Source organism: Sorex araneus, chromosome 10, assembly GCF_027595985.1.
Source record: "Sorex araneus isolate mSorAra2 chromosome 10, mSorAra2.pri, whole genome shotgun sequence".
Lineage (NCBI taxonomy): Eukaryota > Metazoa > Chordata > Mammalia > Eulipotyphla > Soricidae > Sorex > Sorex araneus.
In genome coordinates this window covers 66,480,237-66,550,013 of record NC_073311.1, presented here as the reverse complement: position 1 = coordinate 66,550,013, position 69,777 = coordinate 66,480,237, and the positions used below count along the sequence as shown (strand labels likewise).

General features: G+C 52.2%; 2 protein-coding genes and 1 non-coding gene across 4 annotated transcripts; 1 reads left to right on the top strand and 2 right to left on the bottom strand.

Annotated features, from left to right (window-relative positions):
- Window positions 1-17,050: 17,050 nt before the first annotated feature.
- Window positions 17,051-17,186, bottom strand: LOC129399204 (U8 small nucleolar RNA). Its single transcript, XR_008626985.1, has one exon. It is a non-coding gene; the product is annotated as a U8 small nucleolar RNA (small nucleolar RNA).
- Window positions 17,187-19,047: 1,861 nt separating this feature from the next.
- AMN1 (antagonist of mitotic exit network 1 homolog) lies at window positions 19,048-59,648 on the top strand. Of its 2 annotated transcripts, XM_055118473.1 has the most exons (8): window positions 19,070-19,205; window positions 33,246-33,566; window positions 39,991-40,123; window positions 43,817-43,961; window positions 44,193-44,410; window positions 44,496-44,552; window positions 46,239-46,350; window positions 59,290-59,648. In XM_055118473.1, exons 3-8 carry the CDS (start codon window positions 40,082-40,084, stop codon window positions 59,364-59,366), a joined length of 651 nt encoding a protein of 216 aa, XP_054974448.1. In that variant the 5' UTR covers window positions 19,070-19,205; window positions 33,246-33,566; window positions 39,991-40,081; the 3' UTR covers window positions 59,367-59,648. The 2 variants fall into 2 exon arrangements, with proteins under 2 accessions (XP_004611387.2, XP_054974448.1); XM_004611330.2 differs by lacking the exon at window positions 33,246-33,566 and having other exon boundaries at window positions 19,048-19,205; window positions 59,290-59,647.
- Window positions 59,649-64,515: 4,867 nt separating this feature from the next.
- On the bottom strand, window positions 64,516-67,661 carry ETFBKMT (electron transfer flavoprotein subunit beta lysine methyltransferase). The gene is made up of 3 exons (XM_004611331.2): window positions 66,951-67,661; window positions 65,934-66,064; window positions 64,516-65,011 (listed from the first exon to the last, which is right to left on the bottom strand). The coding sequence occupies exons 1-3, from the start codon at window positions 67,193-67,195 to the stop codon at window positions 64,638-64,640; spliced, it is 750 nt and encodes a 249-aa protein (XP_004611388.2). The 5' UTR covers window positions 67,196-67,661; the 3' UTR covers window positions 64,516-64,637.
- Between the last annotated feature and the right edge of the window lie 2,116 nt (window positions 67,662-69,777).

Below are 69,777 nucleotides of genomic sequence, written 5' to 3'. Positions count from 1 at the left end.
CTATCAAGCTCAAAGTTTGGATCTACCTGGGACCATCTTACTATATATCCCAGACCACAGTCCTCAGGCCAGGTTAGTCTTCCTAACCCCAGCAGAGTCCTTATTCAGTTACCTCTTTTTGGGTCATGACAGAGTTTGTCCATAACCGTGCTCTTAATTTACAGTTAAATATCATGGCGCCTGGCCTGCCCATTTTGATGCCAGGATAGCTCACAGCTTGTCCTGGGTTCATCAGTCCCTTGTCGGGACCTTGCTCTTGGAATGCTAGGGAATAAGGGCAACTGAGGCTTAAGTCAAGTAAAGATGGGTGCCCAGGAGTAAATATTATTTTAGAGTCAATTGATTGCCCTGTTACATAGCATAGCATCAACTGTCTTCCTTTGTCTATACAAAAAGGACATTGCTAAGTAAACCATACAAATGACATAAAGGAAAGAGAAAAGCAGTTTAGGATTATTAGTGCCTGGTGGAATTGGGTGTGCCTCAGTTGCACTGTTATGAGAGTGGCTCAATAAGCCTTATGGTCCCTGCAGGAGCAGCAAGGACAGCCCAGTGTTATCCAACAAAGAGAGATGTGCTATTTTTATGCTACTAACTCGGGAGTCATCCAGCATAGTCTAAGCCAACTCAAAAAGTGCCTCCAAGATGGAGAAGAACAAAGGAGGAATGAAATGAATTGGTACAAATCTCTTAATTGGTGCCCTTAGAAAACAGGGCTGATCCCTGTAGCTATGGGTCCTCTGTGCTTGCTCTTAGGTGTGCTAATTTTTGGACCATTTTTAACAGGTTAGTAATGTTTGTTACTGACAGAATGGATAGCATTAAGCTTATGGTAGCTTAGCAGCGGTCTGAACTCGTGGGAGGAGCAGAATGCCCTGAGTATGAAAATGAGTCGATTTGATGACCAACTCAAGCATTAAAAGAGGGGGAAATGTGAGGCGGTAGCGAGGCCATTTTGAAATATGAGATAAAAGTGCAGCCATATAAAAATAAAGCGGCTCCTCCAGCCTCCCCTTAAGCTCAAGCACCCAAGGTCACTGCCTCATTCGAACAACTGCTTCCCTGAAGATACTGTTAAGCTGGGAGGTCCGCTGGGAGAATGGCTGTGCAAGATGTTCTTTGCTCCACATAAGATAGATAAGAATTGGAATGTGGGAGTGTGGAGAGCCTCCACGGGGACCCCGCATCACAGATGGCGCCTATTTCCTGTTATTGCACCATGCTTCATAAACAACACCTGTTTCCTGTTATTGCACCATGCTTCATAAACAACACCTGATAAGGGAGCAGAACATCCTGTCACGCCCACGGGGTGTAACTAGCCTATCAGCTGCAGACACTTGGGCATAAACAAGCAGCGAGAGGGATAAAAGGGGGGAAGCCACCTAGCTAGAGGTTCCTCTTCTTCCCCATGCCTGGGAAGCTTTTGAGTAAATCGCTGTAAGACGAATCCCCGGGTTGTGTGTTTCTTTGCTGGTCTAAGCGTCGCGCAACATGGGAGTGTACCCCTGTTCCGGCTGGGCCCTGGAGAGACTGAAATACAGCTGACATGTGTAAGGACAAGATGTGGTCTTGCTTGGTGTACTGAACTGAAGAGTATATGTTGTCTGCCTTGCCAGTGCTTGGGCTCCACGTCTCTTGGGCTGTGAACTCGCAGAACTGTGCCTTGTGAGAATAAACACTGCTTCTGTGCTCTTTCTTTGTCTCTGAGCGACTCTGTCATTGGGAGGTCTGGTGAGGGACGCTCCTAACAATTCATTTTTGTTTACTGATAAGACATGTTTATAGTTGTATAACTGTGTTCTAACTCATATTTTCAAGGAAAAAGGCAATTCCAGGGGCCAGAGAGCACAGGGCTTAAGGCATTTGCCTTGAAGGCGGCCACTCAGGATTTGATCCCCAGCACTGTATATGGTCCCCTGAGCCCGTACGAGTGATCGCTGAGCACAGCACTGGGTATAAGCCCTAAACACAGCTGGTATGGCCCCACAGCAACTAAAATAGTCATTTCCTATATTATATTTTTTGTGATATAGGTGAAATTCCTCTGATAATGAATAAAATGTTTTTAATGGCTAAACTTGTCTTTCCCTGGGGTGTAATGAATGTCCTATTCTGAACAAGTTAAATTAGTGGAGTTTCTTTCCATAAGCTCCCTAGTTTCATTACCTTTCTTAGTGTTAATCTTTTTCAAAGAAGATTACAACCTCACATTTGTATTTGTCCTGCAGTGACAGGCTGCTGCAGGGACTGATGCCAACCCACACACGTCTGGTCACAGTTTCTTCAAGTTTCTGTTCTCTTTAAGAAATGCTGAGCTTGCCACACTGAGTGAGAAACCGCAGCCAAGCACTGGAGCAGATCATGACTACAGAGGCCACCTGCAGAAGCTATTTTTCCTAGATTTGAAATAACAGTTAAAAGTAACATTAACTGTGCTTTCACTTCAGCTTCTTAAGCCTGCCTGCCCAGGGTATAAAAAGAGAAATAAACTATCATTTGAGGGCTTGGAATGATAGCACAGTGAGTAGGGTGTTTGCCTTGCACACAGCTGACCCAGGTTCGATTCCCAGCATCCCATACAGTCCCCCAAGCACCGACAGGAGTAATCCTGAGCATCGTCGGGTGTGACCCAAAAAGCAAAACAAACAAAAAAAAATCAAACCTATAATTTGAGGCTCTGCTGTGCCAGTATGCCCAATAAAGCTGCTTTTGCCAAAGCTCTGGCCGTCCTGAACTCTGTCACACTATCCTTCAGCCACAGCTGTCATCTAACTTTGCATTGTAGCCATTCCCTGTCAGATAATATATGTCTCTGGCTAATCCTTCAAATGAGTTTACATGGGGCTGGAGTGATAGCACAGCAGATAGGGCGTTTGCCTTGCTTGTGGCCGACCCAGGTTCAATTCTCAGCATCCCATATGGTCCCCTGAGTACCGCCAGGGGTAATTACTGACTGCAGAGCCAGGAGTGACCCCTGTGCATCGCCGAGTGACCCAAAAAGGAAAAAAAACGAGTTTACAGAAGAATATCCCTATAACCTTGCGTTTTCAAAAGTTTTTGTCCAGACAGTCACTATTTGAGGACTGACTTGTTGGGCAATGACTACTTTGATGCACAATGGCCCTACTGCCACTGGAGCTGAGAAAATGGTGTGGTCACACCGCAGCAACCTCGGTCCCCTCATGCTGATCACAACTTTCAGAGGCACCAGTGCCTACTGAGCTTAATTTAAGTTCACTGCTCTGTGCAAGGCCACGACGCTCACAAAGTCCACAGCAAACGCAGCCGGCTGGCAGCCACAGTGAGGCCTAGGCCTGGAAGCCAGGGTACAGCAAGAGAAGTGGACATCTGCGGTGGCCACTCACTGCTCCCTGACCAGGCAGATCCGCCTGCCAGTCTTCCTAAAGAACAAGAGCCACGTTATGGGAGCTGCTGCTCTAAAGACAGGACAAGTTACAGCTTGTCATGAAGGGCCAGACACAGGCCCTGAATGATGAGAGAAAGGCTGGCCCCAGTTTCAGCCCAGTATGTGTGTGTGTGTTGGGGGGGGGACTCAGATGACTCATCACTGGCACTCAAGAGTGGGGCATCTCCAGGGCCGAGGGAAGGAAAGATGGCTGAACTGTTTGAAAGTCATGGATTGTGGAGAAATGTTCTTTCCCAGAGAGACTCTCTGTAAGGGCAGCCTTAAATTGTCTGTCCATAGACCAAGTCAACATTCGTTTTGCAGTTTTCAGGACACAGGATGACAGCCCTGCCTAATCAACACCGTGGACTGCAGGTCAAAGCCATTGGTGACCCAGCCAATAAAATTCCAGGCCTCCACTCGTGTCAGCAAATAGGCTACCAGTGTCATTGGGAGCAGAGAGTGACCGGATGCTCTTCTGGGAGGCCCTCTGAACCATGGGACCAGCACTGTAACACTGTCGTCCCGTTGTTCATCGATTTGCTCGAGTGGGCACCAGTAACGTCTCCATTGTGAGACTTCTTGTTACTATTTACTATTTTTGGCATATTTATTTATTTATTTATTTATTTTTTGCTTTTTGGGTCACACCCAGCAATGCTCAGGGGTTACTCCTGGCTTTGCACTCAGGAATTACTCCTGGCAGTGCTTGGGGGACCATATGGGATGCCGGGGATCGAACCCGGGTCGGCCGCGTGCAAGGCAAACGCCCTACCCGCTGTGCTATCGCTCCGGCCCCTATTTTTGGCATATTTAATATGCCACAGGGAGCTTGCCAGGCTCTGCCGTGTGAGTGGGATACTCTCAGTAGCTTGCGGGGCTCTCCGAGAAGAACAGAGATATGGGAAAATACTGTTTGGAGAACAGTCTTTCAAGATTCAGCTTATTGTGCATACCATTCCCAGACACCTTCTCCTGCTGGTTGTCTTCATCTGATTAGCAAAGTGGGGTGTCTCTCTCTTAGGGCCAAGCAGTGTATCAATGAGTTATGCCAGCTGTTTTTGGGTTCGCAGTGCCAGAGCTCAAGCCCAGGATCTCACCCATGCAAAGTAAGCTGTTATTACTATGCTACCTCCCTGGTCCCCTATAGCAGATTCTCAGGCCTCTGACCTGAGGAGGACCTCCTCCCAGACTGCGGCAGCCACTGGAGACACAGAGCAGGCAAGAATATAGTTCTGGAAGAACAGCTCCACCTACAATGCATGAAAAACCTTGCATGGGCCTTGGATGGTGTCACTGAGGTGAGGACGAATGGCAGCAAGAAGACACTCAGGTTTGGCCATGTTTTCTGAAAGGATTTGCCAAAGATGCGAAGTTATATCAACAGACAAGGTTGGTTCCAGAACTGTGGTCTGACAGCTTCCCTGGCGCGGGTATGCTCACCAGTTCAAATCCCTGTGTCCCACATGCACTGAGCGTGATCCTGGCAGATCTACTGCAAGTGATTTCTGGCTACACTAAGTGGGTATGAGCATCAAAAAAGGTGTTCAGTCTCAAGTAAGCACTATCAAAAGATGTGAGGGTGCCACAGCCAAGAAGAGACCCCAGGTGGGGCTGGAGCAATAGCACAGCGGGTAGGGCGTTTGCCTTGCACGCGGCCGACCCAGGTTCGAATCCCAGCATCCCAATATGGTCCCCCGAGCACCACCAGGAGTAATTCCTGAGTGCATGAGCCAGGAGTAACCCCTGTGCATCGCCGGGTGTGACCCAAAAACCAAAAAAAAAAAAAAAAAGAAGAGACCCCAGGTGAGCTCCAAAGTTCGCCCAGAGAGCACCATCACAGCCACTGAGTGCAAGCCCCGTCAAGCACATGTCAAGTCTCCCAAGTAAGGTAAGTCCTGTAGAGCACAGTGGCTGGGCTTGTGTCAGCCCCCCCCCCCCCACTCATCACAACAGCAGTGAGCACAACAGGGGAGGGGAGGGCAGAGCAAATAAAAACAATACCCAGTTAAATAGATTTAGCTGTGGGTGAGGCGAGAGGCAAGTTTCACCGGGCGTAGAGCAGACTGACAAGGAGCTTCTAGAGTGGCTTCTGGGGACCTAATAAAGATGCTGGAGCGAAACAAGAACTCATGGCTGAAGAGGCAAGAGAAACAGAAACTGCAGAAGAAAGAGAAAAAAAAAGTTGGGACTCCCAAACACAGAAGGGTCGCTGTGTTCTGGGGCCCATTTCAACATGCTCCTGACAAGTGTGAACACATGAACCCCAGCACCAGAAGGTCTCTGCTACGGGCGCATTACCTGCTTACAGCCAACCAAAGGTGGTTCTGGGAGATGACTCGAAGGGCTGGAGCAGCAACGTAGGGTTTCCACACCACCACGGAGGCAACTCTGGTGGCTCAGCAGTGCCAGGAATGGCCTCAAGTCCTGATTGAGACCCTCCCCACCCCCCCCACCCCAAAAGCAACCACAGCCCAATTTCTGAAAAAAACCAACCCAGCTAGTCCTTCAGGATGTAAGCCGGGAGGGAGCACTGCTATGGTTCTACAAGGGGTCCCACAAGCGCAGGAGGCGGCGAAGTGAGTGCCAAGACAGACATGGTGCCCTACTGGGCAGTAATGTGTGTCTTCACTCTGCACCAGGAAGTTTACAAAGTAACTCAAAAACAATAGCTGAGGTGAGAGAGCGATAAAGTATTTCTGTGCACTTGTACAGTGTTTCATATAAACACCTTAAGGGAATGTACTTTTGTTTCTGGTGCTGGGGTCACACCCAGCAGTGCTCAAGACCATCTGGGGTGCCAGGGATCCAACTCGGGTTGGTTGCATGCAAGGGAAGTGCCCTCCCCACTGCACTCTAGCCCGAGAGTATACACTTAAAAGGCTATAAAATGCCAAAGCGGCAACAGTTAGGGCCGACTCAGATGAAAGAAATCCCAAGGACAGTGTGAGGCTCGGACCCTTCCCAGGCGTCAGTCATGGGGCACTCAAGCCCCACTGGCAGGGGGTGAGATTGACTTCCTGATGGTTCTTGCTGTCTCTTCTCCATGCTCAGATGCGGGCACCTACAAAGCCTGCCATTACAGCTCCTGTGTGCTGCAGCACATGCCACACATACTTGTCACGGAAGCAGCAGGCTGCAGGTCACAGGCTGTTCCATCTGGGCATGTGGAAGGACTCTGATAGTCCACGTGGTGGTGACCATGCTCAACCATCGCTGTCAGAATGTGTACTCAGGGTAAAGTGACACAACAGTAACTGGACATGCAATTCCTTGGTCCCACATCTATCCTGCGTGTTCTGTGTTGCTCTGTCTAGTGTTTCCAGGAATGAATGTTAGGGAGAAACGAGAAATCAGCCTGTTTCCCTTATTATATTTCTTTGACTTTGATAGAGTACCTTTTTATTTTTTTACTGTTGTAGGGCCCACATCTGGCAGTGTTGAGGTCAGAGAGACACGCAGGGCCAAGAACTGGGCCCAAGGCTTCCTACAAACAGGGCACATGTTCTCCCGCTTGCTACCATTCCCTACTGAAGAATGCTTACTTTTGAAATCTAGTAATTTTATGAAGTTGTTTTCTAATTTTTTAGATTCAAGTGTTTCACTTCTTCGTTTTTTTCCAACTATTTAAAAATTTATGGTTCCTTTTTTTTCCTTCCTGTTTTCAAGGTCAGTGGATTTCTGGTTTTTGTCAGTTCTGGAAAACTTTATCAGCTATTTCTGTGTTACTATGTGGAACTCTATGGCTAAATCTTTTCATTTTATCCTTCCTGACTTTTTCTCTTTCAGAGAATTCATTACCTGATTTCTCTTTACCCCATCATGAACCAATTCTCCAGAAGTATGTTCTGCATTAGAATTAGATTCTCAGATTAAATTTGTTCTCTCCGTAGTCTCTTTGTTTTGCCACTAACCACTATTCTCTACTGTTCCTACCCTGTCTGCCTCTATTGTATGACCCACAATTAATGCCCTAAGTATCCAAATAGCCCTTGGCAATAGAAAAATTTCCCACTCTGGTTTAACATGCTGGCAGCTGCACAGCAATTTGTGTTAATTACCTATATTCAAGTGTGGGCCCCCAGTGGTCTGGCAGCATCTCCAGTGTCATTGTGTCTCATACTTCCTACATGCTGTTTCACATAACATGTGTGCAATCATGATCCCAGAGTCTCTCTGAGGAGTGAGAACTTGGGTCCTTACTGTTCACACTCCAGCATGGTGGCCGCTGCTGTGTCTAGCAGTCTTGGAGTTTACTCTTGATGTGGTATCCCCAGAAATTTGGATATTATTAAATTATTGACACACCGTTGACACATATTATTAAATAATTTAATAATTACACATATTATTATTAAATTAGCAGGGTCCATACAAACCAGACAGGCTAGTTGTGACTTCTGTCAGTAACTGAACAGAACTGATTGTCCTGGGGACTTTTGGCTTCCAGCATCATGCAGTTGCTGTTGCTACTGGATGCCACTGACAATGCTGCTGCTACCGCAACACTTCCTCCTATCAACACTACTTTCCCTAGCTTCCAGCCCATGCAGGCATTCCTGTTTCTCCGGCCCTATTCTTGTCTCAAGCTAACACTAATGTCCTGATGATCTTGTTATTTTGTTTGTGAGGTCAAACAAGTTTGGGTTGTTTGCTTTTAGTTTTTGGGTCACAACTGTGATGCTCAGGGGTTATTCCTGTTTCTGCACTGAAGAATTATTCTTGGAGTTGCTTGGAGGACCATATGGGATTCCATGGATTGATCCCAAGTCAGGTGCAGACAAGGCAAGCACCTAACCTGCTTTACTATCTCTCTAGCCCTGAAGTTAAACAAGCTGACCTTGACTTCTCCCCAGCAGCAAGGGGTTCTGCTTCTACAACAGTCGCAGATAATCTTCTGCAAACACAGACTGTCTAAGTGGCATATGAATACTGCACTTTTTCTTGGAACAAGGGGTCCCGGGGCCTCCTGTAACCAGACTGTGAATCAAGTTCCTGTCTTTGAAACAAGGATTTAGCCTCTATAAAGATGTTTCTTCTTAACTGCAAAAAATATCTGCCAGGGGGCGACTGGGGGAGAGTCCCGGCGGCTCTCCCTGTGGGCCATCCCTGGGTTCGAGGGGGACGGTCCCGGGCCGCTCACCCAGCCGGAGCGGCCCAGGCCATGTGGCAAACGGTGGAGGAAACGAGAGCCAAGCCAGTTGATCGACCAGTTGTTGTTTATTCCATTCTCTCCTGTCTCTCCCTGGATCTCGCTCCCCAACCCACTCTTCCAACCTAGTTTAATCCTCCCAGCATGAGGGGGTTGGGGCTTATACATAGGTTCGGTCATCATCAATAGGGGAAAAGTTCCTTCCCGTCAGGGGATGCTGCTTTTAGGACAGATTCTCCTTCAGCAAGACCATCCACCAAGGGCGGAGTCCCATGAGTGTGTTTTTCCTCTCCTCGTCCAGCAAACATATAAGCATTCATAATATTAAATATTTTGTATGGACACAATAAGAAATGCATTAAGCTTATAGAATTGCTCTCCTGGGGCCATCTTGATCTCAGACTACAGTGTTCAGGCCAGATTAGTCTTTCCTATCCCTAGCAGGGTCCTAGTCTCATGGTTACTTTGGGATCATGACATGACATGTCCATGACCAAGCTCTTAATATATAGTTAAGCATTAGGCACTTTGGCCAGGCCCATCTCGATGCCAGGGTAGCACATAACTCACCGCTTGCCCTGGGTCTGCCCCGTCCTTTGTCGGGACCCTGCTTTTGGGGTGCTAGGAACTGAGGGCAACTGAGGCTTAAGTGGAGAAAGCAGATGTCCAGGAGGGAATAATATTTGAGGCCAATTAAATCCCAAGTTACAAAAGCATAATATTATCTTCTTGTGTCTATACAAAAAAACACATTGCTTTAGAGTAAATTATTCAAAAGACATAAGGAGAGGAGAAAGGCAATATCAACTTATTAGTTCAGTGTCGTAGAAAAGTCTGACTGTACAAATTAACAGAGTCAGATTAGGGGGAAAAGCTGATTAACTGTTTTGGGGAAGAGAGCATAGAGAAGTAGTTACAGCTAAACAAAGGGATGGGAGTGATTCCAGAACACCTTGATGGGTGTGACTGGGATAAACCTAAACTCCAGGATAAACCAGGATAAGCTCCTTGTGGCAAGGGGGGAAAGGACAAAGTAATGTCATCCTACACTTAACCTTCAAGCAATATATTCTGCTGCTTACTCTTAACCCTGAAGCAAATTCAACCCAAAGCCTAAATGAGAACACTCCAAAATCTGCACTCTACATCCTCCCACACCCAAATCTACTGCATATTAGTCAATTATAGATTTAACTAGAAGCTATTCTTTTTGTTTGCTTTGTCTTTCACTTGCTTTTCTCATTCTGTTTATCAGATGATTTCCCTCTCAAGAATGAAATACAATAACTGTTGGGAACTGTTCAGGACCCTGAACAAAAGAGGACCCCGAAACCTTTACCCTGGACAAACCGGAAAATTCCATTACCAGCTTTCCATAACCTGAGGCACAGGTGCCCTTGTGACAAAGGAAATAGCTAAACTCAAGAGGTAAAAGTAGCCCAGGGCAGGTAACCACGAGACCCCAAAAAGCCTGTGAAGTAGAATGCCTTCCTCTACACTAAAAGCCTTGTGCATTCCTCCTGCAGGTGCTCCTGCCAGATAAACCCTTGTCTTCCTCTCCCCACTATTTCTCAACCTACTCTTGGAGAATGTTGTAAGCCCACCAAATAACACCCCAACTTTTCCTTATTTGGTCTGAGAAGACACTTCCCTGATGATTGACAACTCATGTACCAACCCCCTGCTAAGAAATGTATAAAACCAGCATGACTGCCAATAAAGACGCTCTTGATCGGCACGTTTCGTCTTGAGCCCCCTGTTTATTAACCTCACCAATTTTATTTCAGATCAGGACCGCTCATAGAATCCACCCAATTAGGAGCGCTTTCCACTGTTGTCTCTCCTCGGGCCGGAGAGATCTCCGGGGGAACGCGCAAATAACCATGTCTTCAAACCTTAAGTCCTGGTGATTTCCCCCTCATAAAGAAAATACAATAACCTTAAGTCTGCAAACCAAAAGTTCTGGGCTGGAAAGACAGCACGGCAGGTAAGGCACTTGCCTTACTCAGGGCAGACCCTGATTCAATCTTCAGCACTGCATATGGTCCTGAGCCCCTCCAGGAGTGAGTCCTGAACACAGAGCTGAGAGTAAGCCCTGAGCACCACCGGGCTGTTCCACACAAATCCAAAACAACCAATAAATTTTAAGTCCTGCTAAGTCCTATGTGACAGTTTCATTTTAAAAGAATATTCATACAGTTTTATGGGCCGGAGCGATAGCACAGCGGGTAGGGCGTTTGCCTTGCACGCGGCCAACCCGGGTTCTATCCCCGGCATCCCATATGGTCCCCCAAACACTGCCAGGAGTAATTTCTGAGTGCAAAGCCAGGAGTAACCCCTGAGCATCGCTGGGCGTGACCCAAAAAGCAAAAAAAAAAAAAATATTCATACAGTTTTAAAAACTGGTAACTTGGGGGCTGGAGCACAGTGGGTAGGGCGTTTGCCTTGCACACGGCCGACCGGGGTTCCATTCCCAGCATCCCACATGGTCTCCCGAGCACTGCCAGGAGTTGTTCCTGAGTGCAGAGCCAGGAGTTAATCCCTGTACATCGCCGGGTGTGATCCAAAAAACTAAAAAACAAAAACTGGTAACTTGTACCCACTAACATTCATTTGCCAAGTACAACTCACCTTGATCTAAAATATTTTCATGTGGCTACTATTGTCTTACAGCTTCAATACTATTTTTTAAAAATCTGGGGCTGGATAGGACAGGGTGGACACTTGGCTGATCCAAGTTTGATCCCTGGCACTGCATGTGGGTCCCATGAGCACCACCAGGGGTCACCCCTGAGCTTTGTCAGGTGTAGCCCAAATCTCACCCAGCCCAAAGGAACCAAAGAACAGAGCTTCAGTAATTCTCACCAAGAGGTTCTGACCGGATGCTCTGCTGTGGGTCCCCCACAGTTAAGACATGGAGAAAGTGGTGAGTCTTACGAGGAACAGAGGAGACAGGCTTTCCTGACAGAGGCGGAAAACTCCCATCTTTACTGACTACCCCCTAAATTAATGAGTACTTCCAAATCCCGTCCCCTGATGCTACTTCTTTCTCTACCTTCCCCCACCCCCACCAGCCTCCATAGGCCCTGTAAGCTTATATCCCGGGACCTTGAACTTCCGTGTAAAGGGGAAACCCCCAAACTCTGAAAACCAGCAGAAAACCTCTATCCACTGTCCTAACTCTCCCGGTGGCAACATGTGTCCTGACAGACACAGGTCGCTTCAACTATTCATCACTTTTTTTTTTTTTTTTTTTGCTTTTTTGGGTCACACTTGACGAAGCACAGGGGTCACTCCTGGCTCTGCACTCAGGAATTACCCCTGGCGGTGCTCAGGGGACCATATGGGATGCTGGGAATCGAACCCGGGTCGGCCGCGTGCAAGGCAAACGCCCTACCCCTGTGCTATCACTCCAGCCCCTCAACTATTCGTCACTTTTAACGACTGTGTTTATGGGTTTCTTAGGCAGGGGCCTGACTATCCGCACCACGTGACACTTCCACCCGGTGCGGACTGCGCTGAAGCTGCTCTCGCCTGACTCCCTGGCTGTGCCTGCCTGGTCACTCCTGCGCCACAGGCCTGGAGGCTCAACCCCGTGCCCACCGACTAGCTGTCCGTTGCTCCCGGTGGGGAGGCCTGGAGGGCCCCCGGGGTCTTGCGCTCAGGGTCTCGTCAGGCGCTGCTTCTGCTCAGGAGCAAGCGCCAGCGACTCCGCCCTGAAGCCCCCTCGCCTTCGCCCCGTCTCTCCGTCCTGAGCTGGGCAGACCCCACGCACTGTCGTTCCCACGGCAGCCCGGGCTGTTCGCGCCGAGACCCCCCGGGAAGATTCTCGAAGGCCGCCACGCAGCCCCCGCGAGGGGCGTCGTCTCACGGCGCCATCCCGGCTCGGCGGGAGTCAGCCCTCCTCCCGCGCTTGCTGACACGGGCTGACACGCGGCCCCAAGCTGCTGCTTACCTGGCGGCGCCCCCTGGCGGCCACTCACCTCAGGCCGGGCGGGCGGGGGCAGACGTCGGGGACTCGAGAGAAACTCCGTCTCCACGTCGACCTCTCAGGGTCGAGCTCTCAGGGTCACGAGGCCAGCGCGAGCCGCCCACCCGCTCCGGGACCCCGGCCCGGCCCGACCGAGCACGCTCCCGCCCCGGCTCCCGCGGTGAGGGGCGCGGGCACCGCACAGTCCGCGTCAGGGGCTGGGTGGTCGCTCGGCCTCTCTCCGCAGGCCTCTGTCTACCCCAGCGTGCGCTTACCTTCCTCGGTGTCGGCGGCGGGGGCGCAGGGACTCGCCGAGATGCCGAGACGCGGGTCCCTCCACAGCGACGGCCGCGCCACAGGCCACCGAAGGGCGCTCCTCGCGCTAGACACGACGCCCGTGGGAAGGGGGCAGGGGCGCATGCGCAGGCGTGGTGGGGTGTGCGCAGGCGCGGTGAGAGCACGCTGGGAGGTGAGAGCGCGAAGGCGGGGTGAGTGCGCAGGCGCAGTGAGAGTCCGCGCAGGCACGGTGAGTCTGCGCAGGCGCGGTGAGTGTGCACCCAGGGAGGTGCGCTCACGCAAGGAGGGGTGAGTGTGCCTAGGCGATGAGAGGGGCCCAGTCGTGGCTTTACCCAGGGCCTGGTCCCGGGAAGGCTCCACAGGCTAGTGCTGGGACTCAGAGCTCGAAGCCCCCATTCCTCGCACTGCCTCCTGGAGCCCCCTCCTTGTGATCTCCAGCAACCCCTCGGGCTTGGCTCGCGCCTCCGTCCCCCGCTGTCGAGCTTGGGGTCTTGGGACTCTGGTCACGTGCCCCCCAAACCCCCTCTCCCTCTGCATGCAGCTCAGGCCCTCTCCCTGGGTCCCCGCCTCTTGGCCCCAGCATCTGAGCAGCAGTGCGCAGCCTTAGTGGCACGGGAAGCAGCCCTGCTCCCTGCTCCCTGCGAAATAGAGAAGCAAAGGCCATGCGAGGCTCATAAAGCAGCCAGAAGAAGCTCGGCCTCGGTTTCAGTTCCAGAATTCCTGGAATTGAGCACAGGTACTTGGAATTGACTCATGAGTTCCCCAAAGTGAGATAGCCACGGTGAGGTCAACTAAGGGCTCCCAATCAGATGCAGGTAGGGAAGCCCCCCTACGTAACTCTTATGCAACCCTCTTGTAACTCCAACTTATAACCAATCAGCTAAGTACAAGTAGTGGAAAGGCCCTTAGACTTCGACCAAAGAAAGTGTTATTAATGTTATGCTATAAAAGCTCCTCACTTTTGGGGCCGTAGCGATAGCACAGCGGGTAGGGCGTTTGCCTTGCACACGGCCGACCCGGGTTCGATCCCCGGCATCCCATATGGTCCCCAAGCACTGCCAGGAGCAATTCCTGAGTGCAGAGCCAGGAGTAACCCCTGAGCATCGCTGGGTGTGACCCAAAAAGGAAAAAAAAAAAAAAAGCTCCTCACTTTTGAGACTCGGGGCCCTTCATTCCAAGAAGGCTACCAATGTGTCAGTGAGCCAGTCGAGGGCCCTAGCTCCAACCAGTGGAGCTAGCCAATAAAGACCCTTTGGTTATTGCATCACAACTCGTCTTCGTGTGATTCCTCTGGGGAGATCTTGGCCCGATTTAATAGCCTGCCTGCTTTTCATTCTGTCTCCAGGCCCTCTTGCGGGCTGCTTCCTTTCCCCCTTCATGCCAGGATGGAGAACTGCTGGCAGCTCCACCTCGCAGGGACTGGCTTGCTGGGAAGGGACTGGTTGGAAGCCATGCACCAAATGGAGATTGGTCTGCCCTCTGACTGATGTTTCAGGGTAAATAAATGCCAGTTCAGTTATGTAACTTTAAAAATAAAAAACCCAGTGGAGCTGAGTGGGACACGACGGGAGCACAGTCTCCTAGTAGGAAATAACACCTGCCTTGCTCATGGCTAGGAAAGTGAACTCGCTATTATAGGGCTCAAAGATCCGTTGAAGGGAACCCAGCATGTTACCAAAACATACCATTTAGGCATGTGGATGTTTGGGAATGGAAGGTTCTGAGAAGCATTGGGGCTCACCAAGTCTCCCTGTACCCATGACCAGTACAGCCAAGTCTCTGTTAGGCTGCCAGAAACCAGACTGGCCTTCACTGTGTGCGAGCAAGCTTTATTAGAAATGACTGGGGGCAGGCACCCTGAGAGGAGGGCGACGTGCAAGGGGAAACCGGGTGATCTCTTTATATATAGGGAAGGGTGGGGTGCCTTTTACATTTCACTAGGGCTTTAACGGTTCGAGGACCTTTCCTTCCTCTTTTTCTCAGGAAAAAAGTTGTTTGCCACATTCTTCCACCATACGTGGCAGAGTCCTGCAGCTATCTGGTGGTTCCACCTTACAGTCTCCAATGTGGAAAGTGGCCCTAAGGCCAACAGGACCGAAAGTTTCATTGTCCCAGGACCGGCCACAGGGCAGAGAACAGAGAAGCCTGAGCCTCATTGTGTTCCCAAACTGCAGAATCTCCTTCCCTCATCAGTCTGCCCATTCAGGCCCATGCTGTCTGGTCAGTCCTTTGGTGATCAGAAGGGTCATTTCTTTGTCTAGGACACTTCATGCTGGGTCACTTCATCACATCTATTTCATAGGGCTATAAAAATATCAAATATAAAAGTTGATGTTTTATGTGTCCTCCTGCTAATAGATGATACCAATTAAATTCTTCGACCAGCCGAAGAACCTAGAACAAATGAAGGGAACCTTTCCCTCTCCTGTTAGTCTTAGTTTCCAAAGGTTTGGAAAGTTCTGCCTGTCATCTTCTTATTCTAGTTACACAGATTGAGAGCCCATATAATATACGTCTAGGCAGAGTGGAAACAATATCCAGATATGCTTATTATATATTCTCACTCACATACACATTAGGGATTAATGGCATGATTTAAGGAAAGAAATATCTGCTAGCCTTGTATATCATTTGCCCTTTACAGAGCAATGGGCTCAAGTTCTCCTTATTTCAGGTGAGAAATGGAGGTTCTGATGGGGGGGGGGGGCTAATGGTCTCTTGTCCTGAGTCTGGCCATACCCACACAACAACAGCTTCACAGTACAAGGTAAACTGAGGATAGCAGGTCCTCTTGATTCACAGGGAATTCTAAAACCTGTGTCTTCCAAAATAAACAACAAAAATAAGAACATTCTGTTTTCCTGAGCATGAGATAGGAATGTCTTGGTCTTATTCGATCTCATCTGTCAACTGCCATGCCTGGCTATAAATATCTGCTACAACAAGGGCACCTTCAATCCTGATTAGGGCTATTTCCAAACCATGATTCTGGATGCTGGTTTCCTGAAGCTACTGGAAAGACTTTTCCTTGAGCTTGTGTCTGTCTCCAAAGTGTATTTTGACAGGTTCTGGAAGGGTCCATCTTTGTCTGGGACTAGCCTCTGCCAAGTGTCCTGGGATTCTGAATAGCTTTTTAAAAGAGGCTCTGATAATAGTGTGGGTAGTCCTGGAGGTATCCCAAGACTAGTAGGGGTGTGTGTGCTCTGGAACTCTCACATCTAAGGACACATGAGCTTCATTCCTGAGGTGGCATGCTGTGACATCTGGAAGCACCCTAAGAGTGTCTGGATTGGTCACTTTGCCTTCCTTGAAGTTGTGTTCACCTTCTTGAGACCTTCTCTTCACCTGAGTACCAGTGGGAGCAGCAGTTTAAACAAGTGTCACAAGTGTCCACTTGGCCTTCCGATCGGGCTGTACCCCACAGCCTAGCACTGTCACTCTCCAGTGTTCTCTTGCTTGGTTGTCTGCAGCCAGTGATAGGCTTGATCCTACTTCTCTTCCGCAGCGCCTTGTGAGTTTCTGCAGGGCCCCTTCCTCTGCGTGGGCTCATTTTCCTTAACCAGACCAGCGCCCAGGACTGTGACCCCAAGCCTTTATTCCCCACAAGTCCAGAATCTAATCTTCCTCTTTAAAAACAACGCTGGAGGGCTGGAGTGATAGCACAGCGGGTAGGGCGTTTGCCTTGCACGTGGCCGACCCGGGTTCGAATCCCACATCCCATGTGGTCCCCTGAGCACCACCAGGGGTAATTCCTGAGTGCATGAGCCAGGAATGACCCCTGTGCATTGCCGAGTGTGACCCAAAAAGCAAGAAAAAAAAAAACAAAAACCACAACGCTGGAATCCTCAGTGACATCCCTCATGCCACCCTTTCTCTGAACACAAAGCCTGCAAGTTAGCCTTGATGCTTCACTTTTTCCCAACTCCAGCTCAGCTCAGTGCTGAGCATCCCCATTCTGCTGCTTTCCTCTGGAATCTGCCCCTCCCCCAGCACTTCCATGAAGGACCTTGGTGCCAGCCACCACCTGTGCCTCTATGTCTCCTTGACACATACGGCTACCTCCTCACACGTCTTTCCTAATCAGAAGCAGGGGAACGGCCTGCACCTGCTGACAGCCTATTCCTCCCGGACTTCTGCAGACAGTGAGGGCAGAGCCAGCTGCAGCCTCTGTTCATTCAGCTCCAGGATAAGGATGGTTTTACACTTTTTTTTAAAAAGAAGAATCAGATGGGAGGAATTGAGAGTGTTGCCAGCCCCAATTACACAGAGACGTTAATCACAAATCATGTGAACTCCAATCATCATGTTCTACCTGCCCTCTGAGTAGAGGAACAGGTAAGAATTATACTATCTGACGATCCATTTTACAATTTTAAAGGACTGAGAAGTCACATGATGAGTACTGCTTCATGACAGTGAAATGGCAAGAAATCCAAATGTCTGTTGCAGGGGGCTGGAGTGATAGCACAGCGGGTAGGGCATTTGCTTTGCATGAGGCTGACCCGGGTTCGATTCCCAGCATCCCATATGGTTCCCTGAGCACCGCCAGGAGTAATCCCTGTGCATGCCGGGTGTGACCCAAAAAGAAAAAAAAAATTGCTGCAAATGTCTGTTGCACTGTCCACAAAGCACAGGACAGTGGAATAGAAAAGTTACTGACAAAAATGCAACTGAAGTTGGAAAGACTGATGTAGAGCAGCTCCGAAGAAGGAAGAGGCAGCCTGGCCATATGCCGGTGTACATGTTTCACAGAACTCATACATGAGAGGGATGTGTGCATGCACAGTTGAACATACAGCCAACACAGGTCACATGTATAGAGAACAGCTGAGTCATGTAGTAGGTCAGGTTTTTGATGTCATGAGGAGAGTGTCAGGTTAAGGGCACTGTGCCCACAGACCAGAACCTTCCAGCTGGGGGTTGGGTCCTTACCAGCAAAGGAACAGGTCAGGCTCTGTCCTGGCACAGTAAGAGGCAAAAGAATGTCACTGTGTGGCTGCTCCCTGGGAGAGCAGTCACCCATCTACCCCACCCCCAGCTCCCCAACTACAGACCTCGGTCATCTTGTTCTTGCTTTGCAGTACCAGGAATGGAACATAGGACTTCAAACGTGTGAGACAAGTGCATGCTCTTTGGTTGCGTGACTTTCTTGTTCCCGTTTTCAATTCCTCCAAGTTTCTTGGGGAAGTTAAGGGGCAAAAAGTCCTGATGATTCCATCACAACTTGGAGACACGCATTGCCATGGACCTACAAGCTGTGAAGCTGCAGCCCATAAAACGGAGGTATTTCTTATAGGACCCATCTGGCAGCCCCTGTTTCCCATCCACCTCTCCCAGGTGCCAGTGAGGTCACTCCGAACTGGCTGCGGTGCCTTAGAGACCATTTGGACGATCTCTATCCCCAGACAGCTGACTCGGTGGTAGCACTGACCAGCCTTTCCCAGGAGTCCTGCGGGCAGAGCTGAGAGGCAGGGACAGCCCACAGGGCATGGCAAGAACTGCGCGGTGACTTGTGATTTGCCAGCCGTGCTCGGGTGTCCTGGTCTTGCCGACAGCTGCACCCGCTGCTCTGCAGAGCCCCAGGCTGTGGCAGCTGCAAACCTCCCAGAGGGCAGCACACCCTCGTCCACCCTTCACTTCACTGGTCCAGTCAAGCTCTGGGCCTGAGCCCCTCCAGCCTTTGCTGCTCAGGGCGAGCTCCACGGAGTAGCAGCCCAGCTCGGACACGGTTCACCGCTGGGGTCGGCGGCCCGACACCCACCTTCGCCCAGTCCTGCCTGGGCGCCCGGCCCGCTCGGGCAGGCGCGGAGGCGTCCCCTCCTCTCTCTGGTCACCGAGGCGAGCGGGACTCGAACCCGGGGGGCAGGAAAACTTGCTTTTCGGCACCCCTGATTCCTGGTATTAATCTCGGCGATCCTCGTTGCCCCACTTCTCCCCTCTAGCCCCCCGAAACAGAGCCCCACAACTTGCAGCCACCAGGCCCCCAACGGTGCAGCTGCTTCTCCACTCCGGCTTCGCGGCGTCTGGGGGGCTTGTTGCGGCGCTGAGCAGTGAGCGTGGGCGGCGCGGAGGTCCGAGCGCCGGCCCGCGGTGCTCCCGCGCATGCGCCACCCGCCCCGCCCACACCAGTGCGGTCGTGACGTCACACGTGTGCGCCGAGAGCGCCGCCCCAGGCCCCGCCCCGCTGACGCGGCTGTGACGCCACGCGAATGCGCCTCCCGCAGGCCCCGCCCCGCCGGCGCGGTCGTGACGTCACGCGTGTGCGCCGCGCACGGGAGGCGGCAGGAAGCGGTGGCCGCGGCCGTTATGGGGCCGCGCCGGAGGCCGCCGAGAGTGAACGTGGTGTCGGGCGCCCGGGTCAGCCCGCTGCTGGACAAGTGAGTGCGCCGCGCCGCGCGGACGCGCTCGGGGGGCCGGGCCCGGGGGCTCAGGGCCGTGGCGGGGGCCCGGGGGCGGCAGGAGCCTCCCCGCCCGGGCCTGCCCCTCAGGACGTCCCCCGGCCGCCCGTCGCCGGACCCCGACCCCCGCGCGACCCCCGACCCCGGCTCTGGTCCCGCCTGGGTGCTCCTCCGGCGGTGCTGGGGATGGAGCCGGGGCTGGCCCGGGACAGGGGCAGGGTCCTCCCGCCGGCGCCTGCTGGCCAGCCCTGGCTTCACTGGCCCCTGATGACCGCCCTGGCTTCACCGGCCCCTGCTGGCCAGCCCTGGCTTCATCTGCCCCTGCTGACCAGCCCTGGCTTCACCGGCCCCTGCTGGCCAGCCCTGGTTTCATCTGCCCCTGATGACCGCCCTGGCTTCACCGGCCCCTGCTGGCCAGCCCTGGCTTCACCGGCCCCTGCTGACCGCCCTGGCTTCACTGGCCCCTGCTGGCCAGCCCTGGCTTCACCGGCCCCTGCTGACCGCCCTGGCTTCACCGGCCCTTGCCGGCCAGCCCTGGCTTCACCGGCCCCTGCTGGCCAGCCCTGGCTTCACCGTCCCTTGCTGGCCAGCCCTGGCTTCACCGGTCCCTGCTGACCGCCCTGGCTTCACCGGCCCTTGCTGGCCAGCCCTGGCTTCTCTGGCCCTTGCTGGCCAGCCCTGGCTTCACCGGCCCCTGCTGACCGCCCTGGCTTCACCGGCCCTTGCTGGCCAGCCCTGGCTTCACCGGCCCCTGCTGGCCAGCCCTGGCTTCACCGGCCCTTGCTGACCAGCCCTGGCTTCATCTGCCCCTGATGACCGCCCTGGATTCACTGGCCCCTGCCGGCCAGCCCTGGCTTCACCGGCCCCTGATGACCGCCCTGGATTCACTGGCCCCTGATGAGCAGCCCTGGCTTCACCGGCCCCTGATGACCGCCCTGGCTTCACCGGCCCCTGCTGGCCAGCCCTGGCTTCACCGGCCCTTGCTGACCAGCCCTGGCTTCACCAGCCCCTGCTGGCCAGCCCTGACTTCACCGGCCCTTGCTGGCCAGCCCTGGCTTCACTGGCCCTTGCCAACCAGCCCTGGCTTCACCGGCCCCTGCTGACCAGCCCTGTGACCCCCCTCTTTGCCAGCGCCCGCATGGCACGGTCAGGGGCTCGGGGCTTCCGCAGCTTTCAGGGTGTCTGCTGTCGCTGGCCAAGGGGGCTTTTTGTTTGTTTGGGCCACGTCTTGACTGGCGCTACGCTCGGTAGTGACCTGGCTGTGTCGGGGGGACCGCATGCCAGGCAGGGGTCTATCTCTCTGAACTCGAGAGTTTCTTCTGTATTTTTTGGGTGGGATTTTTTGTTTTGTTTTTTTTTTGCCTGTTGTTGACCATCTTTATACTCTGATTGTGTGTCTCGTACACACCGTGTGAACTCTGCTCTTTGCCTCGCTTTCTCCAGCATGGTCCCGGCTGGTTCCATCCAAGTTGCAGTGATTTTAAGGGTTTCATATTTTCTGGCTAAAAAAATTTTCAATTATCTTAGTAATTCTAGAGTTCAGAATTTATAAATTTAACATCTCCTAACGTGGTTTAAGACCTGCCTTTTTCTGTATCCTCTCCCTCCAGGAATATTTATTGAGACCCCCAAGACTTATAAAGTTGTTCATAATAGAGTTGCTTCAGACATAACATGTTCCAACACCAGTCCCATCACCAACGTCCCCTTCCCTCCACCTGCATCCCCATGTAGGTGTCTTTTTCAGTGGACTTTTCAATAAAATTGACATTTGTTGAAACAGTTGTTATAAGAAACCACCAAACAGTCAATTTGTTATCTGAATAAAGATAGCTGATGTTGGTAGAAGAGTGCATTCTTCAAATATATGAGGCCTTCAGCTAAATTCCTGGTTATGGTATCCAAAAAATAATAATTATAGGCTTTGGGAGGATTGGGTCAATTTCCTTTTTATTGTTTCTAGGACATCAGTAGTATGTAGTCATGAATAATTTAAATTTGTTAACACTAATCATTTAACCGTGTACCTCATCTTGTATTCGTATAAAACCCAGCTTGAACCAGGCAGATGGCTCATAGGGCTGGCACATGTGCTTGGCATGTGGGAATCTTGGATTTGATCCCCAGGTCTGTATGGTTCTCTGAGTACCACCTAGTATGGCCCAAAATGAAAAAATTTTCATCCCTCTTTCAGGTACACTTTAGGTTTGCTACCCAAACTTGTACCCCAAATTATTGGAGCACAGAAGCTGGGCCACAACCAGCGGGACTCAGGGACTACTGGCTCTGTGCTCAGGGGTCACTCATGATGGTGCTCTGGGAACCATATATGGTGCTGGGGATCAAATTAGGGTCAACCCCATGCAAAGCTAGTGCCTTAACCCCTGCACTGGCATTCTGAACATGCTTCTTTTATATCAAAAACATGCCCTTTTTTGACAGAATCTGGAAGCAACCCAAGTGCCTGAGAACAGATAAGTGGATAAAGAAATTGTGGTACATGAAAAGGAAAGAAACTATGGTACACTTACACAATGGAATACGATACTAAGGAAAAATGAAGTCATGAAAGTTGCTAATACATCATGACACGGAGAGTATCATGGCAAACAAATTGAGTCAAAGCGGAAGGGACAGAGAGAATGATAGCATTCATGTGCGAAATACAGATATGTAGATACATGAACGTAGTGTGAAAATAATGCCCAAAGACAATAGAAACAAGAGCCAGGGGGACTGGTGCGTGGTAGGAGGCTTGTCAATTCCCCAGGGGGGTTGCGGAGTGCAGATAGGTGGGGAAATAGTCACTCAGCACAAGAGCTGGCTGAAAGGAGGGAAAGCAATATGCCTGATGCCCTTTCAGTAACAGTATTGCAAACCTCAGTGCCTAAAAGGAAAAAAAAGAAAAGTGTCTGCCACAGGGGCAGACTGGGGTTGAAATGGGGTGTGGGAAACTGGGGTTATTGATTAAGGAACGGATGTTAGAACATGATATTACTGGAAATCATGAACAGCTTTGTAACTGTTTCAAGTAAAAAATGTTCCTTTTAAAAAATTACCTCTGAATCTTTAGGTTAATTGAAAATTAGCCGAGGATTAACGGCAGGGGCTCATCTAGGTTCATGTAGCACTGTAGCACTGTGGTCCCGTTGTTAATGATTTGCTTGAGCGGCCCCAGTAACGTCTCCATTGTGAGACTTGTTGTTATTGTTTTTGGCATATTGAATATGCCACAGGTAGCTTGCCAGGCTCTGCCATATGGGTGGGATACTCTCGGTGTGTGGGGGGGCTTTATTTTGGGAGCTGATCGTAGACTCCTGAAGCTGGTGGGCTGTAGGCCTTTACTGTAGCATCAGTGCTTATAGTTTTGAAGCACTGTGATTCCTTAGGATAGAATTAATGGGTACAGCAGTGAGCAGGGAATGCCCAGGTGAGCTCGGCCTCAGTGTGGCATACCTGTGGAAGCAAAAGTCAGAAGTTGTTTGGTCACTCCCCAGCGCTGTTCCCCCACCCAGCATTGTTTGGTGTGGTCCTCGAGCCCCCAAGCAGCTCCAGCCTGAGTGCGTACCACAGAGCAAAACAGTGAGGTGAGAGCTGGAGAGATTGCCCTGGGCTTCAGTGCTTGCCTTGCAGGCTCTCGACCCCATTCAATCTGGGCACCACCAGGAGGGACTCCTAAATACTCCTGAAGGTGTCCCTGCAAAAAAAAAAAAAAAACAAGGTTAGGGCTGGAGAGAGAGTACAGGAAGTAGGGTGCTTGCCTGGCATGTAGCTGACCCGGGTTTGAACCTCGGCATCCCTAATGGCTCCCCAAACACCACCAGGAGTGATTTCTGAGTGAAAAACCCAAGAATTACCTCAGCACTGCCAGACCAAAAAGCTAGGTTACAATTTTAGGGTCTGAATACTTTTTGAGTCACTTTGATGTCTCCGGCATGTCAGCAGTCATACCCATGAGCCCCCCTGCCTGGCGCCAGATAACCTCATCATCGGCCACCATCAGATGGCATGTCCTCTCCTGGAAGGGAGCATAACATGATGCTCACCGAAACCAAGCTGCCAGACCTCGCGCCAGGCTGTTTCACTTGGGGCGCTCCAGAAGGGGGGACCCGCCCCAGCAGCTGAAAGCCTCCAGAGCTCAATTGCCGCCATGCTCAGAGCCGCTCTCCACACACTAGGGCTTCACCCACGGGTGAATCTGTTCCTGGACAGTGCAGCTACATTTGTGACTGCACAACACTTCATAGGACACACCCTACCCACACACCAAGAGTACCCACCACATTTGATGGCCTTCAAAGTAGGACGCAACCAACCTTAGAGGGAAATATTTCGCTCATTATTTCGGTCTGCTTTGGGGCAGGGATTGGGGTACAGGATGGAACACCCGAAATATGGTGGTATATGGTGGTGAGATTGGTGTTTAAATATTAAGTGTAATCAAATATTGTGAACTATTTTATAGTAGCACTGTAGCACTGTCGTCCCATTGTTCATCGATTTGCTCGAGCAGGCACCAGTAACGTCTCCATTGTGAGACTTGTTACTGTTTTTGGCATATCATATATGCCACAGGTAGCTTGCCAGGCTCTGCCGTGCAGACAGGATACTCTTGGTAGTGCCGCGGACCACCCAGTGGAGACCACCGACCACGGGGAACCAGGGTCGAAGGAATCAGGAGAAGTCAGGAATCGGCGGGGAAATGACAGACAGCCACACTATAAGCTGGTGAACTGCTGCCACTTTATTCTGCAAAGCTGTGCTTATATATTGTTTCTCCAAGGAAATAGCAATAAGCAGGGGGTTACAACAACAGGTTACACCATTAGACCACTGCTTTGATGATTACAATACATCATTAGAACACTACTTTGATGATTATAATTCAGCAGAAAAATTATTAACGAAGTATTGCGCTTCGTTATTATTACAGTATTGCGCTTTCTCCCGGAGATCTCTCCGGCCCGCGGAGAGACAACAGTGGAAAGCGCTCCTAATTGGATGGGTTCTGTGAGCGGTTCCGACCTGAAATAAAACTAGTGAGGATAATAAATAGGGGGCCCAAGACGACACATGCCGATCAAGGGCAACTTTATTAACTGCCACGCTGGTTTTATACTTTTCTTAGCAGGGGGTTGGTACATAAGTTGTCAATCATCAGGGAAGTGTCTTCTCAGACCAAATAAGGAAAGGTTCGGGGTGTATTAGGTGGGCTTACAACATTCTTCAAGAGTAGATTGAGAAATAGTGGAGAGGGGAAGGCAAGGGTCTATCTGGCAGGAGCATCTGGCAGGAGGAATGCACAAGGTAGAGGAAGGCATTCTACTTAGGGGCTTAATGGTGTCTCTTAGTTAACTGCCCTGGGCTACTTTTACCTCTTGAGTTTGGCTATTTCCTTTGTCACAAGGGCACCTGTGCCTCAGGTCAAGCAAAGCTGGTAATGGAATTTTCTGGTTTGTCCAGGGTAAAGGTTTCGGGGTCCTCTTTTGTTCAGGGTCCTGAGCAGTCCCCAACACAGTATGAGTTAATTCCGCATCTCGCTTCTGTGACCTCTTGTTTTTCTGTAAGGCTAGGGTAAAGCTAAGGTTCTTTGAAATGTCTGTTTCGCGCCAATGATCACATCCGTGTCAGTTTAAGCATTAAGTGTTTAAAGCCCTTTCTCCCGTCAGGAATTTGTTATAATATATTGCAAAAGGTTTAAATAAACACCAGGGTTTTCTTCATCTAGCTAATCTAGCCATAAATGGGAGCTCTGAAAACAACCGTCGTTTCCCTTCATAGTTTACCCATCTATTCCCAATGTTGTCGTTAGCTCCTGTAAAAAGGGGGGTGGATCTAGGTAATCTTTTACTGCAGGGGGAGCAACGTGGCGGCAAAGCCCGCCATCGCTCTCCCACAAAATATTGTGTCCCTGCGGGGAATCTTAGCCAACTCTTCTTTCTGGAAATGTTTTTGTCTCACTATGCTGTGATTTCTGCAACACCTTTGTTTTTACTTTCATTTCGTCTGTTACTTTGATTTCCAAGAACAGCTCTTTTTATCCTCAACCTTGTTTAGAAAAAACCCAATGAGGCGTCTCCAGCATTCTACTATGCTTCTGAGACAGGTGCTTGAACAAAAGGAAAGGGGGGCTTCAGATATTAATTCATCTAATTCTGGCCGGCCTGTGGTGTTGGCAACATCCTGATCAGGAAACGCTCGTACTGTTCCAATACGAATGCACAGATAAGAAATGCACAGAAGAAAGGCACAGATAGTTAAGCTAAGGCAAAACCAAGGTCGTCTTGTGCTCCAGCAGTTTCTGGTGTCGTCAGGTCACGTGATGACCACAGATTGTAGGGGAACTGCCTGAGGCCCCGCTCCGGGGAGCTCCCACCTCAGCCTCTCATCTGCAGACCTCCAGCGCAGCAGCATTTTGCTACAGCTACACAGGTGTCACAGCTGTGGGCGTAGCAGGTAGCTTGCCGGGTTCTCTGAGAAGTATGGAGGAATCGAAACCGGGTTGGCCGCATACAAGGCAAATGCCCTACCTGCTGTGCTATCGCTCCAGCCCTACTTTACAAATTTTTTTTTAAAAAAATTAAGTCATTTTGGGCTGGAGCGATAGCACTGCGGTTGGGCTTTCGCCTTTCACGTGGCCGACCCGAGTTCAATTCCTCTGCCCCTCTCAGAGAGCCCGGCAAGCTACCGAGAGTATCGAGCCCGCACTGCAGAGCCTGGCAAGCTACCCGTGCGTATTGGATATGCCAAAAACAGTCACAATAAGTCTCTCAATGAGAGACATTACTGGTGCCCGCTCGAACAAATCGATGAGCAACGGGATGACAGTGATAGTGAGGTAATTATCTCCTGTCCTGAAAGCATAAATACTAGGAGTGAGCAGTGAGATTATATTATAGTTTTTATGTAAGGATATAGGTTATGTTGTTTTGCTGGGAAGTTGGGGTTTGTCTTGAGCCACACCCAGTGGTGCTCAGGGGCTACTTTATACCCGCAGCTTATGCTGGACTGGGGTGGAAGTAAGGGTTGTTCCTGGCATGCTCAGGGGAGGGGGAGAGTGGAGGTGATTTCCAAGGCACTCGGGGGACCATGCAGTGCCAGGATGAGTCCTAGAGTTCCCATGTGCTCGGCTCTCGAGCTTTCTGCAGGTCAGTGCAGGTGTGTTTTCCTAAGCACTTGTGTTGGCTGCATAACTGGTAAGGTAACTAAATAGATTTGCTTTTTCAGTTGGACTTGCACAGATTCTTTTGGTTCCAAGATGAATTATTTCTGTTTAAACGTTGTATATATGGAACACAAATGAACATTTCTTGCATACTTTATTGGTAAATATAAGTTATGGATTTCTGTCATAGGAAATTTGTTACTCTGAGTCAGCAGTTAAGGAATTAAGTGATAGAATTAGGAGGGCTAACGAGTAGGAATCAGCACAAGAGCATTTCTTATATACATGACTTTACACTGTAATGTGCTGTGTGCGTTGTCCTGTTTTTGTAGGCATTAGCACATAAACAGAGTAGCGGCATGACTGATGATGATGTTCAGACCCTGAGTAGCATGCACTCGGGTGTGTCGAGGACGCTGACCCGGTAAGTCTTGCTCCAGCCATCACGGCACCGATTGTGAACAGTGTTTGGAGCACGTGACCTCAAACCGCAGTTCTGCATGAGTTCATTTGTGGTTTGAATTTGCTGAGCAGGAAATACGAAGCCTACAGCTGGGACAGTAGCTCCTACCGGACTGTAACGAAGTCTGGGGTGTTCAGGAAGGAAGGCTGCGGGTCCTACTGCCTGTGACCGATGGGAGAGATGAGAGTGATTCTGAGTCTTTGGGTGCGCCAAGGAAGTGGTTAGGTTTATTACCTCCGGGCCAGGATGGGAAGATGATCTGCTCTGGAATGTTGGTGGCTTTGCTAATCACGGCTCACACCACGGACAGCCGCAGAGTCTAGCTGGTGCTGCAGTGCCGTAGGTCCGCAGGGCTTCGGGCCGTCAAAGGTGTAGGTTGTAGAGAAATTCACTGTGAATTCTTCTGCGCATTCTAGTCCTAGGATCCAATAATTTTGTGCAGCACATGCAAACCTTTCTCTGTGAAGAATATTGACCCACGAATCCCACCTGAGAATCATACGTGGTGCATCAGTTTTCAGCAACAGAGTGTATGTGGTGGCATCCCTCAGACAGCTGTAGTGGAGCTTGGAGCACATGTGTGGTTTTCTTCTCTGAGCTGTGAAAAACTTGGTCACAGACTCTTGGGAGGTTAGTAACACGCAGACATTCAGGAGAGGGACTGGAGAAGGTTTGGTGGAGGGTCAACTGCCGTCAGCCACCTAATTCAAGTGTCAAGGGGCTTAAATGAGAAAAAAAGATCAGCAGAAACTGGCAAAATCTGTCCGACTTACAGGAGAAGACGGTCAGGAGAAGAGGAAACTTCCTTCTCAGAGTTTACTCCTGGCCCTGTGCTCAGAGACACTCCTGTGGGGTGCTGGGGGTTAAACCTGGGTTGACCACATGCAAGGCAAGACCCCTGTGTACTGTACTATCTCCCCAGTCTCTGGCAAAAATTCTGAGAAACAGGGTTGTTTCATATTGAAATCCTTTTTTTTGAACAAGTGGTGTGTGGTGTGTGGACACCGAAAGCCTATGTCACCATCATTGATAAGTGGTTAGTATGTTGGCTAGGTGGCCTAAAGATGAAATGGCTAAAAGGAGATTCTATTAGCAAGATGAATTTTTGAGGAGGCTGCGGGAGGCCCTGGAGGTGAATTTGCTGTGTGATATAAGTGAGTTTACTAGTGGTTACTTAACTGTCATCTGAGTAGAGGCTTGCCAGTAACGCAGACACATAGGCTTAAAGTCACTGTGAATTCAAGAATAGTTAAATAATGTAACAACAGACGGGGCTGTGAAGCTAATATTTATTAAGACACTGTGGTCCAGTTAAGTCAGTTATTGGGTGATGGGTAATAATGTTGGCTTGCAGTTCCAGTTATGGTTGGAAAAATAGATGAGTGGCTTTGTCAGTGTCACCCAGTCTTCTCACTCAAGATTGAAGTGTTGCCCCTGGGGCGTTGCAGGATGCGCAGCACCCTTACTCTCTCCTAACAGACACGAACTCTCCCAAGTTGCTTCCTAAGAACTATTGTTTTTGCTGGTTGTTTTCAGAAGTCGTAAATCTGTCGTAAATATTTTGCAGGAATAACAATGTACAAATAGACGTCAATATCCTCTGTGTAAAAACACAAAAAAGAAAGAAAAGCGCGAGGCGAGGGAAGGGACGAAGCTAGGATGGTTGGTCTCACCGCAGTTTATTCCAAACTTCTTTCTCCATTCTTCTCTGATTCTCCTCCTCTTCTTCCTCCCCCATCCTACTTCATTCTCTCTCTCTCTGCCTCCACTGCCCCTCGCCCCAGCCCCCTCATACAGCTACCTTAAATCTCCGGAGTCCGGGGCAGCCCCCGATGCCCCGGATGACGCAGGCCGGGGCTTACACATAGGTGTGGTTACAATCCATAGGGGGTAAAGTTCTATCCCTTTCACTAGGACAGAATCTCTCTCAGCAGGACATCTGCCCAAGAGCGGAATTCCATGGGTGTGTTTCTCCTCTCTTTGTCCGACTAGCATATAAGTATTCATATTATAAATCATTTTGTAAGGACATAGCAAGAGACGCATTAAGCTTATAGAATTGCTCCCCGGGGGTCACCTCGATCTCAGACTACAGTGCTCAGGCCAGATTAGTCTTTCCTAGCCCTAGCAGGGCCTAGTCTCATCATTGCTTTTGGATCATGACATGACAGCCCATGACCAAGCTCTTAACATATAGTTAAGCATTAGGCGCTTTGGCCAGGCCCATCTCAATGCCAGAGTAGCACATAACTCACTGCTTGCCCTGGGTCCATCTCATCCCCCGTTGGGACCCTGCTTTTGAGGGTGCTAGGAAGTAAGGCCAGCTGAGGCTTAAGTCAAGAAAGCAGATGCCCGGGAATGAATAATATTTGAAGCCAATTAGATCCCGTGTTAACAAAGCATATTAATAAATGTCTTTCTTTGTCCATACAAAAAGGATGTTGTTTTAAAGCAAACTATTCAAAAGACATAAGAGAGGAGAAAGACAATATTAACTTAAAGACAATATTAACTTACACTGTCCTAGCAAGGTCTGACCTTACAAATTAACAGAGTCTGATTAAAGGAAGAGCAGATAAACTGGTAGAAATGGTTACAGATAAACAAAGGAATGGGAGTGACTCGGGAGCACTTTGATGGGTGTGACTGATAAACCTAAGCTCCTAGTTGCAAGGGGAGCAGGACAAACCAATGATATCCAACAATCCTCGTTCCTTTATCTTTCCAAACAGTAGTGCCCAGTACTAAGAACTGGAAATGATGACTTGTATGTTGTTTCCAGAAGAAATGAACAGAAAGAGGTCACCATTCAAGTTGCCCCAGATACCCTCTTCCTGTTTACTTAAGGGCCCTCACCCTGTCTTTAGAAGCATCACCATCAAGATGCCCAGCTGGACAGTGGCTTCAGTGAACCAATGCGACCAAGCAGAAACCTTCCTGACTTCTTTCTCCATCTTCTTCTGGTTTTAGAAATACTCTCCTGAAGCGAAGGGAAGGCAACGGGCTGTGCAACAAGAGTGTTTTCTCTTTTAGTGTAAAATCTCTGGGGTGTGCCTGAGTGTTAGTTCGGGTAGGGGTTAAAGCTCCTGCCTTGCATGTGGCTGACCCGGGTTCAAGCCTCAGCTCTGTGTGTGCTCCCCTGATCTCAGAGCCAGGAGCAGTACCTGAACACTGCTGGGTGTGACCCAAAACTAAATCAAACCAAACCTGCATAATGGTCTTTGGCTTCCTGCTCACTTCAGGACAGAAAGCCTGTTCTGGGGATTGACTCTGGAATGAGAATGGCATTTGGAAGTGAGAGGTGGATAAAAATGTCATGTTGCTTTGTGGTAGACACCAGTTGTTACTGTGTCTGCTTATAAAGGAATGCATTTCCAGACTTATGAAGTCGTGCAGTGGGTGTGAGTGGATTTGGAGAAAGACCTAACAGATTTATGAGCTAGTAAATAGAATGACTTCATACTTGTTCTTTAGAGTTGGAGATGACTAGTGTTAGTTGTTACGTTAGTTGGATTAATAATTGAATAGATGGAGCTGGAGCAATAGCACGGTGGGTGGGGCGTTTGCCTTGCATGCAGCTGACGTGGTTCGATTCCCAGCATCCCATATGGTCCCCTGAGCACCGCCAGGGGTAATTCCTGAGTGCAGAGCCAGGAATAACCCCTGCGCATCGCCAGGTGTGACCCCCCAAAAAATTGAATAGAAATTAAATTAGTTTAGGGATGAATAAAATGCTTGGAGTTAATAACAATAGATAATCCTATTATTGGACTAGTGAAAGGTGAATAAATTTTGGTGAATATTGCTAACAAAGGGTTTATGTATTGTGTTCAGTTTGTTTGGAGGCCACACCCTGTGGTGCTCAAGGCTTACCCCTGACTCTGTGCCCAGGGTCCTTCTGGTGGGGCTCAGGGGATCCTAAGTGTTGGATATTGGCCCTCGTGAATTGCCCCCTTTCCTCCTCCCAGAGAAGCTGACCATGCTCTTGCTAACATCCCTAACCTAGTTAAAGTATCTCTAACCTTCCCTTTTTATTTCACCTCTCATTGTAAAAGTTCCCCAAGTCAATCTTGATTACTTATAAGCCAAAACTTTCTGGTAATTCTCAACTTTGTATTTGTGCTGCTTTGTATTTGAAGTGCTGTGTATTGGTTCCTGCTTTCTATTTCCCCTAGAGTCTTTTCATATTTTACTATAGAGCAGTGTTCTTTGGTTAAACACAGAAAGACCATTAATGCTGTGCTCCTAATATTTGGGAGTTGACTGACTCTGAGATATATCTACTCCTGGGTATAAGTATTTGGTGATAGTTACTTGACTCAACCTTCAGTTGCTGTAGTTCCTAACACCTCAAAAGGGAGGTCCCACCGTGGGACTGGGATGGACCCAGGGTGAGTGGCAAAGCTGCCTGGCATCGAAATGGAACATTCTAGAAAGCACAAATGCATGGTCTTGAAGCAAGCTGTTATGACTTAAGAGACAGAACCCTCATGGGGAAGGACAAGCTGAACTGGCCTAAAGACTTAGTCTGGGATTTACAGTAAAAGCCTTGCTGGCTCTCAGAGCCCAGAGAACTAAGTTTTGGGATCCTTGTCTCTTACTGTGTTTATCCAAACAACGGCAAGTATTGATAACTTATACAACTAAACGGAAAGATAAAAGTAATGTGGATGTCCCTGGGAGACAGAGTGTCTTCTTGAGTTGGTATCTCCAAGAGAATTTCCTCTGCCAAATGTTTATCTCTGTAAATGACCAGTCACACCTATGTCCTTACCTCAGCCCCCTCAGATGTGCTATAAGTATGCTAGCAGCTTGCATTAAACGGGCCATTGTCACCATCAGGCTGTGGTCCCCCATCTCCTTGCCTCTGTCTCTCTGGGGAGCCTGGGGAGCCGGGAGGCAGCTCTGGGGCACTGAAGGCATATCTGTCGCAGCGGCAGCCCCTGCATTTTACCCTGTGGACTCAGAATCAGGGGTCATTAGTGACCTGTACTTTTTAGAGTTGGATGATTATGGATTTCTTGTGTTATAGAAAGGGTTCATCTTGGTTGTGAGTTCAAAAAGTGTGGGTGGGCGATGCGTGCATCAGGTGGGGGCTGTGGTAGCCAAGAACTGCCCCTGACCCTCCCTACCCCCCACCAGCCAGCTGCCAGCCAGTAGAAACAGGGAATGAGACCCCAGGCTGGTTGATAATCAGTGACCGTTTGTTTCCATTTCCTCCTTAGAGCTAGTTATAAAGACATCTTGAAGGGTGGGGGTACACATAGGTGGGATTGAACATTATTATAACAATAAACATGTAAAATCCTCCTTCAGGGGAAGATCTTTTAGGAGATTAACTCAAGGACAAAATCCCATCTGGGGGTACAGCACTCTTGATTACTAGGGGATCCACTCAAAGGTGGGGTTCCATCTAAGGATGGATTGCTTTCTTCTTTCCTTGGCTAGTAACCCATTTAAACAATCTATTGAATTTACGTCTTACTAATATTTCCAATCATTTTGTATGAACACAGTAAGAGATATATTGAGCTTAAAGGTTGGCTCTTCCTGGGGACATCTCGCTACATATCCCTGAGACTGAGGTCACAGTCCTCAGGCCAAGTTAGTCTTTCCTAACCCCAGCAGGGTCTTTATTCAGTTGCTTCTTTTTGGATCATGACAGTTTGTTCCATGTCCAGGCTCTTAAGTTACACTTCTGTGGCTCTTAACGTATACTTCTTATAATTAGTTTGTCCCTTTCTGATGCCAGGGTAGCTTACAGCTTGCCCTGGGTCCATCCAAGTCTCTTGCTGGGACCCGCCTTTGGGGGGAGGGTGTCTTAGGAAGTAAGGGCAACTGAGTCTTAAGTGAATATAATGAATGCCCAGGTGTAAATATTATTCAGAGTCAATTAACTCCCAGGTTACAAAAGTATAGTATCAACTGTCTTCCTGTGTCTATACAAAAGGACATTGCTAAACCATGCAAGTGACATAAAGGAAATAGAAAAGCAATATAAGATTAGGAGTGCCTGATGGAATTGGGAGCACTGTTGTGGGAGTAACTCAGTAAGCCTAAGCTTCCTGCAGGAAGAGCAAGGATAAACCAATGTTATCCAACAATGGTGGTTAAAATTAAAACTAAGCCAACAGTGGGCAGAATTGGGTCAAACTTTGTGCTCCTTATAAGTCTGAAGAGCATGAGATTGCCGAAAGGGTTGGAGTTCACGCCTTGGCTGTGGGTACCCCAGCTCCGTCCCAGCACCACTTGTTCTCAGGCCACTGCTGTAGAACCCCCCCCCCCCCCGCGCTCCCTGCTGGGGTGGCCTCTGAGCACCAAGACCAAACAAAGTGGTGTGGCCCCACACAAAGCCATGCTTTTCTCACACCAGACCTCTGCGTCCCCACAGGCCCACGACCGTGTGCTCGCTCCACCTCCAGTGTGGCCTCCCTGCTGACAAGCCTGGCGCCCTTTGGACTGGGAGCACGTTTCCTCCTTTCCATCCTGAACCCACAGCTGCGTCCTCGAATGCATCGCGCACACACTCGTGAACTCACGGCTGGCGTCCCTGTGAGTTCAGGACGTGGGGGCTGCACAGAGCGCTCGTCAGTGGCCGAGAACCACCTCCCGGGCCTCCCCAGCTGAGGAACAAAGAGACGGGGACCACGGACAATGACCCGTTTAATGCAGAGCTGCCAACACACTTACAGAACATCTGAGGGGGTTCAAGGTATAGGAGTGCACATAGGTGGGGATAACACGGGAAGAGATATAGATTCCAAAACTCGGTCCTCTGGGCTCTGAAGGCAAGCAGGCCTTTTACCGTAAATCCCAGACTAAGTCCTCAGGCCAGTTCAGTTTGTCCTTCCTCATGGGGATTCTGTCTCTTAAGCCATAACAGTTTGTATCAATATCATGCTTTTATGCATTCTAGAATGTCCTGTTTTGATGTTGGAATAGCTTGACCACTCACCCCAGGTCTATCCCAGTCCCATGGCGGGACCTTCTTTTTGAGGTATATCGAAGCCTGAGTCAAGTAATTATGATGGATGCCCAGGAATAGGTATATTTCAGTCAATCAACTCCCAAACATTAAGGGCACAGCATTAATGGTCTTTCTGAATTTAAGCCAAGAACATTGCTCTATGGAAAATATGAAAAGGCTATAAAGGAGATAGAAAAGCAAGTAATTCACTTCAAATACAAAGTCCAAAATCACCAGAAGTTTTGGCTTATATGTTATCAACATTGACCTGGGAAACTGACAGAGGTAAAACACAAAGGAAAGGTTAAAGATAAACTTTAAGTTAGGGATGTTAGTGAGAGCACAGTAAGCTTCTCTGGAAGAGGGAAAGGGGCAATTCACTGATGAAGCCTAAAACACCTAGGGTTAATATCCGACACCTGATTAACTGAATCAGAGATGAAAAAGGGGACATCACAGCAGACCCCATAGAAATTAAAAGGATCATTCGAGATTACTTTGAGAATCTTCATGCCACAAAACAAGAGAATCCAAAAGAAGTGAATAAATTGGGGCTGAAGAAATAGAACATTGGGTAGGGCAGTTGCCTTGTACATGCCAACCCAGGATTCTCGACATCCCATATGGTCCCCTGAGCATGCCAGGAGTGGTCCCTGAGCACAGAGCCAGGAGTAACCCTTCAGCATTGAAAAAAAAAAGGGGGGGGGGATAAACTCTTGGACTTCTATAGCCTCCCAAGGCAGAGCCAAGATGATTTGGAATACCTGAACAGACCTATCACTATTGAGGAAATTGAAATGGTAATCAAGTCTTCCCCAAAACAAAAAGCCCAGTCCAGATGGATTCACTGGTGCCAGTTTGCTGTAAAGACCTCTGCCAGGGCTGGAACGATAGCACAGCGGGTAAGGCATTTGCCTTGCACACAGCCGACCCGGGTTCAATTCCCAGCATCCCATATGGTCCCCCGAGCACCACCAGGAGTAACTCCTGAGTGCAGAGCCAGGAGTGACCCCTGAGCATCACTGGGTGTGACCCCCCAAAAAAAGCAAAAAAAAAAAAAAGACCTCTGCCAATCCTTTTCAAACACTTTCAGGAAACTGAAGAAACATAAGCACTCCCAACTAGTTTCTGAGAAGCAAACATACCAAAATCAGACAGAGGCATCACAAAAAAAAAAAAAAAAGTACTACAGGCCTATCTTCCTAGTGAACACAGATGCAATGATCCTCAACATAATACTAGCAAATAGAATTCAATAGCTCATCAAAATAGCATACACCATGTCTAAGTGGGATTCATAGCAGGGATGCAAGGATGGTTAAATACATTTAGTCAATGAATGCACTACTCCATATCAAAAAAAGAAAATTAATCTTATGAGTAGACACAGAGAAAGCATTTAACAAGATCCAACACCCATTCAAGCTAAAAACTCTTAACCAAATGGGAACTGCAGGGACTTTCTTCAGTATAGTCAAAGCCATTTACTCCAGGCCCACACAAACATTATACCAACTGGGGAAAAAACTAAAAGACTTCCCTCTAATATCAGGCACAGGACAAATTTGCCTATTCTCTTGACTTCTATAGTATACTAGAAATACTTGCCATAGCAACTAGGTAAGAAAAAGATACAAAGGCATCAAGATAGGAAAGAAAGAGGTCAATCACTATTTGTGTATAATATGATATTTAGAAAATCCTAAAACCTGTACCAAAAAATTCTTATACTCAATATATTAATGTATTAAAGTAGCAGACTATAAAATTAATACACAAAAGTCCATGGCTTTTCTATGTACAAATAATGAAAGAGTGAAAGAGATATTTAAAAAGCAGTCCCAGTCACAATTATGCCTCAGAAAATGAGTACCTCCATGTCAGTTTAAAGAAGTGAAAGACCTATACAGAGAAAACTACAAAACACTACTTCAAGAAATGAGGACACACCGAAATGGAGACACATCCCCTGCTCATGGATTGGGAGGATTAACATCAAAGAGGCAATAATACTCTCCAAAGTACTGTCCAGATCTAATGCAGTTCCTATAAGAATATTCATAAAACATTTTTCAGAGAAATAAACTTGTCACTTGTATCACTTGTCATCCCGTTGATCTTTGATTTGCTTGAGCGACACCAGTAACGTCTCCATTTGTCCCTGTTGCGTGCTAGCATGGCCCAGTGGTATTTGCTTGCTCCAGGAATATGAAGAGCCTCTAACTGTTCATTCAGGGTTTTGATGAAGAAGTCTGACCATCTTGTAGGTAGGCAGCGATACGGTCTTTTGACATCCCGTGGAATCCAGTCGGTAACAGCTCTAGTCCAGCAGTTGTCTCTAAATCACATTACGTGTCCAGCCATCTGATTTTTGATGCCTTGGCAAACAAGACAGTGTCCCTGATTCTTGATCGTCGAAGGAGGTCGGAATTCCAGATTCCGTCTCTTACTTGAGTGAAATGTGATATCCAAGCATAGCTTTTTCGATTCCTCTTTGGGATACCTGAATAGTGTTCTCATTCTGTTTTCGTGGGACCCAGGTCTCTGAGGTGTATGTTAGTGCAGGAAGAACAGTGGAGTCTAAAGGCTGTGCCCGGAGCCGGAGGTTCTTTGTCTTCTTAACCACTTCTTTGATGCTCTTGAAGGCATTCCACACTGCTCTCTTCCTCCTGCGCAGTTCTGGCGCCAAGTCATTACTTATGTTGAGTTTTCGACCCAGGTACATATAACTGCTGCATTCGGAGATGTTCATTCCGTTGAGAGCAAATGGAATGTCAGGGACTAGTGCATTTTTCTTGAACATTGTTTTGGTGCGATTCAGCTGCAGTCTGACCTTTCCATACTCGTGGTCGAAGTCAGCCAGCATTTGTGCCACTTGGCTAATGTTATTAGTGTTATTAGTATTATTAATGTTACTAGTGCTATTAGAATGATGTCATCAGCGAAGTGGAGGTGATGTAGTTGCCAACCATCTATCTTCATTCTCATTCCTTCCCATTCCAGAAATAAAGCAAAATAAACACTCTTGAAATTCATATGGAACAATAAATCCAGTCCCCATGAACAGCTAAAGTAATCCTTGGGAAAAAGAAGATGGCTGGGGCTGGAGCGATAGCACGGCGAGTAGGGCATTTACCTTGCACATGGTTGACCCAGGTTCAATTCCCAGCATCCCATATGGTCCCATGAGCACCACCAGGAGTAACCCCTGAGCATCGCTGGGTGTGACCCAAAAAGCAAAAAAAAAAAAGAAAAGAAAAAGAAGATGGGAGGCATCACCATCCCCAGCTTCAAGCTGTATACAAAGTAGTAGTAATTAAAACAGTATGGTATCAGAATACAGACAGACCCACAGACCAATAGAATAGAGTTGAATATACTGAGACACACCGTCAGGTATATGATTAGTTAATCTTTGATAAAAGGAAGAAAAAATTAAGTGGAGCAAGGAAAGCCTCTTCAATAAGTGGTGCTGGGAAAACTGGTAAGCCACGAAAAAAAAAAAGAATTGAGCTCTCTTTCTAATGTTGTGTATAAAAGTCAAATCAAAATAAGGGGCTGGAGTGATAGCACAGTGGGGAGGGCGTTTGCCTTACACGTGGCCGACCCAGGTTTGATTTTCAGCATCCCATATGGTCCCCTGAGCACTGCCAGGGGTGATTCCTGAGTGCAGAGCCAGGAGTAACCCTGAGCATTGTCGGGTGTGACCCAAAAAGCAAAAAAATAAATAAATTAAAGAATGGATTGAAGACCCTGATATTAAACTTGAATCCGAAAGGTACATAGAGGAAAACATAGGCAGAATTCATGACAGTGGAGCTGGAGGCATCTTCAGGGATGAAACTCCACTGACCAAGTAAGTGAAGCAAACAAATGTAGCTACGTCAAACTAAGAAGCTTAAAGGAATGATGGCCAGGATACACAGAGCACCCAAGGAATGGTAGAGACCGCTGTAACACTCATCTGATAAGGGGTTAATACCCAAGATACGGGGAGAAAGGGACTCTCATTCACTGCTGCTGGGAATGTCAGCTGGTCCAGCTTTGGGAAGACAGTATGGATAGTCCTCAGAAAAACTAGGAATTGAGTTTCCATATGACCCGGCAATACCCGTTCTGGGAATATACCCTAGTTGCTCAAAAATAATGCAGAAAGGCCATCTGCACTCCTGTGTTCACTGCAGCACCATTCACCATAGCCACAATCTGGAAACAACCTGAGTGCCTGAGAACAGACCATTTGATGAAATTATGGCACATCTACACAGTGGAATACTATGCAGTCACCAGGAAAAAATGTCATGAAATTTGCTCATACATGGATGGACATGAAGAGTATCATACTGAGTGAAATGAGTCAGAAGAAGAGGGACTGACATAGAATGATCCCACTCATTTGTGGGATATAAAGTATATTTGTATATGTGTGTCTGTGTGTGTGTGTGTGAGAGAGAGAGAGAGAGAGAGAGAGTAGTACCCAAAGACAATAGAAGTGAGTGCCAAGAGGGCTGGTCCATGGCAGGAAGCCGGCCACAGGCACAAGATCGGGGTGGAACGGGAGGTGGGTGCGGGGATGCGGTTAGGACAGAAAGGGCCGCTGTGGCAGTGAGACTTGGAAATGCTCACTCTGGACAGATCAGTGCTGGAAGGAGGGAGAGTGTTAAGTATAACGGGCTGCCAGTGAAGCATGGAGAGAGGAGAAAGTGTCTGCCGCAGAGACAGGCTGACGTGGGAGTGGGGAGGGAAACTGGGGACTCGGGGGTGGGAAATGTGCACTGGTGAAGGGACAGGACTGAAGCCCAAAGATGAACAACTTTGTGACTGTCTCACTTTAATTAAAAAAAAAGTGTGGGGCTGGAGTGATAGCACAGCGGGTAGGGCGTTTGCCTTGCACGCGGCCGACCCGGGTTCGATCCCCAGCATCCCATATGGTCCCCTGAGCACCGCCAGGAGTGATTCCTGAGTGCAGAGCCAGGAGTAACCCCTGTGCATCGCCAGGTGTGACCCAAAAAGCAAAAAAAAAAAAAAAAAAAAGTGTGTGACGGCGGGGAGAGTGAGAATACAGTAGTGCCAGTCTGCCCTGCACCCCTTTGCATGTTTATCGGTGGGGTGGGGTGAGGGGGTGCTGTGTGCACAGAGAAGCCTAAGAAAGAGCAAAGGTTGGCACGAGGGAAGGTGGGAAAGGGAAGGAACGAAGACCTCAGCCAGCAGAAGAGTTTCCAGCACCATGAGGCCGCCTCGTGGTAGCTGGGGGCGTCTGAGGCAGGAGTTAGGTTGGACGTGCTTTAACGCCCGGCTTTCTGCTGGGTTCAGCCCAGCCTGAGGAGCACGGCTCCCGTGTCTGATTTCTTCTTTTTTTTTTTTCCTTTTTGGGTCACATCCAGCTATGTAAAGGAGTTACTCCTGGCTCTGCACTCAGAAATTAGCCTTGGCGGTGCTCAGGGGACAATATGGGATGCTGGGAATCGAACCCGGGTCGGACATATGTGCAAGGCATACGCAACCTACCCTCTGTGGTATTACTCCAGCCCCTCGTGTCTGGTTTATGTCTCACCTGAGAACCTTTTTATGCAGATGTGGCCTCTTCTCTGCGTCGGTCCTCTCTGGGATTTGTAGTTCTGGCAGAACTTCTGCAACTAGAGTAATTTCTCTAATGATGCATTACCTGTCTAATCTTAAAGGGACTAACAAAAATGACTTATTGGCAGGTAAAACTTATCAGTGATTCCCTAGCTTAATGCTTGTCCAGGTGATGTCTTTGTCTTAGGAATTAGAGACTAATTTAGGAAAAACCCTGGGTTGTTTGGTGATATTTAGTGAATGAGTATTGGACACTGGTGAAGGGATTGGTGTTAGAATATTGAAACTCAATCGGAACTATCTTTGTGACTTTATAATACATAGGGATCCGATAAAATTTTAATCTCAAAAAATGTTTTAAATAACTCAGCGCGGTGTGCTGTGGAACGGTGTGGAAGGACATCGTGCCTCAGCGGGGCAGCCGGCCGGCCTCAGTGGTGGAACCGCGCAGCCAGGGTGGGCCCTGTGCTGGGAGGGCGCAGCCAGGGTGGGCCCTGTGCCAGGAGGGCCGAGTCAGCAGCACGCGCTGAGCAGACGTTCAGAGCCCGCGCCTGTCACGCTCACTGATTCTCTCCTGTTTGCTTTTCAGATGCCTTTGGTACTTTGCAAAAAATATTTCCAGATACATCACAGAGGTTCAGCCTTTGCCTCCCAACATAAAAGACCGACTGCTTAACATAATGAGCCTCGAGGGCCAGATAACGGATTCCAACATAAGTGCGGTAAGAAAGCAAGCACATTTCATTTCGAGATTTACATTTAGTTTCAGAGTTTTGGAGCAACAGTCAATAGTAGGATCCGTGATCTTTTGAAACTCCAAGCGAGCATTACTGTTTCTTTCCCCCAAAGCCCCACAGGCCACACGAGAGACTCCCTCAGGGCCCTTCCCACACTGTTCCGTCGCTCTCCCTTCCCTGTCAGGGTTGCGCCAGCATCCCTGATCTCCGTGTTTTTATTTATTTTTTTTATTTTTTGGGGTTTGGGATCACACCTGGTGATGCACAGGGGTTACTCCTGGCTCTGCACTCAGGAACCACTCCTGGCGGTGCTCAGGGGACCATATGGGATGCTGGGATTTGAACCCGGGTTGGCTGCGTGCAAGGCAAACGCCCTCCCCTCTATGCTATCACTCCAGCCCCTGGTCTCCGTGTTTTTAAAAGACTTTGAACACTGTGATCAGTTCTTCCCTGGTAAAGCTGGACGCGCAGTGACTGAGCAAAAGGCAAACCCCAGAGAGCCACAGAGGTGACGACAAAGGTGACGGTGTCTGGCCTCGGCCCCCCTGTGGCCACACCCGCCCCCACCGCCTGCTGCCTCGGCCAGGCCCATGCCATGTTTACCCGCCCTGCAGTGTGACAAGGGCCACACATGGTGGAAGGACATTCAAGGAACAAGACAGCAGCCGCCTGCCCCCCACTCTTGGAGTCATGTACTTAACACATGTGCACTGTGGGCGATCCGTATGTTTAGTCCTGGGAGTCCAGAATTATGACTGGAGACTCAGCCCTTGCAGACATGCGACAGGATGTAAACTAGATGGGTCTATGAGGAAACCTGTGCGCGGCTACAGAGATGTGCATTAACATTTACACAAACGCCCGACAGTGCGTGGGCACCCAGAGTGGAAGGTAAACAGGAAACTGAACAGCCCCCACGGGCCCAAGTTAGGGGAGTGTAGTTCCACCATAATGACTAAACATGCGACACACTGAACCTTCGGCAAGGAGTAAGGCGCAGCAGGCCCCTCGGTGTTTGTTAAACATGAAACAAAAGGCTTCATCTTTTGTTTTGATCTTACCAGGCAAATTAGAACCTGGAATCGTCGGTAGGGAAAGAGTTGGTTACAGTTTAACGAGAAGGACCGAAGGGACCCGGATATTGAAAGGCTTAAACAGCATCCTAAGATTATTCAAAATAGTTAGATACAAATTAATGTCTGGGGCTGGAGCGATAGCACAGCGGGTGGGGTGTTTGCCTTGCACGCAGCCAACCCGGGTTCGATTCCCAGCATTCCATATGGTTCCCTGAGCACTGCCAGGGGTAATTCCTGAGTGCAGAGCCAGGAGTAACCCCTGTGCATCACCGGGTGTGACCCAAAAAGCAAAAAAATAAATAAATAAATAAAATTAATGTCTAATGAATCCTTTGTGCTAATTTGACGTAATTTATGAGTTGTATTTGTGAGCCCTGCATGCTATGCTTGAGCAACTTATTTTTATCTTTTCTTATTTTAAAATTTTTTGGTCACACCCGACGATGCCCAGGGATTACTCCTGGCTCTGCACTCAGGAATTACTCCTGGCTGTGCTCAGGGGACCATATGGGATGCTGGGAATCGAACCCGGGCCGGCCATGTGCAAGGCAAACACCCTACCTGCTGTGCTATCACTCCAGCCCCAAGAGCAACTTATTATTAATCTCATGCGACCACAACAAGTGAGACAAAAAGCTTCTTGCCTAATCTCCTGCTGTGATGAAGTCATAAGTTAGATGCATACATAGAAAATAAATGTAAATATAGACGCAAAATGGAATAAAGCAGAGATCTCCTTCAACACCCGAGAAAGTTTCTTCGTGTTCTTTCGCCGACGCCATCAGCCCACCTTCAGGGGTCCTGAACCTTTGCCACAGCTGGACCGTGGCAGTCCCAGCTCACTGCGCCAGAGAACTCAGCTGTGGCATGTGACGGACGGAACAAGGGGACAAATAGCACGAGCCTGACAGACCCATGATCCCATCACGAAACTGGGATGACCAGAGCAAGGGTGCTGAGTGCCGGGGGTGGGGGGAGGGAACAGACAGGCAGTGACGAGGCGCGTGGGGACAGACGGGCAGTGACTCAACAGGGGGACACGATCCTCACATCACGCGCACAAGTGCTGGAGACTGACTCGGCGTCAGCAGTGGTACAGGAGTTCTGTCCTGGTTCAGAACCACTGGGAACCATCGTAGGGGGAAGAACGAGGGGACACAGCCTACAGACGGCTGCGGGCCTTCGGGTGACAAGGCGCATCCCCGGCACCACACAGGCCCCCTCGCAGGCATGAAGAGTCGGGCACAAGCCCGGAGCCACCAAAGGGCAAAGGACTCGAAACCTGGGCCAGTCCCGGTAGCAGCTCCCTCCCGAGGGCGTGTTTTCCCGTGAGCCCCTCAGGGTACGGGGAGGGCCACACGCGCCAGGCTGCCTGACGAGCACTGGCAGACGCAGCCCCCGCCTTCCACTGGGACGAGTGCTCGTCCGAGGCCTGAGCACTGCCTGGCGTGCAGGAGGCCGTGAGTCGGGCCCTGGCGAGACCCCGTGCCCCTCCCACTCGGAGACGCAGGGCTCTTCCTTCCGGACCTCTGGCACCCTTGCCGGCGGGTCCCCAGCTCTGCGCCCTTGGTGGCAGTGCCCTGTGGCCGCCAGAGGGTCATTTCCGTGGGGGTGCTCACAGGGCCACGCCCACAGTGCCTTAAGGTGCGGTGCTCTGAACGCAGCTCAGCCGGGGCCCAGGTGGAGCTGCCGGCTCGTGGGAGCCCTGGGGTCTGAGCGCATGGCCGGCACTCATGTCCGAGCCCCGGCACTGCCCTGCCAGGTGACACGGCGGCACAGGGGCACACTGGGAGCGATTCTGAGCACTGAGCCAGGAGCAGCTTCTTAGCACTGCTGGGTGTGGCCCAACACCGAATGAAACAAAGCCCAAAAGCCCAAAACTCGTGGACCCGGAGAGGCCTGGGCCCAGCCCCCTCCCCTCTGCTGCTCTGCTCTGCTTCTGTCACTGGCACCGCCACCCCCCCCCCCTCGCTTACAAACGGGAACAAGTTTCAGGGATTGGGGGCGTCAACATAATTCACTGCTTTTATGTCCAGGAAAATCAAGCCGCTCCTGTTTTAGGGGAACCCCCAGGTAGGGGACTGAACACTGGTTGGTTTGTTTTTTGTTTTGTTTTGTTTTTTGGGTCACACCCTGGCGATGCTCAGGGGTTACTCCTGGCTCTGCACTCAGGAATCACCCCTGGCGGTGCTCAGGGGACCATATGGGATGCTGGGAATCGAACCTGGGTCAGCCGCATGCAAGGCAAACGCCCTCCCCGCTGTGCTGTCGCTCTAGCCTCGGGAGTGGACACTCTGAAACCGTCTCTGCCAGCCTCAGCCGTCACTCCTGAGGGGCAGAGGTGGCGCCTGCGCCCCCCGCCCTGGACACACCGTGCCTGCCGGTCCCCCGCTGGACTCTGACGGAAGCCGCCCTGTGCCACCCTCGCCTCTGCCCTCAGTGGTGCAGTGGGTCCCCGGAACTGGGCTCCTCGACGCTCCACGCAGAAGGGCCCTGGGCCCCCTGCCCTTTCCCAGCTGCGGCCCGTGTGCGCGGCCAGACGCTGGATGTGGAGTTGGGCCTCTCACGTGGCAAACCTGACTTCTCACCACGGCTCTCACAGATCCTGCACCCGGAAGCTCAGACCCTGAACATCGAGGGCTGTGACATTTCAGACAGCGCCCTGCGGCACGTGTGCGCCTGCCGGAAGCTGAGGACGCTGAACCTCAGTTCCTTCGAGAAGAAAAGGAATGCCATCACCTCTGAAGGTACGTTTCCCGCCGGGAGCAGGCCCGGGATGACTGTTCTCTGGGGCCTCTGGAACTCGGGGAAAGTTGTGCTGGGTGTGGGGGCTCTGGGGGGCTCGCAGGGGTGCTGGGGGCCATCAGGGGTGCATCTTGAGGTCCCAGGGTACAGGGCGCAGGGCCCTGTGGGTGCCCGGCCTTGGCGCGTCCTTGCCAGCGCCGGCTCCCTGAGCCCGGCTGGTCTCGTTGTGCCAGGGCTCCAGGCCGTGGCCGCGTCCTGCCCGTGCCTGCAGGAGGTCTCCCTGAAGTGGTGCCACAGCCTCACCGACGACGGCGTCCTGGCCTTCGCGCGCCACTGCCGGCTGCTCCGCATCGTCCAGCTGAACGGCTGCTCGGGCCTCACGGACGCGGCCCTGCGGGCCCTGGGCGAGCACTGCTCCGTGCTGCAGTGCATCGACTTCTCCTTCACGCAGGTGGGGCCGTGCCGCGGGCGCCCGAGCGAGAGGCGGTCCCGGCGCGCCGCTCTGTCGCACCTCACTGCCGTGGCCTCTCCCGCAGGTGTCTGACGACGGCGTGGTGGCACTCGTGAGTGGGCCCTGTGCCCAGAAGCTCGAGGTGCGTGTTCTGTCCGAGGCCCATTCTTGGGGAGCTCAGGGTGGCTTGGGGTGGGGCCTCATCCAGCCGTGCTCAGGGGCAGCTCCTGGCTCAGTGCTCAGTGAGGAAACGGGGGTTTCTTTGTGCTGCGCCTGTGCCCTGCCCTTTGGGCGTCCCCCAGCCCTCCTCAGCAGTTTACCCAGGCACACCCTCCGTGTCTCACTGTCATTGCGTTTTCACACGAACCTTCCTGTCAGTTGAGGGTTTTGTTGGGGGCTGTGTATGTGCGCAAGTGTGTGAGTATGTGTGTGTGTGCATGTACACGCACGCGCGCATGCGTATCCTCAGCTCTGTTACAGAGAGGCCTGGCAGTTAGGAGATAAAGTCTAGTTTAGATGAGAGCCCGAGGCCAGACCAGCGTGCACTGGTTCCTTCATTTGCCCTGTACATGGCCAGGCAGGGTTTGGTCCTCAGCACCCCCGTATGGCCCCCCGAGCCCGCCAGGAGTCAGCCCTGAGCCCAGAGCCAGGAGTAAGCCCTGGGCACCAACGGGTGTGGCCCCGGAATTACAGTGCTCAGAGTAAAGGATGGTCGTGCTCTGAGTGCCGTGGATGCCGTCAGAGCGCCCCTGCCCGGCCAGGCTCTGCTGTCACTGCATCCTGCCGTCCTTAAGGGACCTCAGGGTGGGCACAAAACATTCCGGTCACTTGGACCCGTAGATGCAACCCAAAGAGCAGCATGACAGCAGGAGGCTTTGCCTGAAGCCCCCAGCCCATCTCTCAGCTGAGTGCCCCCGAGGAAGCCAGCCTCACCGGGCGGGAAGGGAGACCCCCAGGAGCCCGCAGACAGGGCCGCGTGGTGCTTGCCAGGGTCAGGCCCGGGCTTCCGGGGTGCCGAGCATGTGCTCCGCCCTTGGAGCCTCTGCAGGGGCACCCCTGCCCACCGCTGCCTGCGCCCAAGGGCACGCGTCTCTGCAGTGAAGTCGCAGGTGGCATCGCTCGGTCTGAGCATCTGTGCTGAGTGTCTGCAGGTGGCGTCCTTGGTCTGCGTCTGTGGTGAACGTCTGCGGTTGGCACTGCTCGGTCTGGGCTTTCGTGAGTTGCCAGTCGCTTTGCAGCGGGAGTGGGTGGGCATCAACTTTCAAAGTGCCCATGCTCCAGCTCGCCGTCCTGACACCGGCCTTTTCCCACCGCACTTACCTGGCAGGGAAATGCCTCTCCCCCGCCCCCTTCTTGTCGTCACGGAGGCCACACATGTGCTTGGTGACGGTACCCACCTGCCTCCGTGGTTCTATCACACTCTTTGTCAGTGGCTGTTGTTGGGACGGGTGTTGGTTGGCGCACTGAGACGCCTGTGGGGGGGGCGAGAGGGGGCTTTCACGCGCCAGAGGGCTGTGTCCAGACAGCAGGGGTGTCTGAACAGCCGCCCCTGCAGCGGGCATTCCTGCCAGCCCATCAGTACCTTGCTCCGTGCCCAAGCACTGGGGCGGGCACGTCACGGCCCTTCCAGCGCGGCCTCAGGGACTTTCTTAGCTGGGAGCAGGGCCGGTCACCCAGAATGTGGACAGGGTGGGCACCTTTCAGATTTTCCTCCCGCAAGCAAAGACCATCTCTGTCAAGTAAGTCTCGTCGGTCCATTCACTGAACCAAAGACACGGACCTCTGTTCCCGGGATGACGCGTGTCCCCTCTGTCTGGGGTTCCAACAGGAGATCAACATGGGATACTGTGCGAACCTCACCGACGAGGCCGTGGAGGCCGTCCTGACGCGCTGCCCGCAGATGCAGATATTCCTGTTCCTCGAGTGCCCCCTGATGACGGGTGAGTGCTTCAGTGCGCGGGCGCCTGGGGCCCCTCCGTGGTGGGGGCGGGGGAGATGGGGCGCGCTCTGAGCGTGGGAGGGAGGTTGGGCCGCACCCGCCGGAGCTCAGGGGCTGCTCCTGGCACCATGTGTGGCACCAGGGTCACGGCAGCGGACGCACTGAGGACACTAACCGTGGTGTCCCTGCAGACAGACTCGGGTCTCTAATGCGTCTTCCCCGTGTGCCAGCAAGCCGTGACCGCTTCAGGCCGTGGCCCTTGCGGGACTGTTACTGGGGAGAAGGAAGTCGCCACAGCCCGTGTATCAGTGCCGCAACTGGGTGTCCCAGGAGCCACGGCCGTCTCCTGCTCCCCCTGGGCCGCCAGCCCTCGGCCACCCGCTCCTCCGGCACCGTCTCCCCGTCTCTGCTGCCGCACAGCTCAGGGAGCGGCTGCACGGGAGCCGTGTCAGGCCACGGGAGACACGCTAGGCCACGGCGCCCCAGGGAGGGAGCACCCCTGGTGGTTCTGGGGAGCCGCTCTCTGGCAGAGAAGGTTGGTTTCGGGGCTGCCGAGTGGCCGGCCCCATGAGTCTGGTAGCTGTTGCTGTTTCCCACCCAGCCCCCTCTCAGCGCGCCCAGCAGCCTGGGCTGCAGTGGACATGCTGTGTGGCTCCGGCCACGGCCAGAGCAGGCCGAGTCTCGGGCCCGTGTCCCTCGGGCCAGCCGGCAGGCTCAGAGTGGAAGGAACTGCTCCAGTCGCCCCCTAGAATCCAAACCCCAGCTTTTTTTGTTGGTTTGGTTTGGGGGCCACACCAGTGATGCTCAGGGGTTACTTTGCACCCAGGAGTTGACTCCTGGCGGTACGTGGGGGTCCATACGGGGTGCCGGGATCTAACCCTGTCTGCATCAGGGCAAACGCCCTCCCCCTGTACATCACTCTGGCCCCAGATCCCAGCTCTCTTTTTAAAATAATCCTCCCTCCCTTTTCCACTTTTCATCCCGTCCCATCCCAGTGTGTTAATGGGACACACTGGGGTCTGGCCACACCTGCTCAGTGGGGACTTTCCCTCGGTGCTGGGGGAGGTGCCGGGCCTGGAACTGATGTCGGTGGGCCCCACGGGTGACTTTCGTGAAGCGGGGAGGAGAAAGACGGTCACTTTCTCTCCAGCCGCCTCTACCACCCGGGACCCAGGGTTACTGGGTTCTTGTCTCGCTCGCGGAAAAGAATTTCAGGAGTAGACAAGCAGTGAAGTAAATAGATTTTATTCAGAGGTTTCTGAGGGAGGGAGGAAGGGATAAGTGGGACAGAGAATAGTAAGAATAACGCGCTCAAGAGAGAACGCGGGCTTCTCCAAGGGTGGAGAGAGCTCTACACACATCCTAGCACTGGACACGAAAGCATGAAAGTACACATCTCAAGGGGGAGATGCGGGCGACACATGTGCTCGGCCACATGGCACAAGCAGCACATGGGCTCAGGCAGCATATGCGCGCACTTCCTTTGTTCAAGGTGGCCTTTATAGGGTTTCTCCAACCTGCCCCCACGTGGGGGCTTCTTCCCAGGTAAAAGTCCGTTGCTAAGGAGGTTACTAGGGAGGTTGGGAGTGGTGATGGCCTTCTTTGGGGAACCCCCTGGGGAGGGGTCTGTTGTCCTCAGGGTCTGCTGATGGTTTCTTCCGGGTCTTTTGTTTTCTTGAATCTGCACATCTTAAGAGTCCCCTTCCCAGAGACTCTGTTAAATCTCAATTTTCATTGCCAAGGGCCTTTCCCTATCTACCTGCCTACATCATATTCCCCCCTAGAGATTTCACCACCTTAAATCTTTAAGGGGAAAATGGTCGGTGATCCATCTTCTGAAGCTGCTTCATGCTGACAGAGGGGCGCAGACTCTGCCTATGTAAGGGGTGAAACCTCATGCTACCTTATGTGCCCCAGGCAATGAACTGGTTGGGATCCTGAAGTTATCTGAAAGAAAAGATCAGATCAATTAGACTGAGGGATGGCACTTTGAAATGATTAGACTCTGGAGATGTGGAAGGTCCTTTCTGACCTAGTAAGGACAAAATAGTTTGCTGTCTTAGGAAACATAAGAGTTAAAGCAACAGAACCCAAAGCAACATAATGCCATACCCATTTCTGTCATAAAAAACAATGGAAAAGAATAACTGCTTCACCCATTGGTTGATAGAAAATGACTTCCTATGTCCAGATTTTTCTAGTGGCCTAGAAGCACCACACCACTTCTCAGGTTGGAAAAGCTACCCATCCACTGAAGCTGTCATTTGGAAGCAGTAGATGTTTATACCTTGAATATGAGCGTTTGATCATTTACATGATGTCAAGCTGCCAATCCTCTCCTTGGTAAATTCCTTGAAGTTACAAGTGTTAGGAAAGGAGGCCCACGATTCATCAATGAAACAGAAAGCACAGTTCTGAGTTCCTTCCCATGAAAGATGGCTTTCACTAGTGTTGGAAGCTTAGTGTAACCCTTTATCTATCAATTTCCTTTTGAAAACCTTGTTCCAATGCCTATTGTTCCTCTTTTGCAGAGTATCTTAGATGAGTATTCTCTGGATGGGGTATTAATCCCATGATGGAACGAGAATTAAGAGCTGTTAAAATTCTAGTTCTCTCCAAATGACTGTGTTCATAGAACTAAAAGTGAATACTTAGAACCAGTTTAGATGTCCACACTTGGCACTGTAGCCAATTGACAGGTTGGGGGAAAGCAATTAATTCTGCACTTTGAGCTGAGGTTCCCCCCACTAAAGCTCTGGCTTCCAATACCCTGGTCAGACTAGTGACAGCATCTTCAACATTGAGTCTCACAGACTAGACTGCTTACTTTACAGTCAGTAAAACACATTGTACCTGAATTATCCAAAAGGGATACCTTTTAGATCAAGATTAGAATACATTTACTAGATTACTCTGTAGAATTTGAATCTGATTCTTTAAAAAGCAAGTTACAGAAACATGGTTTTCTCTCCACCTTCATTTTAAAATTTGCCTGATGGCTTAACAAATCTGACTTGTTCTTTTGCATAAATACAGCAAGATTGGAGAACTCTCCATTTGGGGTACCCCATTATTTACTGAGAAGTCCTGGGGGTTGGCTAAAGACAGGAGGCACACCAATAATGGCATTAATTCTACGTGGCACGTCAGAGTTACCCAGGCCTGGCCATAAATGTCCCACGATGAACTGGATGGTCTCGAGCCTTCAGGTTGAACTGGAGGTGGCCTTTTCCGTAGATGCATCCTAGCAGAAAGGAGTCCATCCCCTCCCTTCCTCAGGGCTGGGAGAGATCCTGGTTTCCAGGGTTTTTCTTGATGCTGAGTAGGCCCAGATTGTGTCAGTCACACAGATTCCCCGATTTCTCATTTTCCATAGCAGTGATGATTTCCATTCTTTCCTTGAGCCAACTGGCCTCTAGGGTCTCCCTGAGGTTTGTAGGGTACTTGAAACAGTACCTGTTAAATACCTGCTCCTGTCATTTAGACCAATCCCTTGACTCTTTCCCTGAAAGAGGGCTTTGGGGTCCCATAACTGATTTTCCTGCCTGCATGAGGGGTAGACCCTATTACAGAGAGGAAAGACTTTTGTCTGGATTTATGCAAACCAACATAGTGCCATGAAGCATCAAAAACATACTGAAGGTACAAAAGAAGAGAAAAGCAAACATTTCACTTTACTCACAGTGAGATGCAACACACCCATTTGTTGTGGGTCCTAGTCAAAGAAGCTAAAATCTGTAGAGGAAAAGTGTACAATTTAACATCATATTTAACCCATTCAATCCCATGTTGAAAACCTTGACTTCCTATTAATGAGAGCACTGTACTGGAAGTCCAGTGTACAGTTAAACATGTCTAATTCATTTAATCCCATTTGAAAAAAACACTTGATTTTCCACAACTTTTGAAGAATTCAATAATCTAAGAGCACTGTAACAGGAGTTCCAGACAATCCATCCAATATCTTTTCCATAGATCCTACCAAAAACATACTAGAACAATTCTGCATGTGATTTAAAGAGTTTCTTAAAACAGTGATCAGTTTCTTTCCTTCAAACACAACCTCAAACCTTCTACACTTTCCTTTACATTCATTCTGTCCTGTAACTTTCCTTCAACCCGTTTCAAAATCAACTTCACTTTAACAGGATTCCTTTCCTTTTTCCAACTGATGATATCTGCATCCATTATCTTTCTGACTTAAGACATACATCTATATTCCTTACAGTCGTCCCACAAATTTAAACTCTTATTTTACTGAACTCAATACAACATGATTTCCCAAATTTGGACACAAATTACCAATCATTTCATTTAACATGACAAAACTAATTGCAGTGTTATTTCAAAAGCATTAGGTCAGTTCTATAGATATTCAACAACTTTAAAGATGCTCACAACTAAAGTTCTTACAACATATTCATTGGGCAAAGGTTCACTCCACATTAGAAATTCACCAGGAGACATCTTAGAATTCTGATTTCTAGGAAAACACAAATATAAAGATTAAAACACTCATAGATTACCATAAAATATTAAGGATCTCACACTTGCATACAAACTTCTCTCTGATGGTCAGAGCTAGATATGAACCTGGTGACAAAGCTTTGCAATGAATAAAGTTATCAGAATAATAACATGCATTTTCATGTACTGGACAGACTGATTTAACAATAGTCAGTAAAATTTCCCACATTTTCCATGAAATACTCCATTCTTATCTCAAACTTTAACCAAGGCACAATACTATGGCTTCATACTATCAGGCTGACACCTGAGATTAATCTATTATAATTCTTTGCTAAGTACCTCTAGAAATTTTAGTTACTAAAAGTCTCAGAGATCAAAAAAAACACTTGTAGAATAAATTTTACAACCAATTCATAACTCTAGAAACTCATGTTTTAACTAAACTATTACTCTTTGAACCTGCTTTTCCACAATTATTTCAGCTCACATTCTAATAATCCAATATAGATGCATATGTACCTTGACACAACGGCATAACCTTTAAACCATCAATTTTTATGAAACATGAGTAAACCTTCTTTGGCTTAAGTCCAATAGTTTTTGTATCTTAGTCATTTCAAATCATAAGCTCTCTAACAATTCCACAATACAAACATGCTTTCTGACACAGAAAGAGCCCCCCCTTTTTTTTTTTAACTAAACTTTGATAATAGCATAGAAAAAACACTTGGACTGTCAATGTTTGTGGAAACATAAGAAAACTATTTTGATGGCTTCTGTACCTCTGTTTGTAAACTGGCTAAATTCCTCATTAAGATTGGCTGAATCTTGTAAAATAAAGCCTTGCATCCTCTGAAAGCTTTATTTCACTTTAGTTTTAGGCACTACTTCTGCAGCTCTTGCTAGATAGTAGATTCTGAAGTTCAGATGAATTACAACTGTAATAGCCATTAATGTTCTTCCAATAAGAAATCCAGATTGAGAATTTTGCCTTCTCTGTAGGCTCAACATTCTGATAAGAAATCTTTGTTTAAAACCTTGTCTAACAAGTTCCAAAAACACTTCAACCCTTTAAATTGCTGGACTACATATCACTTTGATCTCTCGTGATGATCTTGCTTTCCCTGGTCTAATTTTTACTGCTGATTTTCACTCTGGCTCCAACACTCAAGTTCAAGTGTTCCACATAGAGACAGACAGACAGACAGACAGACAGACAGACAGACAGACAATGAACTTACTAACAAAAACACCACTACATGTGCACATGTATACATTTGATCGATCGATCTGACCCTTCAAAAAAATGGCAGGGAGAGGACTGACAGACTGAGAAAGGAAGGAGAAGTCCCCAGGGCAAAGTTAAGCCCTGTCGGCCGATTGGGAACATTGCTCCCCGTTTCTCTGCCTGACCAGCCAGTTTCCTGCTTGTTAAAAATGGGTCAAGAAAGCGCTTTTGTTGATACAAGCCGGCAAAACTATGACCAAGTTGTTGAAACTTAAGGTTGCCAGATGTTACCATTTTAAGATCAAGATTACTTCTGAGGCAGGGAGCTAGTATCTTCTTATCAAATGTGGGGGTAAACCACCTTAGTGACACACTTCTTCGTTCTTGATATTAAATCCTTCTCTGCTTTGATAATCCTACTTCTTTCATTACTTGCAAAAGATCTGACTGCAAAATGGTCTGGTAATGCAAACTGCCATTCACTGGCCATCTTTCCCCATGCTCTAGATTATATTCAAGCCATATGGTGTTACAGAGGTCGACAAGATATTCCTTATTTAAACTATCTAGCTGGAGGCTCTTCCAATGTTTTAATTTAACAAGCAACCCAGAGGGGAATTTTTAGGTACTGAAGTTGAGTTGCCCATGTTCTTTTGCGTACCAAAACACCTAGGGAAGAGACAAAACCTAAGACAGGATGGTTCTTGAGCAAAAACTACTCTCCAGGGCTTCGCTTCGGCCTCTCCCAAGGGGACTCTAACCCCCCGAGTATTGGCCTACGCTTTGGCCTCTCCCGAGGGGACTCTAACCCCCCGAGTATTGGCCTACACTTTGGCCTCTCCCGAGGGGACTCTAACCCCTCGTAGTGGCCTTGGCCATTCCCGAGGGGACTCTAACCCCCCGAGTATTGGCCTACGGTTTGGCCTCTCCCGAGGGGACTCTAACCCCCCGAGTATTGGCCTACGCTTTGGCCTCTCCCGAGGGGACTCTAACCCCCCGAGTATTGGCCTACACTTTGGCCTCTCCCGAGGGGACTCTAACCCCTCGTAGTGGCCTTGGCCATTTCCCGAGGGGACTCTAACCCCCCGAGTATGGGCCCTCACTCAGAGGCTCATTGGATTTGGACCGTCTCCATCAATGGCCTCTGCTTCTGCCGCAGGCGTCCCTGGGCAGGCCTGGCACCGGGCAGACCCACAGCTGTGTGCCCGAGCCGAACCTAATGCTGTGGTCTTAAAGAAACCCTGCTCCTTGAAAGAAGTTCTGCCTTTCTTAGCTTGCTACATCTTCCCTGCTTTTACCTTTTTTTTTCTTCAGTCTCACTTTGTCTAGAGCTAAACATGCTGGCTGCCTTCATTAGCATTACAATCGACCTCTAGCTAATCCTTTAATCGGACAGCGACTGGGTGGGGAAAGGATGTTCTACCTGGATGTTGATTCACTTTAGTTTCCCGGATTATTCTCACTAGTGGGCTTCCCTCCCATTCCTCCCATAGTGAACAGTGACGCGAGACAGACAAAGGAGGGGTGCCTCTTTGCAGAGACCACTCAGATGCTTGCCTGGCCGGTGGAGAACTTAGCCTTAGTGGTTCAGCATTGTGACTTGCGACCGGCAGCTATGCCAGTACCACCCTTGACCGTATGTTCTCCGTGGAATCGCAGGCAGCCCACTCGAGCTCCGTGACTTAGAGGGACTTTAAGAGTGCCAGGTCGTGGAGCCACAAAATCACGCCTGATAGGAGGACCTATCAGGGTGCTCATGCACACACACATTCACACAGAGGTTATCACATTCCTCCCTCATCCCCCCTAGAGATTTTCAAGGGAGCATACCTCCACAGCAGATTTTCCACAGATTACCTCCTTCCTCGTGGATTTCTTCACTGCTACTCCTGGCTGGCTCGCCAAAATGATGTCGGTGGGCCCCACGGGTGACTTTCGTGAAGCGGGGAGGAGAAAGACGGTCACTTTCTCTCCAGCCGCCTCTACCACCCGGGACCCAGGGTTACTGGGTTCTTGTCTCGCTCGCGGAAAAGAATTTCAGGAGTAGACAAGCAGTGAAGTAAATAGATTTTATTCAGAGGTTTCTGAGGGAGGGAGGAAGGGATAAGTGGGACAGAGAATAGTAAGAATAACGCGCTCAAGAGAGAACGCGGGCTTCTCCAAGGGTGGAGAGAGCTCTACACACATCCTAGCACTGGACACGAAAGCATGAAAGTACACATCTCAAGGGGGAGATGCGGGCGACACATGTGCTCGGCCACATGGCACAAGCAGCACATGGGCTCAGGCAGCATATGCGCGCACTTCCTTTGTTCAAGGTGGCCTTTATAGGGTTTCTCCAACCTGCCCCCACGTGGGGGCTTCTTCCCAGGTAAAAGTCCGTTGCTAAGGAGGTTACTAGGGAGGTTGGGAGTGGTGATGGCCTTCTTTGGGGAACCCCCTGGGGAGGGGTCTGTTGTCCTCAGGGTCTGCTGATGGTTTCTTCCGGGTCTTTTGTTTTCTTGAATCTGCACATCTTAAGAGTCCCCTTCCCAGAGACTCTGTTAAATCTCAATTTTCATTGCCAAGGGCCTTTCCCTATCTACCTGCCTACATCAGAACGAGGCAGGGGTCCCCCAGTGTGCCGCCAGTGCTGGGTCCTTCGAGCTCCCCCAGGCCCACTGTACCCGTGGACGCCCGTGAGCGGGTGCAGCACTCTCGGAACAAGTCATGGTATTAGGGTCGGCAGATCTCTGCCCGGGGGAGGCTCGGAGAGATAAAAGAACAAAACCAAGACAACTCTTTCTGCAAATGCATGGGGTTTATTTAAGCCAATATAGCTATATTGGGACCTTCAATTGTGCCTCAATAGCGTGGCATAACCGAAGGCCCCAAACTCAAAAAGCTAGCTGTTTTTGTACTCTTTTGGGGGAGAAATGAAAATCTCACATATCAAAGGGAATCACATAGCTCACTTAATTTGCATATCTAAACATTTGTTGACAAATGAAAATCTCACATATCAAAGGGAATCACATCTATATATCAAAGGGGTTCACACATAGGTCACTTGATTTGCATATCTAAACATTTGTTGACTGTTAACTATTTCCCTCAAATGTTTGCCTATAGTTCCTAGGGCAGTTTGTTGGCCCATTTGGTGACAGAGTCCTGCCCAGCAGTAGGTCCTGAAGACATCTTTCAAAGCAGTCAAGTAGTTACAAAGGGCAACTTCAGCGGTTAACCCTTAACCTGCCCTTCAGTTCTTGACTCTTAACTTGCCCTCCTCTTCAACGGCTGCCTGGCAGTTGGGTTCTTCGCACATTCATCTTTGTTTTCTTTGGCATCACATTCAGTTCTTTTTCAACAACTAGTGGGTCAGAATTGGCTCTCTGACCGTTGTCTGTGAGTTCACAGTGTGTGGGTGCTGGGACACACTCCCGTCAGCCCGCCCCAGGCCCCCCCAGCAGAGAGACAGACAAACAGAAGGGGGACCACAGACAGATGGTGAAAATGGCCCGTTTAACGCAACGCTGCTAGCATGCTTACTGACAGCACTTCTGAGGGCCCTGAGGTAAGGACGTGGGTGTGCCTGGTCAGAAACACAGAGAAGCATTTGGCAGAGGCGATTAACTCAGGGAGACATTGTCTCCGGGACATCCACATTGCTTTTGTCTTTCCCTCTAGTTGCATATGTTAAACAATTAAGTTTACTTCTTATCAATACTTGCAGTTGTTTGGATAAAAACAGGAAGAGACAAAGATCCCAAAACTTAGATCTCTGGGCTCTGAGAGCAAGCAAGGCTTTTAGCACTTAGTTCAAGCAAGGTTTTACCATAAATCCCAGACTAAGTCCTCAGGCCAGTTCAGCTTGTCCTTCCCCATGGGGTTCTGTCTCTTAAGCCATAACAGTTTGCCTCAGGACCATGCATTTATGCTTTCTAGACTCCCGTTTTGATGCCGGGTAGCTTTGCCACTCGTTCTGGGTCCATCCCAGTCCCACGGCGGGACCTCCCTTTTGGGCTGTTAGGAACTACAGCAACTGAAGCCTGAGCCAAGTAATTATGACGGATGCCCAGGAGTAGATATATCTCAGAGTCAGTCAACTCCCAAATATTAGGAGCATTAACAGTCTTTCTGTGTTTAAGCAAAGAACAGTGCTCTGTAGTAAAATATGAAAAGGCTCTAGGGGAAATAGAAAAGCAAGTAATACACTACAAATGCAAAATGCAGAATTACGAGAAAGTTTTGGCTTGTCAGTAACCAAGACTGGCTTGGGGAGCCGTGACGGTGAGAGGTGAAGCACGAAGGAAAGGTTGAAGATGAACTTTAACTAGCTCAGGGGTGCCAGCAAGGGCGCAGCAAGCTCTCCGGGAAGGCAGGGCAGCTCACTGCCGGGGCCTGAAGCACGGAGGGCTCGTAGCCAGCAGCTGTCCTTCGACCGTGGCTGAGGGGGCAGGATGCTGACGGGGAACGATGGAGCCAGCACGGCAGGTCACGCCCCTCGCTCAGTGCCAGCCCAAGGAGCCGGAGACTCGGCCAGAGCACCTGGTGACCATCAGCTCCACACGCCACTGTTCCTTGGGCTTCGCCTGTGGCCTGTCGACGGGCGCTGGGGCAGGGCAACCCAGCAGCCTTGGCAGGCGGGTGCCTAGTGGGAGAGGGATCCCCGAGCACCCAGGCAGACGGACCCACGCCTGTCCTGCAGCGCCTGGACCCACCGACTCTGCGTGGAGGGGAACTGCCCACCAGCCAAGGTCAGGGCGGGTCTGGACTCAGGCCGAGTGAGGAATTGTTCTTTGCCAGAAAAGGAAAGTAGTGAAGTGAAATCATTTTATGTTTTAAAAAATAGGGGTGAGCGAGCAAGAGAGAAATACATGTTCAAGAGGGGCCTGGGCTTTTCCAGGGGAACAGCCGGGAGAGAGGACGCGCAGGGTGAGAAGCCGCCCGGCTCCGGGTGGGGAGTGGACACTCGGTCTGGGAGGGGAGTGGACACTCGGTCTTGGAGGGAGTGGACACTCGGTCAGGGAGGAGAGTGGACACTCAGGGAGGAGAGTGGATACTCGGTCAGGGAGGAGAGTGGACACTAGGTCAGGGAGGAGAGTGGACACTCAGGAAGGAGAGTGGACAGTCAGGGAGGAGAGTGGACACTAGGCGAGGCAGAGAGTGAAATTCAGTCAGGCAGGAGAGTGGACACTAGGTCGGGGAGGAGTGGACAGTCAGGGAGGAGAGTGGATACTCGGTCAGGGAGGAGAGTGGACAGTCAGGGAGGAGAGTGGACACTCGGTCAGGGAGGAGAGTGGACAGTCAGGGAGGAGAGTGGACACTCGGTCAGGGAGGAGAGTGGACAGTCAGGGAGGAGAGTGGACACTCGGTCAGGGAGGAGAGTGGACAGTCAGGGAGGAGAGTGGACACTCGGTCAGGGAGGAGAGTGGACACTAGGTGAGGCAGAGAGTGGAATTCAGTCAGGCAGGAGCGTGGCCACTCCATGGCTCTTTTTCCCAGTTGCCTTCATCCGGAGTTCTTGATACCAGCAGGCATCCCGTAGGCTTTCCGGGGACCTGCGTTCTCGCTGCAGCCTGCCCCTGCCCCGCGGTCCTGGCCCCTCCCCAAGGATCCAGCCCTGCTCTGGGCACGGAAATCTGCCTCACAACTTTCTGGGTCCCGGAGTGAGCCCGTGTTTTAAAGGCCCGGCGCTGTGGCCGGTGTGGGCGTGAGACATCCTCTCCCCGTCCACACCAGGCCTGCGGAGCGGCCCCCTGCCCAACACCAGCGCCCGCCCAGGGTCTGCCCCTGCAGGCTGCCCCCTCACCGCCCGCCGCAGTGCCCTCTGCAGCCCAGCCGACTGGCTCCTGCTGCCACCTGGTGGCTCGCCAGTGCCCTGCCGGCCCTCGGAGGAACAGGCAGCTGGTCAGGCCGAGTGGGGAAGGCGCAGGCCCTGCCCGGCTGAGTGCCGGCCAGGCAGCTCGCGCTTCCTTGGTTCAGGTGTTGGCCAAGGTGTGTTTAGCTCCAAATGCTTGTCTGTCTGTCCGCGGAGTCAGGGTAGAAACACTTGAGACCCTGAAATGTTCTTTTCTCCCGGGGAGTCTCCTAATCGCACCCAGACCTGAGCTGAGCTCCGAAGGGGCCTCGGGGTGACACCGAGTCTCCTGCTGTCTCCGCGCACGCCGAGGAGCGTGTCAAGGTGGCGGGCACGCGGCGTGGAGAGTCCCCGCGTGCGTGACTTTCCGCCATCAGAGCAGGAGTCCTGGCGGCATCCCTCCCTGCAGGCACGTCTACAGACTGGCACACGGGGCTCCCTCTGCCCTGCCAGTCCGGGAGCCTCTGGCCCGTGGCCTCTCCCCCGTGACCACATGGCGGGAGCCTGTGGTCGGCCTGAGCCCGAGGGCGCCGGAGGGCGAGGGGAGCTCGGGGGCAGCGTCTCTTCCTCCCTGCTGCGGGCCTGCCCCAGCCCTCGGTGGGCGGCTGTGTCCGGGGCAGGGGACACTCCATGCCTCTGAGCCTTCTCTGGGTGGCCGGCTCACGCAGGACTCAGGAGAGAAGGGAACTGACAGCAGTCACACGGGAATTGGCATCACTGCCGAGGCCGCCTGCGGAGGCCCAGGGTTGGAATCCTGAGTGGGGCCGTCAGGGGTGGGGCGGGGGGAGGGGCGGGCCTCACGAGAAGCCCGGGGACATGCAGAGGGGCCAGACGCACGGCCCTTGGAGGTGGCCCAGTAGGAAGCCGTGTCGGAGGCCATCCTGCCCCATCTGGGTGGCCTGCACGACGGTGCGGCGGGCGCCTCCTCCAGGCTGGCCTCTGTGTCAGAGGGACACGGGCTGGAGAGAGCCCGTGGGTGCCGGAGCTGTGGGGAGCGAGGCCCTGGGCCCATGCCCACGCTGCAGGCGGCGAGAGCACTGAGCTCGAGGGGCCGCTGAGCCTCCCCCGCCAGGGCCTGGCTTGTCGTATGTCCACTGCTTCGCGGGAAGCCACCTCTCTAGCTGACAAAATTAAGGAGTTTCAGAGAAAACGATACGTGTTCACTTTTTGAGGCATCACTGTGTCCGTCCACCACCGCTGGTGAGGCGAGGCTGCCGTACCTGCCACGTGTTCTCCTGCATTGGCCGCTTAACCCTGCGGTCCCCTGAGCCCTGACTGCCCGGCCCTCCCGGCCCCTCCCAGCCCCACGAGCCTTGGCGGCTGCCCGTCCGTCACTGTCTGTACTGAGGACATGTCCATGCCTCTGTCCCGCTGGACTGACCTGTCCTTCTGTTCGCTTGTAGATCGCTCACGGGAAATACTGGAGCGGTCGCTTGGCCCAAACAAGCTAAAGCAGGTGATGTGGACTGTTTACTACTGAGGCCCGCGCTTCGTCCAGCTGGGGCCTCGCGCTGCCCCCAGGATACTCCAGGAGGGTCTCCTCGTGTCCGTGCCCAGGTGGACTCCGCCTGCCTGTTCGAGCTGCTCCTGAGGCAGCCTGCAGGCGGGCCATGCATCTCTTTAAACCTTTCAGTGACTCGCCTTCCCCGACGGTTTTCCCTACTACCCGATACTTGAGCTCGTACCAGAGAAACGTACCGATATGATATGGATAACATTAGAATTCCGAATAAAGCGGTTCCAAGAAACATCCTTACTCCCTGTTCCTTGTCTGGCTCCCGCCCCTGACCTGCTCTCATGCCGTGGACACAGCTGAGGGGATCCCTGTGGAATGCACCGGCCAGCGGTCTGCAGCGCCACGCCGAGCACGCACCAGGCACCCCTTCCTGCGGGGAAGGAAAGGACTCATTGCTTGGTCCCCACCGTCACCCTCCCAGCCCCTCCGTCACAGGCCGCGTGGCCCTCCACCCGGGGCCTCCTCTCAGCTCTCGTTGGTTGTTGGGACCACCCAGCCTGCATCTCCCCCTCTGTCTCCCAAGGGGAGAGAGGAGTGAGCGCCAGGGGCCAAAAGCAGCTGCTTCCCGCGCGGGAGAGGGGGCTGCCCTCCTCGGGGGCTCGGGGGCTCCACAGTCAGAGGAACCAACTAGGGAAATAGGAACATGATCCCTGAAAGATGAGTCTTCTGTTTTATTTTTAATGACTTTTTCGTTTATGGGTCACACCCAGAGATGCTCAAGGCTTTCTCCTGGCTCTACACTCAGAAATTGTCCTGGCGGTGCTCAGGGAGCCGGATGGGAAGCCGGGGATCGAGCCTGGGCCGGCTGCGTGCGAGGCAGATGGCCTCCCCGCTGTCCTATCCCAGCCCCTCTCAGCTCTATTTTATTATTTTTTCTTTTTGAGTCACACCCAGTGATGCACAGGGGTTCCTCCTGGCTCTGCACTCAGGAATCACCCCTGGCGGTGCTCGGGGGACCCTATGGGATGGTGGGAATCGAACCTGGGTTGGCCATGTGCAAGGCAAACGCCCTCCCCGCTGTGCTATCGCTCCAGCCCCAATTTTATTAAAATTTCTTGGGGTGGGGGGTGCACACCCGCCAGTGCTCAGGGCTCACTCCTGGCAGGGCTCGGGGAAACCATAGTGTGCTGGGGTCAAGCCTGGGGGGGGGCGACGTGCAGGACCCCAGCTCCTCCCGCCCATCCCCTGCCTCCCGCCGTGCAGAGCGCTGGCGTCTCCGGAGATAGAGACCTTCCGCTTCCTGGCGCCACTGAATATAGATTTCTCCTCTGGTGACGAATCTTCCTTGCCAAAATCTGTAAGCGTGAAATCAGTGTTTTTTTTTTTTTTTTTTTTTTTTTTTGCTTTTTGGGTCACACCTGGCGATGCACAGGGGTTACTCCTGGCTTTGCACTCAGGAATTACCCCTGGCCGTGCTCAGGGGACCATATGGGATGCTGGGATTTGAACCCGGGTCGGCCGCGTGCAAGGCAAACGCCCTACCCGCTGTGCTATCGCTCCAGCCCCCGAAATCAGTGTTTTAAAGAAGTTGCAAGTACACTCGACTTCTTCCTCGGGGGGCCCGAGCCCTGCGGGAACTGAAGATCTTCCTCTGATCCAGACGCAGGAGTGAGAGGCGTGGTCGGGCTGAGAGGGGCCACCGGGGGACATGCCGGTCACTCCGCCGCCCAGCACCCGCACGGGGCCTCTCACATGGCACCCGGCTCCTAATGGCGGTGGGGCTGCCCACTTCGTGCCTGCTGCGGACAGGGCCCGGAGCCGTCCTGTCAGGAGCCTAGCGAGCAGCCGAGCGGCCATGCGCGACTCAGGTGGGCAGCGGGGCCCCTCTCCTCTTCCCCTGCTTGCCTGAGAGGCGGCGGGCACGGGGCCGGCCGCGCCTGTCTCGGGAGGTAACGAAGGCTGTGACTTGCGGTTGTCGGTCTGCAGGCCAGCAGGCCCCTCGGTGCGGGCAGGAACTGGGGTCTGATGAGACTCGGGTGCGAGGGGGGGGGCAGGGCCTCGACAGGGGCCACCTGGTCTGGAGTCTGCCCCTCAGCAGCACCTGCCGCTGCCTCGAGTAACCTCGGAGGACAGGCAGAGCCACCCGACCGCCTCCGCTCCCGCCCCCCCACCCCTGCTCTGCCCGCCCTGTCCCTGCGGCACCCCCTCCCCCAGCTGAACTGCTTCCTCTCCCTGCTCTAGCCTGTAATTTCACTGGCACGTCAACAACGGCAGTCAAAGACAGTGAAACAAAGTGCATGAGAACTGGTCTTCAGCAGGACACAGGCTGCGGGCGGGGCCGGGGGGCAGTGCCAGGGGGCAGTGCCAGGGTGGAGGGAAGCAGGTGGTGGCGCTGCCGGGCAGAGTGACCTGAGGCCCTGTCGGCAGCAGTGCTGTGAGCCCCGTGCAGGATCACTGGAAAGAAACCCAGAGCTCCCTCCTCCCCCGAGGCAGACTGGGGGGGCAGCCGCGCAGGGCGCCTGCAAGCCGGGGAGAGTCCAGCAGGCAGGACGCCTGCCTGCACCCTCCCGTCCCTGTGGCCCCAGGCCCCGCCAGGGGTGAGCCCTGGGCAAAGGCAAGAGCACATCAAATACCCACCTTCATTAGGCCCCGAGAGGCCCGTAGAAACTGGATGCGGCAAAACCTGGTTCATTGCCGGAGGGGGCGGCTGCCCTGCACAGCCCGCCGGGCTCAGTCCCCATACACGTCCCCTCAAGCCCCTCCGAGAGTGAGCCCTGAGCACTCAGGAGTGAGCCCCGAAGCCTCACAGGGTGTGACCCCAAAGCCAAGTGAAGGGGAGGGATGGAGGGAGCACGCGCTCGGCTTCTTGGTTAGTTTTGTTAGTTGCGCCGCCAGGGCTCTCTCCTGCAGTGCTCGTGCTTGGGAAGTCACAGTGTAGGATAACATAGCCTCAGGTAGTTTAGGTTTATTGGGTTACTCCCGTCACAGTGCTCCCATTCCTGTGTTTATTTGTAGCTTCTTTCTTAGTGTTCTGTTGACTCATACATATTGTCTTTCTCTTCTCCTTGAGTCCTTTGCATAGTTTATTCAAAGTCCTTTTTGTATGGACACAGGAAGACTGTAGCAAATGCTATGCTTTTGTAACCTGGGAGTCATTTGACTCTACATGATATTTTCCTCCTGGGCATCTGTTCTCTTGACCTAAGCCTCAGCTGCCCTTACTTCCTAGCACCCCCAAAAGCAGGGTCCTGACGAGGGATGGGACGGACCCAGGGCAAGTGGTGAGTTGTGTGCTACCCTGGCATCGAGATGGGCCTGGCCAAAGTGCCTAATGCTTAACTATAAATTAAGAGCTTGGTCATGGACAAATGCTGTCATGATCCAAAAAGTAATAACTAGATTCGGACCCTGCTAGGGTTAGGAATGATTAATCTGGCCTGAGTGCTGTAGTCTGAGTCTGTGGCAAGATGTTGCCAGGAGAGCTGCCTTGCAAGCCTCAATGTATCTCTAGCTATGTCTATACAAAAATAACTAGTATTAAGACGTGAATAAGTTCTTGGACTAAGGAAAGAAGAAAAACCTTTAGCAGTATTATGCCTGCTGACAGTCGGGAAGGGCTTTGGTAGTGTTCCCTTTGAACCTGATGGCCCTCTGGAAGGGCTTTCTTATGTTGACTTTGCTACTGGCTATGTATAGCCTAGAGGGCAAGGAGCGGAGAGAGAGTGAAGGAGAATCCAGGCTGCAGTAGATGCAGAGAGAGGCCGGAGCAGGGAGTGTTGGAGAAGAGAAAGATGGAAGATTGAATAAACAGTAACTAATCAGCAACCAGCTTGGTCCTCGTTCTTCCTTCACCTGTCCTTGGCCAACGGCCGTCCCGATCCAGCCCATACACAGCGGTTCCAGAGCACTGAACGCGGGTGGTGAGACAGAGCCGCCTGGAGAGCCCGTGAGTGCACACGCCCATGTGTGTGCTTTAGGTTTTTACAACAGCCCAGGGCTGCACACTGCCCCGCGTCTGCTCGAGGCCTTCATCCTCGAAGCTGGTTCACGGCATCGTTATAAACTGACTTCAGAGTTCAGGAATCCCAACGAAGGACGTTCGGGGCCCTTGTGGCCCCAGCTCACCGTGTCCATGCTGGGGACTCCCCTCATCTCGGGCCAGCTGGTCCCGCCACTGCCACCATCCTGGCACTGAGCGTGGGGCTGGCGGGCGCAGACGCGTCAGTCGGAGCAGTCTGAGAGTCCGTGAGAAAGGCAGCAAGTGGCGCAGAGAGCAGGACCCTCGGGGCAGAGAATCAGACCACCACAGGGCCTGGCGGGCAGAGGGTGGGGTGGGCCCGCCCCCTGCCCTGCGCCGAGCTTCCCTCAGCAGTCTGTGTGGCTGTGAGCAGACGCCTTCGCCCTTCCCAGCATGTGGTGACAGAGCCCGGGACTCCCCATCAGCCTCACTCGGCACCTGGGTCATGCCCAGCCGAGGCCTGGCCTCCCCTTGAGAAACGTTTACCAACCTGTACCCGCTTCCAGAAGTGAACACTGGGTGGCTATCCAAAACCAGGGCTTCTATCAAAACATCCTTTGTCAGAGAAAAATAGGTGGTGTGCAAAGGTCTAATTACTGCACAGCTGCTCTTGGCATGACTCACCGTCCCCGAGCTCCCCCCAGCACACCCCTGCTCTTCGCCGACTCTGCTGCTTCTGCGTACTTATGCGCTCCACTTCAGCCTCCTCCCCACTGCACCTGGACCGACAGGAGGTCACCCCGCGGACCCGGGGGCCGAGAGAAAAATGTCACCAGCAGCAGCCTAAGAGACAGCACAGAGGGGAGGTGCCCTCCGGCGCACTCGGAGCCCTGTCACACCCCGTGCCCAGGGACAGCCCTCGCCTGGCATCCAGGCTCAGGAGTCTTACTCGCCCCTGGATCGGGGACAGAGAATGGGGCCGGGGCGTGGGGACACTTCTCCCCGCTTCTGGGTTCCCCTCAGGGTAGGGCAAGCAAAGTCACATCAGATGACAAGGAAAAAGGACCAAGTGGCCCCGACGGAGAGACTTCCAGGGCTGTGTGTTGGGCCGTGGAGGAGCCTCAGGACAAACCTGGGTCAGACCCGTCACCCCACCCGCCTCGGGCATTCCTGGTGCCTGGACCCCCGGAGCCCAGCCACGTCCAGGGGCCCACGTCTCTCCTCTGCTCGCCTTTATTCTGATTCACTGACAGCACAGGGCAGTGTCCCCCAGGCCTGGGCCCTCCCCGGCTTCAGGCGTGAGGGGACAGCCCGGTGGCAGCCCCTCAGCCCACCAGCTAGCCGGGGGCCGCGTGCCCGGGGCTCGGCCGAGGCCGGAAGTCCCACACGGCGCTGGAGGTCAGCCCGTTGTTGTCCTGCCGCGTGGGCTCGGGCAGCTCGTACTCGGCCAGGCAGCGTGCCTGCCGCCGCACGCCGTGTCCACTGAACTGGGTGCGCCCGGGGTCGCCGATGAGAACGCGAGTCCCGTGGGCCCGGAAGCAGCGCTCCAGCCACCGCGCCAGCCCGTCCGCCAGAGCTTCGTCGTAAAACATGTCTCCGAGCACCACCACGTCCCAGGGCTCTTGTTTCAGATCCAGGATGTTCCGGGTTAAGACGGGAACAGGGCTGAGTCCGTTCAATTCACAGTTGAGTGCCACGGCCATTCCTGCAACTGGAGACACCACCGTGACTCAGAAACCCGCGCAGGGCCGAGGCAGCACAGCGGGGAGGGCGCCCGCCCCACCCACGCCGACCTGGGTCCGGTCCCCGGCACCCCGTATGGTCCTCCAAGCACCGCCGGGATTCCTGAGCACAGAGCCACGAGCAACCCCTGAATGTTGCTGGGTGTGGCCCAAGCACACCCACCCCCCAAGCAAGTCGAGTGCTATGAATTCCCCCTTTACGTTAAAAATTGTTTTATTTTGTAGTAGGTAAAGAAGTCCAGAGTTTATGGCACTCTGATTTATCACCCTGTTAAAGAAATGGCTCTGGTGAAAACAAACAGAACACCTGGAAACGCCGAGCTCAGCAGAAACTCACTGACCCCCAGGCAAGGCTGGTGGGAGCTGCTCGGGCAGGGAGAGTCGCCCGGTATAAGCGATGCCTCAAGAAGGGTGCTGGCGGGGCTGGAGCAATAGCACAGCGGGTAGGGCGTTTGCCTTGCACGCGGCCGACCTGGGTTCTATTCCCAGCATCCCATATGGTCCCCCGAGCACTGCCATGAGTAATTCCTGAGCGCAGAGCCAGGAGTAACACCTGAGCATCGCCGGGTGTGACCCAAAAAGCAAAAAAAAAAAAAAAAGAAGAAGGGTGCTGGCCTGGACACAGCCAGCCCGGGTTCCACTCCCAACATCCCTTTGCATTCCCCCGCACCTCGGGAGTAATTGCTGAGTGCAGAGCCAGGAGTGACCCCTGGGCACAGCTCTCCCTCCACACAGGCCACCCCGGAGGTGGAACTCGGACAATCTGAGCACAGCACAGCTCCCGCCCAGCACCGAACCGGCCTTTGCGGCATCCGCCCGCCCCGCCGAGGGGCACCTGCGGGGGCCCCAGGACCACACACGGGCACAAACAGCGTCCTCTGTGAGGCGTACCAGGGTCAATGTCGTTGGCCAGGACCCGCGACGCCCCGCTCATCTGGGCAGCAATGGCCGTGGCTCCACACCCACTGCCCAGGTCCAGCACAGACTTCCCCCTGACCACCTCAGGGTTGTCCAGGAGAAACCTGAGGGGGAGGACAGGCAGTCACCAGCGACGAGCGCCCTGGGGTCACTGCAGACACACAGGGCCCACGGAGGAGAGTCACGGAAGTGGAAGCAAGTGTCACCCTGCAGAGCTGGCAGTGGGGTCACCTGCACTGCCCTGTCGGCAGTGACGGGCAGGGCCACACCAGCCTCCCCACGGTGCCTGTGTCCGACCCGACCGGTCAGCCCCCTCGTCCTGCTCTGCCCCTCCTCACGGACACCCTCCCCCGAGCCCTCATGGGATTCCTGGGGGCCGCAGGGCCCACACTGAGAAGTGTGTTATTTTAGCCAAGCCTGGCTGGGATCCAGAAGCGGCCAGAAAAATCACCCAAGGTCAGACTAAGCACTCCTGCTTAGAGCCGCGAGGGTCTCTTCAGGCTGGGACGCGTGACTGCTACCTGGGGGTGGCAATCATGTTAGATGTCTCTTAAATGTCTTTGTTTTCTTTTTGGGTCACACCCGGCAATGTACAGGGGTTCCTCCTGGCTCTGCACTCAGGAATCACTCCTGGCGGTGCTCAGGGGACCATATGGGATCCTGGGAATGGAACCCAGGTTGGCCACGTGCAAGGCAAACGCGCTCCCCGTTGTGCTATTGCTCCGGCCCCTTAAATGCCATTTTTAAAAAATCACCGGGCCAGAGCAATAGTACAGCGGGTGGGACGCTTGCATGGCCTGTAGTCGACCCAAGTCCCGTCCGGGGCCCCATCTGGGATACAGATGAGCACGGAGCTAGGAGTAAGTCCTGGGCACTGCCAGGTGTGGCCCCCATTCTTTTAAAACTGTATTAATAAGACTTGAAAGTTCAGAAGCAAAACCGAAGCAGGGGGATTGTTTGCCAGCCCCTGCGGGTCCTGGGGCGCGGTACCTGGACAGGGCCTGGCCTCCGGGCCAGTAGATGGCCCAGTAGGGGTCCCCGAGCGGCCAGTGCTCGGCCCTCTCCCACCAGAACTTGCAGCGGGGCGTGAGCAGGCGCAGGCGGATCTCGGGGGTGAGGCTGCCGCGGCTGGTCACCTCGGTGTTGGCCTCCAGGAAGGCCCTCACGCGGGCGTCCAGCGCCCAGCCTGCCAGCCCGCGGCGCAGCGCCCGTCCGCAGGCGGCGGCCAGGGCCATGGCCCGACGGGACGCGGGGAGGACAGACGGCGCTCACGCCCCGCCGCGCCCCCTGGCCGCTGCCCACGCCCGGCCCGCGCCGGCCCCGGCTGGTCACTCCGGGCGGCGCTCGGGGACGGAGCCCGACACGCGGACCCCGCTGCAAACGGGCCTCGGGTCAGGACCACCCCGGGTGCAAACGGGCCGTGGGTCGGGACCCCCCCGTGCAAACGAGCCTCGGGTCAGGACCACCCCGGGTGCAAATGGGCCGTGGGTCGGGACCCCCCCCCCCGTGCAAACGAGCCTCGGGTCAGGACCACCCCGGGAGCAAACGGGCCGTGGGTCGGGACCCCACACTGCAAACGGGCCGTGGGCCGGGGCAGCGGCCCGCTCACAGGCTGGCCTGCAAGGTGGTCGGTCACTGGCCTCCGCGCCCCCGAGCCCAGAAATCAGGACCGAGCAGGCGCAGAGCGTTGGGCCCAGGCAGTGTGGCGCATGCGCAGAAGGAATGGCAGGATGTACGGCGCATGCGCACAGTAGAGCCGCAGCACCCGGACGACACAGAGCATGCGCAAAACGGTGGCGGGGGCGGTGAAAACGGGCAGCTCAGAGCATGCGCGCTGTAAAGCAGCGGCGCCCGGTCAACACGGAGTATGCGCAGAGAAGTGCCCCCCGCCTTCCTCCTGAGGCAATGCGGAGCATGCGCAGAGAGTTGGCGTGCGGGGGTAGGGGGTGGAAACCGAGGCGGCGCGGAGCATGCGCGCTGTAGAGCGGCGGCGGCGGGCAGCACAGAGCATGCGCAGAGCGGTGGCGCGGCGACCCGGCAGCATGGAGCATGCGCAGAGGGCGCGCGCTGTGGTGCGGTGCGGTCCGGCAGTGTCCCCTTTGTCGCGCGTCCAGCCCCTCCCTCGGGCGCCGGCCTCACTCCCAGGCGGGGCCCCCCGCCCGCAGCTTCCCGGCGAGCCCTCCCTGACCCCCTGCGCTGTCCTGCGCGCGGCCGCAGGCTGCGTCCGAGGCCTGAGCGCCCTGTCAGAACATTCCCGAACATTCTCGAACGCCGCCTCGTGGCGCGGCACGCGGCCGGGCCGGGCGTCACGGGCTCGCTCTGGCCAGGGGCCGCCCTCGCCGGGACCTCGCGGCCTGGCGCGGCCGGCCCGGGGGTGGGTTGGGGGTCCTGCCGGGCCCCCCCGGCGGTGGAAGCCCCCCGGAAGCCCGAGCTCGCGGTTCCGGGCATCAGCGAGAAGTGGCCCGTGTCGGGGGCGCGGCGGGGAGGCGAGTGCCCGGCGCGCGGCCACCCCGAGTTCGAGCCCCGGCGTCCCATGGGGCTCCCGAGCACTGTCGCGCTGACTCCTGAGTGCAGGGCCGGGAGGAGCCCTGGGCTTCGCCGGGTCGCCTGTTTCTGTTCTTTAGGGAAAGACGGCAGCGTCCCCAGGCCAGGCTGACCCTGGGGCCGGCCGCGCTGCTTTGACCCCTCGCCCCGCACCCACTCTCTGGACTGCGGCCCCAGGGCGAGGGGGCAGCTTCGACCCCTGTCCGGAGAAGCCAGGGCACCGCGGGAGAAGCCAGCTGTGCTTTCCCTCCCCTGGTGCTGCTGGCACGTGGGGACGTTTGTCATTCGTGTTGGGGGGGGCTTGCGTGTGTCGTGATGCCATCGACGGGACGGTCGGCGGGGCCAGGGCAGGTCGGGCACTTCCCTTGGCCGCTGCCCGTCGGAGAGAGGCGGGAGAGGTGACTTGCTCTTACCAACACTGCAGATTTGCCTTCTGGCCTGACCTCCTGAAGACCACCAGTTTAAGGCGGAGTTTATTGACAGCATCTTTGAGGTCCAAGTCCTGGAGTGATTGATCCGCCTGTGTTTTCCTTAGTGATTTACGATTTCGCTTTGAAATACCTACCTGTAGTTTTGTTGGGGTCAGCTCTCCAGTAAGTGAAAGTGAAGGTTTTATTCTACATTAAATCTTTTTTTTTTTTTTTTTTTTTTTTTGCTTTTTGGGTCGCACCTGGCGATGCTCAGGGGTTACTCCTGGCTCTGCACTTAGGAATTATCCTGGCGGTGCTCAGGACCGTATTGGATGCAGGGGATCGAAGTCAGGTCTGCCACGTGCAAGGCAAACGCCCTACCTGCTGTGCTATCGCTCTGGCCCCTTAAATCTTTTTTTCTTAATGGCTTCTTTTGACAACTTACTCAATCACATGAGTAACATGTATGACATTGAGTATGCTATTCAACCTTTCTAAAGGAGGGGGACCTTTTGTGCCTCCCCAAAATATGCCACTCTGATGGGGAAAGGTTATTTAGAGGGAACAGAGACAATACGTCAAATAAGCCCTTGCCTTGCCAGGTTTGATTCCTGGCACCCATATATCCCCTGAGCTCCATCAGGAGTGGTAACTGGGCACCAATGCATATCACCCTTGAACCCCCCCCCCCGAAAAATTTAAAAATATATTTGTTCATTTTCTTTCTGTGTCAGTGGAATCATGTTGAAAAATCTTTGAGGCTCAAATTCTGGAGTGACCTGCCCCTATTTCCCTGAGTGTGTTTTATGAAATCTGGTTTAATCCCCAGGTCTTTGATCCACTTTGATTTGACTTGTGTAAGG

What these genes read in the sequence shown, in the direction of transcription:
- ETFBKMT (XM_004611331.2), bottom strand. Translation starts at nt 67,195, where the DNA reads ATGGCCCTGGCCGCCGCCTGCGGACGGGCGCTGCGCCGCGGGCTGGCA. An exon ending in GGAGGCCAGGCCCTGTCCAG is followed by an intron (nt 66,065 to 66,950) that starts GTACCGCGCCCC and finishes CCTCCCCCTCAG; the next exon opens with GTTTCTCCTGGACAACCCTG. An exon ending in GGCCAACGACATTGACCCTG is followed by an intron (nt 65,012 to 65,933) that starts GTACGCCTCACA and finishes TGGTGTCTCCAG; the next exon opens with TTGCAGGAATGGCCGTGGCA.
- AMN1 (XM_004611330.2), top strand. Translation starts at nt 19,135, where the DNA reads ATGGGGCCGCGCCGGAGGCCGCCGAGAGTGAACGTGGTGTCGGGCGCC. An exon ending in GAATGCCATCACCTCTGAAG is followed by an intron (nt 43,962 to 44,192) that starts GTACGTTTCCCG and finishes TCGTTGTGCCAG; the next exon opens with GGCTCCAGGCCGTGGCCGCG. An exon ending in CCTGTGCCCAGAAGCTCGAG is followed by an intron (nt 44,553 to 46,238) that starts GTGCGTGTTCTG and finishes GGGTTCCAACAG; the next exon opens with GAGATCAACATGGGATACTG.